This window comes from Stegostoma tigrinum, chromosome 27 (genome assembly GCF_030684315.1).
Source record: "Stegostoma tigrinum isolate sSteTig4 chromosome 27, sSteTig4.hap1, whole genome shotgun sequence".
In the NCBI taxonomy this organism is placed as follows: domain Eukaryota; kingdom Metazoa; phylum Chordata; class Chondrichthyes; order Orectolobiformes; family Stegostomatidae; genus Stegostoma; species Stegostoma tigrinum.
Window position 1 is genome coordinate 14,973,759 of NC_081380.1, and position 72,089 is coordinate 15,045,847.

General features: G+C 42.9%; 1 protein-coding gene across 8 annotated transcripts; it reads left to right on the forward strand.

Moving 5' to 3' along the window:
- Window positions 1-4,056: 4,056 nt before the first annotated feature.
- Window positions 4,057-28,624, forward strand: mettl27 (methyltransferase like 27). 8 transcript variants are annotated; one of them, XM_059655261.1, is made up of 8 exons: window positions 4,058-4,247; window positions 11,503-11,573; window positions 11,794-12,054; window positions 14,819-14,939; window positions 15,766-15,894; window positions 22,241-22,376; window positions 23,449-23,541; window positions 27,844-28,623. In XM_059655261.1, exons 4-8 carry the CDS (start codon window positions 14,820-14,822, stop codon window positions 28,056-28,058), a joined length of 693 nt encoding a protein of 230 aa, XP_059511244.1. In that variant the 5' UTR covers window positions 4,058-4,247; window positions 11,503-11,573; window positions 11,794-12,054; window position 14,819; the 3' UTR covers window positions 28,059-28,623. The 8 variants fall into 8 exon arrangements, with proteins under 8 accessions (XP_059511245.1, XP_048413419.1, XP_059511244.1 ...); XM_059655262.1 differs by lacking the exon at window positions 11,794-12,054 and having other exon boundaries at window positions 4,057-4,247; window positions 27,844-28,624; XM_059655258.1 differs by lacking the exon at window positions 11,503-11,573.
- The last annotated feature ends 43,465 nt before the right edge of the window (window positions 28,625-72,089 follow it).

Genomic DNA, 72,089 nt, shown 5'->3' on the forward strand with positions numbered 1-72,089 from the left:
AACATGTCTGAACAAGTTGATAGGAAAATATCTCTAATTACATTCTGGATGCTAATTTTGAGATCCAGATGGTTGAGCATGCCATTTGACATTTCCATGGCTATGGAAGAGAATTAGCACAGATCAGCAGTGATCTTTCCAGTGTGGAAACTATCATTGATGATCCAACAGTCTACATATCTGCAAACATGATGGAAGAAGTCAGAAAAACCACAAACAGAATTTGGTAAAACTACTAAAGAGAGCGACCAGATCAAGGAGGAGGGGATGAGAGGGAGGATTAGTCATTGGATGAGGCCGGGGTGGGGAGATTTTGAAGCTTGTAAAGTCCACATTGAGACCATTCGGCTGTAGAGCTCCCAAGGCGGAACATGAGGTGCTGCTCCTCCAGTTTCCGGGTGGCGCCATTATGTCACTGGAGGAGGCCCAGCATGGACATGTCATCCAGGGAGTAGGAGAGGGAGTTGAAGTGGTTCACAACTGGAAGGTGCTACATTTGTTGTGAACCGAGCGCAGGTGCTCCACAAAGCGGTCTCCGAACGTCTGGTTTGTCTTACCAATGTAGAGGAGGCCACATTGGTAGCAGTGGATGCAACAGACCACATTTGCGGATGTGCAGGTGAACAGCTGTCTGATGTGGAATGTTTTTTTGGGTCTTGGGATGGAGGTGGGGGGAGAGGTGTTGTGACAAGCAAAGCACTTCCTGCAGTTGCAGGAAAAGGTGCCAGAGGTGGTGGGGCTAGTGGGGAGTGTAGAGTAAAACAAGAGACTCTTGGAGAGAGCGGTCCCTACAGAAGGCAGATAGGGGTGGGGAGGGAAATATTTCCTTCATTGTGGGGTCAGATTGCAGGTAGCAGAAGTGGCGGAGAGTGATGCATTGAGTCCGGAAGTTAGTGGGGTGTTACTTGAGGACAACGAGGATTCTATCTTTCTTTTTGTTGCAGGGAGAGGATGTGAGGGCAGAGGTACTGGAAACATAATAGATGTGGTCAAGAGCATTTTTGGCCACTGAAGGGGGAAGCTGCGGTCCTTGAAATACAAGGGCATCTGGGATGTTCAGGAGTGGAATGCCTCACCTTAGAAGCAAAAGCTGCGGAGGTAGAGGGATTGGGAGTATGGGATCGCACTCTTGCAGGAAGGTGGGTGAGAGGAGGTGCAGTCTAGTGAATATTTCATGTCAGTTTTTACTGTGGAGAAAGAAATAGAGTCTAGAGAATGCACAAAAGTAAACTTTGATGTTTTAAAAACATTTCACATTACAGAAGAGGAATTTTGGGAGATCTTAGAGAATATAAAGGTGGATAAATCACTGGGAATGTTTCCCAGAATATTGGAGGAAGTAAGGGAGAAAATTACAAGACACCTTGCAGAAATATTTGCATCATCTATAACTACAGGTAAGGTGCCTGATGACTGGAGGGTGGCTGATGTTGTTTGTTAACCTTTGTTTAAGAGTGGTTGTAGGGAGAAACCAATGAACTATAGAACTGTTGAGTCTGACTTCGGTTGTGGGTAAATTGTTGGAGGCAATAATAAAAGATAGGATTTATGGATATTTAGAGAGGCAAAAATCAATTAGGGATAGTCAGCATAGTTTTGTGTGAGGAAAATTGTAAGTTTTTGAGGAAGCTACCAAGAAGGTTGATGATGGCAAAGCAGTAAACATTGTTTATTTGGATTTTAGTAAAGCCCTTGACAAAGTTCTGCATAGGAGACTAATTAGTAAAGCTAGCGCACGTGGCATTCAGGGTGAGTTTGCCAGTTGGATACATAATTGGCTTATTGGCAGGAGACAGTAATGGTGAAGGGTTGCTTTTCACATGGAGGCCTGAGGGTTGCAGTGGTCCACAGTGATTGGTTCTGGGTCCTCTTTTGCTTGTCATTTATATAAATAATTTGGATGAGACTATTGAAGACATGGTTAGTAAGTTTTCAGATGACACCAAATTTGGTGGCATTGTAGATAGTCAAGAAGGTTTTCTAAGCATACAAAGGGATCTTGGTGAAATGGGTCAATTGGGTTGTAAAATGGCAGATGAAGTTCAATCTGGATAAATGTGAGGTATTGTATTTTGGTATAACAAACAAGGGTAGGTTTATACAATTAATGGCAATAATTAGTGGTAGGTTTATATAATTAATGGTAGTGTTGTAGAACAGAGGGATCTAGGGGTGCAGGCATGTACTTCTTTAAAGTTTGCTTCACGTATAGACAGGGTGGTTAAAAAAGTGTTTGGGATGCTTGCCTTTATTGCTCAGTCCTTTAGAATAGGAATTCAGATGTTATGTTGTGGTTGTAAAAGATGCTGCTGAGGCTACTTCTGGAGTACTGTGTCCAGTTCTGGTCATCCAGTTATAGGAAAGTCATCATCAAGCTGGAGAGGGTTCAGGAGAGATTTACCAGGAAGTTGCTGGGTGTGGAAGGTGTCAGTTAAAAGGAAAGGCTGGATAGGCTGGAACTTTTTTCACTGGAGAATAGGAGTTTGGCAAGTGACCTGATAGAAGTCTCTAAAATAATGAGAGGTATTGATAAAGTTGATGGTAGTTGTCTTTTCCCTAAGATGGGGAATTTCAAGGCTAGAAAGTACATTTTTAAGGTGAGAGGAGAGAGATTTAAAATAAAAACATAAGCAGCAAATAGGTTACATAGAGGGTGGCTGACATGTGGAATGAAGTTCCTGAGGAAGTGGTGGATGCGGGTATAATTACAACATTTAAAAAGGCATTTGGATGGATAGAAGAATAGGAAAAGTTTGGAGGGATATGGGCCAGCAGAAGGCAGGTGGGACTAGTTTAGTTTGATATGATGATCAGCATTGACTGTTTAGACTGAAGGGTCTGTTTCTGTGCTGTACGACTCTATAATGGCAAAAAGGCTTCACCTGGATCCTGACAAGGTGAGAAGTCTGATATAATAGGAGCTGCAGATGCAGGATTTCGGCCCAGACCTGAAATGTCAACTTTCCTGCTCCTAAGATGCTGCTTGGCCTGCTGTGTTCCTGCAGCTCTATACCTTGTTATCAAGATGAGAACTCTACTGGAGGAGCAATGACCATCTGGCATGAAAGTGGTGCAACAATTTGTGAGCTAAGTTTCTGCTTTATTTGTCATCAAAGTGAGTACCTCCACATAGTTTTTTGTTAAGGATGGCATTGGAACACAGAACAAGAAGCTCTTCATCTTACAATCAATTAGGACTGACAATGCCAGTGCTAAAGTACAAGTGTCAACAATGAACACAGTTACAGTGTGATGTAGTAGAAGACCAGATTTGGAGCAAGCCTTATGCAGCAAGGACAAGCAGTTGCATTTATATCCAAAACATTAATGTAAGCTGAATTCACTCCACATGTATCTAGAGAGATTTCTCTTCATAAAACTGATAAAATATTACCAAAGCTGAGCACTGGATAGCCAGTTAGAATGCAAACATTCAATTTTTTCAAGCAAGGTTAACCCAAATGGCAACTTAGGACTCTGTGAGCACCTGTAATCTCAAGCATACCTGGTGAATTTGAGTGACTAGCTATATCACTGCAACTTGTGGACATATACGTATAACTGATGAAGTTTCTCCTTTACTGTAGACAGCCGATGAGAAAGATAAATGTCACCTCACTGCACAAAATATAGAATGACTATCTGCCCTAGCAGTCCACTGTTCTCCAGCAAGGCAATGGATAAGCACCAACAGTTACCAGGTCAACTCAGTCATCAGAATGACACTCCCTAAAGATGGAACATCACTCCAGGAATGGCCAGATTCCACACAAACAGCCAAAAACAATGTGCACACATAACATCATAAGATCTGCATGAATGCGTGTGCAATGCCTGTGCAAATGGTCATGAGAGGGATAGACGAAAATTAACAAACGTTTTCGATAATTAGTTTTTCCCAATATGTAGGATACCTTACAACTGCAAATGATTGCATTTTCTAACGAAAATAGGGATGTTTGAAGAAATGCACTTCTGCCCTGGTACGCTTGCGGCTTATCATAGACATGTGACCTATACTGTAGGTTGCTTTCACTTTCGAAGTAGAGCCATTAAAGTATATTGCATGAAACACCGTTTCCGTTTTTGGGCACAACTTAATGAGAAACTTTTTACAAGTACAACCATGTCACGTGGGTTTTCCAAAGTGCGCTCAGATTACCACTTCCTTCAAATAAAGCTGGTAGGCGACCCCTCGTAAATGCATCCCATCATCCTTGAGTAATTCCTTCGCTTGGTTTATCCAGGTAATGATCAAGTTTACTTGGAAACTCTCTGTATCAATCAAAGATTTTGGTATAGGCAATGGCTCCAATTTTCGAATGTTTTCTTTTAATGTACCTGTCTCCTAGATTTGTCTGAATCTTGATTCCAAAAGTCTCTCTCCTTTTGTTACTCAGTCTAGACTACCCAGTGGTACTTCCTTCAAGGAAAAAAAGCGATTTCAAAACGGTGCTGAGAGCCTGGGGCGTTTTTCCCTCTCTCCCAAAATTGGTATTTTACGAACGTATTCCAGACAGTTGTGTGTTACGAGCGGTTGCACGATAAATTATATCATTAGGCGCAATTTTAAAATCTCTATAGATCTGACAGCGATGTAATTTGTAGATGCCGCCCTCCGCACGTTACTTTGAAGCTGAAGTTGCTCGGGAAGTAAACTGGTATTTTCCACATTATGACAGATTTGGTGACGGGGCGGGTCTTTCACAGTGACAGAACATCGAAGCACACAGACCGCTCGAGTAGGACTTGGCCAGAACTGGGAGTACCGCCTCGGGCGACAGTTAGACTCGCGCCTCGTCGTCAGAATTCGAAAAGGCAGCGCGAGAGCCAACGATCTCGCAAGGAAGAGGCGCGATAATTGGGGGCGGGGGGGCGGAGAGGGAGAGAAGAGAAGAAAGAGTATGGCCATGGGGGGGGGGTGAGAAGAGAAGAAGAAAGAGGACGAATACGGAGCGGGAGTTTGGGGTTGGGCCAGAGGAGGCCCGTGACAGAGCACGGGTTGGCTAGACGCTTAATACAGATGTGGGAGAGAGCGTGGGGTCTCACTGGTATGTAAGCTAAAGAGGACTGTTATAAAGCGACGGAGGTGTGGGCTATTCAAAACCCATTACAGAGTAGCGGGATATTGTATATAGCCCAATACGTATAAAAATGGAATCTCGTCTTGAGTATATAACCAATTCAAAAGACCATTCACGCTTCAGAACTTGTTTGTTTTAAGATTAACTAAAATAATCAACCTTGAAAAAGAGCAGTACTTTCAAAATAGGATTGCTGAATCAAAATTGCTCGACCTATTCTGCTCAATTTTTTAAAATATATTTGAAATGCTCAAAGGCTGACTAAAAATGCTAAGATTGGCAGATGTTTCTAATCATCCAGTGTTATTCCACACCTCCAAAGCAGATGGAACTTGAACCCAGGCCTCCTAGCTCAGAAGAACTCTACCACTGTGACTCAAGTCAAATCTTTTACTAGTACATTTTTCACTTCCCACAGAACTGTCTCTTAGGAAATCATCAGGATGCATTATGAAAATGCCTGAAAGTTTTTTTACTTTGGTACCAAGTTGTGTCTGTTTTTAGTTGAACAATTTCAATGAAACATATCCCACTTAAAGCATCATTCAGGCCATGAAAGCATTTTACTTTAAATTCAAAAGCTTTCCTCATGCATTTTTACCCTTTGGACAATTTCAGAAACACCTCTGAAATTTATCATACTGTAAAAATGCAGCTTATGTCATTTTTTGTTATTGGTATGGTCATTGGTAAGGCCACCATTTGATGCTTGTCCTCAAGTGAACCTTGAACGGAGTGGATTGTTAAAACTATTTCAGAGGGTAGTTAAGAGACAACATATTATGTGGAGCTAAAGTGTTATGTAGATCAGCCCTGGGAAAGCATGCTAAATTTCTCAAATTTCATTCATAAGCCTGATGGGTTTTTACTAGGTAGTCGATCGTTATCGCCATTAAAGAGCCAAATGGCCTGTTCCCACACTTTGTCTGATACCAGCTTTATGTGTTAGATTTATTACTGAATATTTGATTTGATGAATTGTTACTTGCAGTAAAATACAATATAAAGTATTGTTTTGCATGCTATCCAGACAAATCAAACCTTACATAAGTACATCAAGGTAATAGAACAGAATGCAGAATACAGTGTTACAGCGACAGAGAAAGTGCGGGGAAAGATCAACTCTAATATATTAGAGGTCTGTCCATAAGTAAGATAACAGGGAAGAAGCTGTTCTTGAAGCTGTTGGTATGTGATTTCAAACTTTTGTATCTTCTGCCCAATGGAAGAGGGTGAATTTTAACTGTTGCCCTCACAAGTTAACTTGAACTTGTGGATTACTAGTCCAATTATATCATCACAATGTCACCGATGTTGTACATTTCCACGAAGATATGGTAAAATGACTTAATACACTTTCAGGATTAGTGTACTCCATCTGGGAATGTCCACCTATAATGTCTGTAAGTCATCAAAGTCTCAAGTAATTAGCCTTGTTCTTTTTGTTCACTCATGGGACATGGGCGTCACTTTCTGGCCTGTGTTTATTGCCCAACCTTAGGTACCCTTGAGAAGATGGTGGTGAGCTGCCTTCTTGAAGCACTTTAGCCCAAGTGCTGTAGATTGACCCATAATGCCATTTGAAGAGGGGAGTACTAAACCAGGAGCTTACTGAAGTCGTCACAAGAAGACTTGAGCCCCAGGCGACGCCAGAGAATGTTGCATTGTCACATCTGTTGATAGAGCGGCTGATGTAAAGCTGTTCACCGAGGAAACTCAGGATGCAAATGGCTACTAGATTCGAGTTGAGGGAAAAACGTTCACTGGTGGGAAAACAAAATGGCAGCCATTTGGAGTGGTCGTACCATCTGATAAAGAGACAGATTGTTGGATGCTGTGCACTGAATATATTTGATGCATTTTTAAAGGTGAATAAGGTGGCTGAAGACATTTTACTGTGTTTCTTGAGTTCTGTTAGGAGCAAGATCTTTGCAATTCTAAACATTCCAGTGCAACCAGAGAAACCTGCAGAGAAGTCACACCAAGAACTATGCAAAGTGTTGGGGAGCTATTTTCCACCAGTCAATGATTACAGAATGTTTTTGTTTTTATAAAAAGGTACAACACAAAGGAGAGTCCATAGCCCAATTTGTGGCTGCCCTAAACAGTTTGGTAGAACATTGCAAATTCAGAGATTCCTCCAAGGTGCCTTGTGGGACCATTTGATTTGTGGCTTCCAACAAGAAGCCATTCAACAGAAGCGACTAACAAGGAGAGACCCGGATTTCATGACAGCTTTTGAAATTGCTACCTTAATGGAGGTGGCCACGGGTAAAGCAATGCAGTTCAGTGATCATGCCCAATACATAGAATAGAAGAAACTCAGCAGGCTGCAGTATCAACTGTAGGATGCTGCCGATGTGGCAACAATGGACACAAGGAGCCAACGTGTTGGTTTTGAGAAGCCCGGTGCCGCAAGTGTCATCAAGTGGGCCATATTGCCAGAAATTTCTGGATACAACTCAAGTAAGAGAAGGGGTGTCCAAAGGAGACAACTCAAAGGACAAGGTATAATGTACATGCCACCAGGCAGGGAATAGACTGTGTGACAGCCAGGTCTGCGGGAGAATCAGAAGGGCCAGGGTCAGCAGAATTTTGGTTAAACATCCTGTTGGTGTGGGGTGAAGCTGATAATTTCTGGGCTCTTCCCAAATTAGAGGGTAAGAAAATAAAGATGGAAGTGGATACGGATGCAGTGGTCACTTTGATTCCTGAATCAGTATATAGGGAAAAGTTAAAGGCACTGCCATTGACCCCTGCCAAGATTACTGTACAGGCATATGTAGAACAAGTGACGCCACTGAAGGTCTGTGTTCTGGTAAAAGTACAGCTAAGGGACCAGTGTGTCGAACTGCCTCAATATGTAGTGAATGCCAACTAACCTGCATTATTTCAGATGTTCCTGGTTACAGAAATTAAACTGGGCCATGGTTAATAGGCTGGTGGACTGAAAAACAAGTTTGCAAGAGATTTTAGGCAAGTATAGGAAGTATAAAGGAAACTATGCGGGTAATGAAAGGAGTACAAATTAAACTTAGGTTGAAGCGGGAGGCTAGTTCAAGGAGCCTGAAAACACGCCCAGTACTGTTTGCCATCGGCTTAAAGTGGAGGCAGAATTGGAATGGCTGGTGAACCTGGGAGTGTTGGAATCAGTAACCACTCCAATTGTTTCTGTTTTTAAAACAGATAGCACAATAAGGATTTGTGGTGACTTTAAGGCCACAGTCAACTCAGCCTTGTGTGTGGATCAATACCCACTTCCACACATTGAGGACCTGTGCAGTAGACTGGCTGGGGGAAAGAAATTCTCAAAAATAAATCTGTTGCAGACCTACTTGCGGATGGGGTTTGAGAAGGAGTCCCAGCCGCCAGTGACACATGTGGGACTGTTCTGCTAAAAGTGATTGCATTTCTGCATCACATCAGCACCAGCTCAAATCCAGAGGCCATGAACCAAATTTGGAGTTATTACCAGGTGTCCAGTGTTATCTGGATAATATTGTAGTCACTGAATCCTCCAAAGAGAAGCATTTGAAAAGTCTAGAAGAAAGCCTAAAAAGGATGCGAGAATATGGCCTACACGTAAAAAGGGAGAAATGCAAGTTTTTAAAGACCTCATAGAGTATCTGGGCCGTGTAATCAATGGTGAGGGACGACACATGGCACCCGTGAAGATGGCGCTTATCATGAAGGCCCCTAGACCAGAGAGCGTGCCTCAGGTGAGATCATGCTTGACAGTTGTGAATTATTATTGTGACTTAATGTCTGATCTGACAACAATGCTAAAACCCTTACGTATTCATTGAGAAAAGGCTGACTGTGGAAATAGACCTCGGAATGTGAGGAGTCTGGGAGGTGAAGCAAACTCTTAAGAAGTTGGAAGTGTTGACTCATTTCAACCCAATGTTTATTCTGCAGTTGGCATGCAAATCCTCCCTTTATCGGGTTGGTACTGTACTGTCACACATCTTGCCGAATTGAGATAAGCAATCCATTGCATTTGCATCGTGGTCAGTGACCACAACAGAAGAAAGTTGTGAGCACAAGTGGAAAGAAAGGATTGGGCATTGTGTTTGGTGTTAAGAAGTTCAGCCATTTCTTTTGCAGCAGGCATTCTGTGCTGCTAACAGACTACAGGCTGCTAACCTATTTTTGGCCCATTTATGCGAATGTTGTCAGTGTTGGCAACACACCTGCAGAGGTGGGCGCTGGCTGTGTCAGCCTATTCATATGCAATCGGATACCGACATTCAGAGAAACACTGCATTGCGGATGCTTTGTAAGGGTTACCATTAGCAGGAAATAAGAATGTTTCCGACTGGAACCTGAAAATTATGTAACTTTCCCAGGAAAACAGGGTACCGGTGTTGTGCCTTCTCAACTGTCGCATCAGTGTGGGAAGCCCAGGACAGCTTGTCAGTTATCATCACTCCTAGGAACTTGACATTGTCCACCCTGTCAACTTCAGCACTGTTGATTGTAGGTAAAGATGTGTTCTCCTACTTTCTTTCTGAAGTCAATGATCAGTTCTTTAGAGATAATGGGAAGTGCAGATGCTGGAGAATCCGACATAACAAAGTGTGGACCTGGATGAACGCAGCAGGCCAAGCATCTTTAGTTTTGCCAAAGTTGTGAGAGAGGTTGTTCTCATTTTACCGCATCACCAAGCCCTCTATCTCCTTTCGGTATTCTGGCTTGTCATTGTTAGATATCCGTCCTAACACATTGGTGTCATCAGCAAACTTGTAGATGGCATTTTTTCACAATTTGACAACACAGTCGTGAATGTATAAGAAGTACAATAGGGAGCTGAGAACACATCCTTGAGAGGATAAAGTGTTGGGTGTTATCATGGAGGAGGTGCAGTTGTCTGACTTCACTGATAGCTTTCTGACCCATAGAACTGCAGAGGAGCCAGTTGCAGAGGCCAGAGCAAAGACCTAGCCTCAAAGCTTTGAGATCAGTCTGGAAGGCATAATGGTGGTGAAAGCAGAGCTGTAGTTGATGAGCAGGAGTCTGACATAGGTGTCCTTGTTATCCAGAAATTCCAGGGATGAGTGCAGGGCTAGGGAAATGGTGTCAGCTGCTGATCTGTTACGTCGGTAGGCAAATTGTAGAGGATCGAGGCAGACTGGGAGACGAGAGTTGATGTGGGCTATGACCAGTCTGTCAAAGCACTTTATGATTAGGAGGTCAGAGCCGCTGGGTGGAAGTCATTACATGTGATTTCTTAAGTATGAGGACGATAGTGAAGCAGATGGGGACTTCGGCTTTATCAACAGCGTAAAAAAAATTTCCAACCCCTTTCAGTTCTACAGTAATATCATATTATCCATGAATTGTCAATTGTTTCTCTCTCCATAGATGTTGCCAGACCTGCTGAATTTCTCCAGCACTTGCTGTTTTAAGTTGCATGCCATTCTGACCCAGAAGGATATTGTTCTTTTATTTTTGAGCCAAAGCCCTGGAACTCCCTCCCAAACAAGTTTGCACTGTATTCCTGTACTTCTGAATTTGAGTACATGTGACAGTTAAAGGATATTCTAATTTCAATAGCATTGTGGGCATACCGATAGCATGTGGATTTCAGCAGTTCAAGAAAATGGCTCGCTGTTTCAGATTCAATGCCAAATGTGTTTACATTCCAATACTGAATAAAAGAAATTCCAAGGAACATTTGTTAAGTTCAGGCCCAAGAGCTGTAGGAAGTGGCTGAAGAATGCAGGCATAAGTGGTCTAGTCAAATCATTTGTTTGATGTGTTTAAAGGATCAGGGAATTTTGTGGCTGGAAATAGAGGTATGAAACTGTAGGCTGAATGGCTTTTTTTGAGTCACATTACATTGACTTTCAGGTATACTATTAACTATAAGAGAGCTCTTAATGAGATCCACCTCAAAAAGTTTACAAATAATTAACAAATTTGTCTTCAGTTTAATTATTTTGTAAAACATATATGGATTCAATGTGCTTTTTCACATTTGAAAAACAATTGTGTACAAATAAAGAGACAAGGTATAGAGCTGGATGAACACAGCAGCATCAGAGGAGCAGAAAAGCTGACATTTCAGGCCTCATTTTCTGAAAAACGGTCTACGTCCGAAACGTCAGCCTTCCTGCCCCTCTGATGCTGCTTGGCCTGCTGTGTTCATCCAGCTCTACACCTTGTTATCTCAGATTCTGCAGGATCTGCAGTTCCTACTATCTGTGTACAAATAAAGCTGCGCTATCTGAGATGTGATGAACTGCTTCTCCAAAATAAGTATCCTGTTTCTAATATGCCATTGTGCGTTCCACCCATTATGTTTTTAGTTTTATTTTCAGTTTTGCGTGTTCTCCTTATGAAGTTTGTGACAATGTTATCAGTCATTGTGCTTGACCTCCAGTTTATTTCAAGTTGCATTTGATTGATTTTACAGTGTTCAGATCAGTTTCTTCTATATTGCACTATTTCTCAATGTCTGCAGTTCTGAAATGCCAAGAATTTTTTGTAAGTAATTTTATCATTAACAGACTTTGTTTGCTACAATATGTTGAAATACAAAGTATTTAATTCTATTTAGAGGTACAAATTCCATGTTCTCCATACCTCATTTTTATTTTGTTTGTTTGATTTATTTTTATTTTTATATAAATCTGAGCTGTTCTGGAGACATTCGTGTTTTTCAGGTCAACATGTAGACTTTTAATAAATTTTATTTGTTTTTCAGTAGTGAATAAATGCTATTCTCGAGTTTGAATATTTGAAATGTGAGAATTACTGACCCCGCCCACGGTCGACGCCGACGAACCCCGCCCACGGCCGACGGAACCCCGCCCACGGCTGACGCCGACGGAACCCCGCCCACGGCCGACGACCTCATCGCTCCGCCCACAACCTCCACAGCCAGCAACCCCAGAGAAGACAGCCACACTGAGCCCTGCCGCATCTTCACCATCCCCCCAGACCTCCCACTGACTGAGGACGAACGGTCAGTCCTTAGCAAGGGGCTCACCTTTGTCCCCCTACAACCACACATCAACGAATACCAGTCACGGTTGGACATAGAGCAGTTTTTCCGCCGTCTTCGCCTCCATGCCTACTTCTTCAACCGGGAACCCAACCCTCCTTCCACTGACCCCTTCACCCGGTTCCAACACCAGTCCTCCTCCTGGACACCACCCCCAGGCCTCCTACCCTCCCTCGACCTCTTCATCTCCAACTGCCGTCGAGGCATTAACCGCCTCAACCTCTCCACCCCTCTCACCCACTCCAACCTCTCCCCCGCAGAACGGGCAGCCCTCCGCTCCCTCCGCTCCAACCCCAACCTCACCATCAAACCCGCAGACAAGGGTGGCGCAGTGGTAGTATGGCGCACTGACCTCTACATCGCCGAGGCCAGACGCCAACTCTCCGACACCACCTCCTCCCGCCTCCTCGATCATGACCCCACACCCGAGCACCAAACCATCATCTCCAACACCATTCACGACCTCATCACCACAGGGGACCTCCCACCCACAGCCTCCAACCTCATTGTTCCCCAACCCCGCACGGCCCGTTTCTATCTCCTTCCCAAAATCCACAAATCTGCCTGCCCTGGTCGACCCATCGTCTCAGCCTGCTCCTGTCCCACCGAACTCATCTCCACCTATCTGGACTCCATTTTCTCCCCTTTGGTCCAGGAACTCCCCACCTACGTCCGTGACACCACCCACGCCCTCCACCTCCTCCAGGACTTCCAATTCCCTGGCCCCCAACACCTCATATTCACCATGGACGTCCAGTCCCTGTACACCTGCATTCCGCATGGAGATGGCCTCAAGGCCCTCCGCTTCTTCCTGTCCCGCAGGCCCGACCAGTCCCCCTCCACCGACACTCTCATCCGCCTAGCTGAACTCGTCCTCACACTCAACAACTTCTCTTTTGACTCCTCCCACTTCCTACAGACTAAGGGGGTGGCCATGGGCACCCGCATGGGCCCCAGCTATGCCTGCCTCTTTGTAGGTTACGTGGAACAGTCCCTCTTCCGCACCTACACAGGCCCCAAACCCCACCTCTTCCTCCAGTACATTGATGACTGTATCGGCACCGCCTCTTGCTCCCCAGAGGAGCTCGAACAGTTCATCCACTTCACCAACACCTTCCACCCCAACCTTCAGTTCACCTGGGCCATCTCCAGCACATCCCTCACCTTCCTGGACCTCTCAGTCTCCATCTCAGGCAACCAGCTTGTAACTGATGTCCATTTCAAGCCCACCGACTCCCACAGCTACCTAGAATACACCTCCTCCCACCCACCCTCCTGCAAAAATTCCATCCCCTATTCCCAATTCCTCCGCCTCCGCCGCATCTGCTCCCACGATAAGACATTCCACTCCCGCACATCCCAGATGTCCAAGTTCTTTAAGGACCGCAACTTTCCCCCCACGGTGATCGAGAACGCCCTTGACCGCGTCTCCCGTATTTCCCGTAACACATCCCTCACACCCCGCCCCCGCCACAACCGCCCCAAGAGGATCCCCCTCGTTCTCACACACCACCCTACCAACCTCCGGATACAACGCATTATCCTCCGACACTTCCGCCATTTACAATCCGACCCCACCACCCAAGACATTTTTCCATCCCCTCCCCTGTCAGCTTTCCGGAGAGACCACTCTCTCCGTGACTCCCTTGTTCGCTCCACACTGCCCTCCTACCCCACCACACCCGGCACCTTCCCCTGCAACCGCAGGAAATGCTACACTTGTCCCCACACCTCCTCCCTCACCCCCATCCCAGGCCCCAAGATGACATTCCACATTAAGCAGAGGTTCACCTGCACACCTGCCAATGTGGTATACTGCATCCACTGTACCCGGTGCGGCCTCCTCTACATTGGAGAAACCAAGTGGAGGCTTGGGGACCGCTTTGCAGAACACCTCCGCTCAGTTCGCAACAAACAACTGCACCTCCCAGTCGCAAACCATTTCCACTCCCCCTCCCATTCTCTAGATGAAATGTCCATCATGGGCCTCCTGCAGTGCCACAATGATGCCACCCGAAGGTTGCAGGAACAGCAACTCATATTCCGCCTGGGAACCCTGCAGCCATATGGTATCAATGTGGACTTCACCAGTTTCAAGATCTCCCCTTCCCCAACTGCATCCCTAAACCAGCCCAGTTCGTCCCCTCCCCACACTGCACCACACAACCAGCCCAGCTATTCCCCTCCACCCACTGCATCCCAAAACCAGTCCAACCTGTCTCTGCCTCCCTAACCTGTTCTTCCTCTCACCCATCCCTTCCTCCCACCCCAAGCCGCACCTCCATCTCATACCTACTAACCTCATCCCACCTCCTTGACCTGTCCGTCTTCCCTGGACTGACCTATCCCCTCCCTACCTCCCCACCTACACTCTCTCCACCTATCTTCTTTTCTCTCCATCTTCGGTCCGCCTCCCCCTCTATTCCAGTTCCCTCTCCCCATCCCCCTCTCTGATGAAGGGTCTAGGCCCGAAACGTCAGCTTTTGTGCTCCTGAGATGCTGCTTGGACTGCTGTGTTCATCCAGCCTCACATTTTATTATTACTGAGATTTGACTGCGTTGTGTGGTCTGTTACTGAATAACTTTCAGTGCAAAATGATCTTCATTTGGCAGCGCTCAACTGCTAGCATTATGTGCATAATCTCATTTTAATTAAATTGCTGCTTGGTTCGTGGAAACTGAAATGAAAGAACAGTTTCTGAACAGCTCTCTGTTTTGTCTTCAGAATGGCAGCCTATCAAAGAACGTTTACAGATGTACAGAGAACCGTTCTCTCTGCTCATAGGGAATCCACGACTGAAGATAAAATGTCATTTTATGATAGTTGGTCTGAACTCTATGAACAGGTAATGCAATGAGGGGACAGGTGTGACTTAACCAGAAAGGGAATCGTAAAAGCATAAACAAGAACAAGAATTGGCATTCAATCCCCTGAGCCCACTATACAATTCAGTAAGATCAAGGGTAATCTTTTACCCTGGCTTCCAATTTCCACACTAAAAATTATCCATTAGTTCCCTTGTACTTAACACTGAGTACTCAACGCTCTCTGTGATAGAGAATTCCAAAGATTCACAACCTTGTGAGTCAAGAAATTACTTCTCATCTCCGTCCTAGACTTTACGTTTTGGGACTCTTACCCCAAGCTCTCAATTCTCTGGTCAAGAGAAGCAACTTCCTAGTATCTACCCTATCAAGCCTATTAAGAATATTATATGTTTCAATGAGATCTGTCTCTTATTGGTCTCCGTTCTAGATTATATAGATGTAACACTCATCCTTTCATTGGACAATCCCATATCCCAAGGATCAGTTGTGAACATTTTTTGCACTCCTGTCATTTGGCAACGAGACCAAAACCAAACATGGTACTCCAGGTGTGGTCACATCCTGCGTTGAGAATGAACAGTTTTGTGGACCTATGAGTTGTATAAAAAGCAAAGCAGGTTAGCGAAAGTAAATCTGATAAGCAGCCTTGGTTCAGTTTTATAAAGGACAAATATTTGGATTCGTAGAATGGAATTAGCAGAAAACATTTGTTAGGGAAGGGTAGACTCTGCTTATTTTTAAAAATGCGATAATGGTCATTTGCTGAAATCTGAATGGCCAGATCTGTCTGAATCTGTACAGTGTTGTAATTACTACATCCTTTTTCATTTGTTTCTGCTGCAGGATGTGATGATTCTGGATTATCGTGCTCCAGTTGTGGCTGCAGAAAGTCTGGCAGCAGTAATTCAGGAAAATCGTGACAAAGTTTTGGTCCTGGATGTTGCCTGTGGAACTGGACTAGTTGCTAAACAGGTTGTTAATTGTAAGCAGTACTATAGATCTCAATATATTTAGAGTTTTAGAAAAAGTTCTTTATATATACCGGGTTGCTTCTGATTTACAGTTCAAAACAAATCTGTAATAAAAGTTTTCAAACTCTAGCAATTGGATGTTAGGAAGGATCGTTCGAGGCGTTACATTTCTGGCTTTTTGACTCATTAACATATTTGTGTTTTCCTGCGAGACATTTGCAATCAAATTAATATACTTAACCAATTTAATTATTACATCCAGCCCTCTCATGTTATCTCCTTGTCATTTTATCCTTTTCATATTGTGCCTCTGTTCCCTATCCCATACCATTCCATCATTCCTGTAAACATTAGCAGGCAAATTGAAACACTTTTTTAATCCTGTTTAATTCACCTCTTCCAATTCCATTCCATTCAACCAATGCCATTCCAATCATGCCATACATGTACATATACAAGGATATAGTATATAACATGCCCAGTTTAATCAATGAGGTTCCACTGACTCTCATCTGTACTCATGTATATGGGCATTACATCCATCAATCTTCACCTTCAAATCTTTCTGTCATTTCTACTTTTCGTTTTTCTCCAACCTTCTCCAAGCTTACAACCTGATGGGAACTTTGCATTCTTCTAAATCTTCATTCCTCATTCCATTTAACATAGTATTTGTAGGTGAGCTTTGAATATTAAAGACGCTCGACTTTGTCACTCCCTATCTAAAGTTGTTGACTTGCTTGCCGAACTAGCTTATTTTCGTTCAGCTGTTTCGTCACCACGCTAGGTAACATCATCAGTGAGGCCTCCAATGAGGCAATGTTGTTCCACTCCATTTGGAATTTATACTGTCCGATTCATTATGGTGGGTAGTGTCATTTCCGGCTTTGTGCTTTGTGGGTTTGTATATGGGGTCCAAGTTTATATATTTGTTGATTGCCTTATGGGTTGAGAACCATGCCTCTAGGAAAATGTTTGACTTGGGCTACTCTACAGATATTGTCCCAGTTAAACTGGTGGCCTTCATTGTCCAAGCATACTGTTATTAATAAAAGTTTGTCATGTAGTTTTTACTATGAGCTGATGTTCCTGTATTCTGATGGCTAGCTTCCTTCCTGTCTGTCTGATGTAATGTTTGTGGCAGTTGATGCATGGTATTTTGTAACCTACACAGGAAAGAGGAAGAGTACCTATACAAAATCTTCGCTATAAATGATAACCCCACAACTTCATCCACAGCTGCCTACTAAGTAGACAACAACAAGAGGACACAGTACATTCTAATACAATGGCCACACTGCCCTACAATCACGAGCATATCAGAACTAACAAGACTCCTAAGACCACCCAGAATCTCACAAGCCCACAGCCACACTATGACAAACACTCACGAGATTAAAGACCCCATACCTATTACATGCAGAACCAACATAGTTTACAAAATACCATGCAATGACTGCCATAAGCATTACATCACATAGACAGGAGGGAAACTAGCTATCAGAATACATGAACATCATCTAGCAGCAAAACGATACGACAAACTTTCGTTTACATCAGTACACTCGGACAATGAAAGTCATCAGTAGTCTGATAGTAGCCAATGCCAAACGTAGACACACTCAAGAATTCCTGGAGACATGGTTCTCAACTCATAAGGCAATCAACAAACATATAGAATTGGACCCCATATACAAACACATACAGAACAAACCAGAAATGAACTACAAAACAAAACAGACTGGACAGTATAAATTCCAAGCAGATTAGAACAAAATTGCTTCATTGGAGGTTCTACTGATGATGTTACCTAGCGTGGTGACGAAACATCTGAACGAAAACCAGGCAGCTTGATGAGCAAGTCAACAATCTTACCCACAACCCAAGCTACAAATCTTTGCTAAAACTTTAAACTCCACACCTAAATTTCTCTACTATGCTCTTCTCCTTTGAGACTTTACTAGTCACCAATCTTGATATCTTCTTAGTTAATTGGTAATGCAAGAACATGATAGTTGAATCTTTTCTTCTTACACCCATCAGGACAATTGCAAGAATACAAATGAAAAGTTAACTAGCACTTATACTGCATGTGAGGAGGATGGCGATTGGTTGCCAAGTGGACCCTGATTGGTAGAACCATCAGTCCAGGGAATGTACCAATTAACAATTGACAATTACTTCGTCTTGTCTTTTTTTAACTTATTGTTTTTCTGACCCATATTTAAACCGTGTATAGCTGCAATATAACTCTTTTTCTTCATTTCTCTATTCTGTAACTAAGGATTGTACCAAGGTACTCTCTACCCAAGATGGTGCCGTGTGTTAGTGACATTGTTATACTGTAACTAATCTTGTAACTGAAGAAGCTATATCTATATGCCTTTGTACCTAAGAAGATGCTGTAAGTGTTGACTTACCAACTTTTCATTGTACTCATTTGAGTACATGCGACAATAAAGCTAATTCAATTCAATTCATTCCAATTCAATATCTGGCAGGTTCTGTTTACGTTTTAAACCAGGTAAATTGACTTTGTTTTAGCGAAGATCCGTAGCTCAAGCTGTGGCTGAAGTTGTTGGTTGGATCGCAAAGCTCATTGTTTTTTGTGCAAACGTTTTGTCTCCCTTTTAGGCGACATCTTCAGTGTTGCCTAGCCTCCGTTGAACCTAGAAGGGGATGAAATGTTTGCACTAAAGCCAGTCAACTGGGCAAACCAGCCAACAACTCCAGATTGACTCTGGTCAGGGCATTGCCCTGAGAAATGAACCAGCGAATGGCTGTTGCCTATTTTGCAATGTTGAATTAGACACGTGTATACATGCCTTCTTTCTTCTGTAAAGAACTGGTCCTGTTTATTAATATAGGCAGCTTCCAGTATACACAAGTATATCACATTGCATGCTAGACTGACAATTCTAAATTGGTTGTCCTACACTCGGCCAAAGATGTCCAATTGCGGAATCACATCTAATATTACTGTTGCAAGGTTTTCATGTACAGGTTGGTTGGATATGATCAGTTGATGGAATGTGCTGTTGATAAGAACTGCTAGTCTTTGGAATATATGAAATATATGCTGGCATTATACTGGCACTGAAGCTCATATACCATTATTATTTATTTGCGTGATAAGCAAAATTTCTTTTTGGCTTGACGGCAGCATATATCACTCATGTTGCTTCTGCAAAGTAACAGTGTGAAACAGCTAGCATCAACTGTTACTCAAACTTTGGCATACCTAATCCTTCCAAAGTAATTTGAGGTAGACTGCTCACTGTTCAGAACCAAGATGGCTGCCTCAGGATCTAACATGAATTTGCATGACAATGAGAAATGGTCTGATAGAGGTAGCAGTTATGAAGTAGGATGGTTTTGATGTGCTGTACTTCACCATCAGGCCTGCATGTGAACAAATGGCCCTGTCCCTATTTATGAGGTTGCTTATAATGAAAATTATGTAGTGTGTGGCACCTTAGGAATTCCAATGTGTGTATGCGGAAAGGTAGGTTTGCAGTTGATGGTAGTAGAGAATGTGTAGCTAATTTCTCGATGGGGATATCAAGAACAGGGAGCTCATTTGATTGTTACACTTCAAACATGCATTTTACTACAGAATACAACCTATTAAGACATTTAAGAAAATTCTACATTCAGCTGAACTTTCAGATATAGCATGCAAATCATCTACATATTGGAAATATGCAAGGGATAGGAGATTTAGGTGTCATTCTGTTGAAGTCACATCTGTCATAGAATCTAGCAAAGATATCACAAGAGCTGGGAATCGGGAGGATTCCATGTCGACACCATCTGCAGAAGTTGTTGCATTCATAAGTTCAAAGAATATTGATTCATGCAATTATTGTGGACCAAGATTGCCATGGTATAGTGCAGCAATGCAAATCACAATGGCTTCCTTGAATGCAACATTACTGAATAGTCTAACAATGTCAAATGGGCATATGGACTCAGCTTGGCATATTGCAAGCCCTACATGGTCTTCGTAAATATATGGGAATCTTCCACAGTCTAAGAGGAAAACATGTTCACAATTGGCTGTAGCAAGCCAGTAAACCACTTGACCAATTCATGTTGTGCACACCTACTCATTGATGAGATAAGATGTAAAGCAACATCACTTTTGTGTGTCTTGATAGCCCGTACATTCATGGAAGCTGGAAGCCATGGGGGTGAAACATTATCATGTATACACCTGGCAGCATGTTGTTGTAACACAAGTCCAGCAAACACTTTTTTAGCTTGCTTTCAATTAAGGCTGTGCAGTCATCCCAAGCAGCAGGTCTAATGGATATAAATTTGGATCTGTCATTAAGAATGGTGTGTATTTTGTTTATGTAGTCATGCTTGTTAAGGATTACCTTTCCAGTCCCTTTGGCTAGCTTGCCGAAACAAATGTACATATTGGCCTTGAGTCCTCACGATGCTGCTACATGTTCATGTTGCATGTGAAAATTGGACAAGTCATTCAGAGTCCCATATTATGCTTTCAAGTGTCATTTTCTTTAGTGAATACTGATTTTTGGACAAGATAGCTGGTGATAGGGGTGTCCAGATTCACCCAATACCTCATCCTGTTTGTGAGATGAAGACCCACCAGAATTAAAACCATGTGTAAGAACAATCTCTGTGTTTTCAAAGACTACAAGGACAAAGTGATTTGCTATGCATTTAGGAGCATTGTTAGTTTCCAGAACACTTGTGAATTTAAAGTGCAGGTATGCTTTAACCCTCATTGTTATGGTAGGAAGCAACAAAGCAGCCTGACTGGATCAAATAAGAAAATGAAGAAATTTGCATGTTGCATATTTGTTAATTGATCTGATGAGTGAAAGATAAAAAGCTGCAAAAAGTTGTATTTTTTTCAATAATACCTTCCTATTAGTCTGATTATGAATATTTGAATCACATTGAGTTTCCTGTGATAAAGGCCATGTGTAGGTGCAAATTGTTGAGCATTTATACAAAGAGGTCTTCAATGGAAGTACTGTTTTTTTGGTCTGGCACACTTTTGAACAGGAATGTTTTAGTGTTTTGAAAATCGTCCCCTTACAAAAGTTTGAAAATCACTTTGATAAATGGGCTGGTGTCTCAGCATCAGAGAAAGGTAGAATCATATAAACTTACAGGTCCACAGCAGACCAATCAGCAAATAGTGTCTGCATTTGCATTGCCAAAAAGAACTATCTGGCCTCGTCTTACTTTCCAACACTTGGTTGTATCCTTGGCAGTTATAACACTTCAAAGTGCATGTATAAGTTTCTCTTAAACTCTTTATATTCTATGCTTGTGTTAATTGAAAAAAGTATCCCGTTTGCCCTTGCAGTTATAATTGGAGATAATGGGAACTGCAGATGCTGGAGAATCCAAGATAATAAAGTGTGAAGCTGGATGAACACAGCAGGCGAAGCAGCATCTCAGGTGCACAAAAGCTGACGTTTCGGGCCTAGACCCTTCATGAAGGGTCTTGGCCCGAAACGTCAGCTTTTGTGCTCCTGAGATGCTGCTTGGCCTGCTGTGTTCATCCAGCTTCACACTTTATTATCTATGCCCTTGCAGTTATGTTCACTGTCTAACCTGTTAAATTCCAGTAATCTGTATTCAAGTGCCCCAAGGTCCTCTGCATTTTCCAATCTTTTTTCTCTAGGAACCTTCTGCCTCATGCGATCACGAGGTAATGCTCTTTTGAAGAGCCAGTTCAGGCGCAATGGGCAGAATTTCCTCCTGGACAATAACAGTTGCCTAACCATGCGACTCATATCATTTCAAGCCTCCTATTTCAGATTAATGGTGAGGAAACTCACGGTTCATTTCATCAGAGAACACACAACTTCATAACAATTACATCAGTTCTGACTTATGTGCAACTTAATAGCCAGATAACAATGTTAACTGACAGCTGCTTTCTTAAATCTTGTGTAGTGGACAGAATGTGACTAATAATTTATTCAGTGGCATAGAAGATTTACTAAGTGGTAGATTTGACTCTTTCCCCCTTCTGACAAACGCCATTTTTGACTTTGCTATGTGTAAATAGGTTATTGGAGTGGCTAATCAAAAGAATGACTTACTTGTAAGACACTGTGGGACATGAAATCATAGAAGAGGCTATATAAATACAACTGTTTTTCTAACATGCAGCAGGACATGTATGTTGTGTTGAAAATCCTGTGTTATCATAGTACTTCATCTATATATAAATGAAGAACTTTGGCGTGATGCAGGATATATTTGTCACCAAATTCTATTCAACAGGCTGTAAACATTGCTATTTGGATTTAGTAAAAGTTGTGTAACTAATTTCTTACAAGGCTTATTTTGTCTAGCTGCAAAGATTCGGTTTTCTGAACTTTCATGGAGTGGATGGCAGTGAAGGAATGTTGGAATTGGCACGGTGCAAATCGATATACCAAACACTTCAGAAATGTATGCTGGACTCTGAGTTGCTTCCAGCATCTTCAGGTAATATTTTGTTCTTCGACCATGTTCCTAATATAATTTTCTAATTCAATCATTGCCTAGATTTTGTAGTGCTAAAGGAACATGATCTTACAATGAAGCTGATTCAAATGTCCAAATGAACTACTGATGCTCTAATTTCTTATGTTCGTGGTACAAAGTATGAAACAGAGTAGAACGATCGTTCATGGTATTTATACATTTTAAAAAGTCTGCAAATCAACTTCAGGTCAATCTGGGGCAAGAATAGGAAGGTTTCAGTTGACCTTAACATCAGCCTATGCAATTAAAAAATCAATGGCCTAATAATTTTATGCCCATGTCAATGTCAAGTGGAGCTAGATTTCACTGTTTATGTTGCCTCTGTGATCACATAACATTCATAAGCTTGAATGTTAAGATTATTAAAAACAAAAATTTGAACCTATCTCCTTCTAATCTGACTGCATCAATGCTCAGATCCAACCCTGACTTTGTAATCAAGCCTGTCAACAAAGGTGGTGCTGCTGTTGTCTGGCATACTAATCACTTCATTGTGGAAGCTGAGTGCCAGTTCTTGGACAGCCCCTCCTGTCTCCCCCAGGACTGGTTTCCACCATTGTTCATCAGTCTTTTGTGTCTACATGGGCTTCTAGTCTCAGTTTATCTGGGAATCTTCTCTCCCTAGGCTCCAAGCTTCTACCTTCATCACTAAATCCGAGGGACTGCCCGAGCAGACTCATTGTTCTTGTCCATGGAACTTGTTTTTTCCTCTAGACTCCTTTTTTTCTCCACTTGTCCAGTCCCTTTTCACTTACATCCTAGAGTGGGTCTTCAATCTAGATGTAGGGACCCTTTCCATTACACTACAATACCTCATCCATTCTTAAGCAGATATGAAAAACTAACATATTGTAAGTAGTACTAAAACATCACATCACCCTCCTTTTTCTGTCTCTGCTTTCTAGCACTCCTGATTTAATTTGTATTGCAGAACGAAACAAGGAAAGAAATTATTTCCGCAGTAGTACAAGGTCAGATTTTGCAGATGTTAATCTGTATTTATGTTAAATTTATGTTTTAAATTCTGTTTCAGACAGTTATGATGCTGTTGTGATTGTTGGGGCATTAAGTGGAGGGCAGGTCCCACCTGCCATCCTTCCTGAACTCCATCGTGTTACCAAACCAGGTAAGAAAGTTTTGAGGAAGGGTTACCAGACCCAAAACGTTAACTCTGATTTTTTTCTTCTCAGATGCTACCAGATCTGCAGAGCTTTTTCAGCAACTTCTGTTTTTTTGTCCCTGATGTACAGCATCCACAGTTCTTTCAGTTTTTAAGCAAGCTTCAGGTCATTTGCTAAACCTGAATGGTTCTATAGAAAATAAATGTAAATGACTTGGGATTGATTAAGTACAGAGGTGTGGCATGACTTAGTACAATCTTCCCTTAATTTTCCAAGTGCTTAGTGTAACGCTGAATTTGTATATTTATCCTCCACAAACCAGATTCAGTCAAGCAATATCTGAAAGGTCCTGAGACAATCACTGTCAAAATGATCTGGGCCTAACCTGTGCTACAAGCATATTAACATTCAGCAGATATTTCACTTATCTTGAATTGAGTTTCCTATTGCTAGGGGTCACCAAGCAGACAGTATTATCGATAGAATTGCACAGTAGTTAAACTAAGTGATACAACAATATTAGGAAGCTGCTAATAAAATAGTAATAATACCAGTGTGGAGCTGGAGGGACACAATAAAATAGTAACCTTCTTTTTGCTCTTTTCAAGAGCATAGTGAATGCATCAAGATGTTAGTTCCAAAATATTATGCTTATCAGAGAAGAAAAGTATGTCATTTGTGGTAACTTGAAGTGCAGTGGTAATTGAGATTTATTAATGGTTTCTGGTCATTCAATGCACTGCTGATGAACCAAGCTGTTGTCAGTATGAATCATTTTGACTCTGCTTCTGACAACAGCATCAGTCTAAAGACAGGCTAAGGAGACATTTTGATAATATTTTTGTACCTTTAATGTAGTAGCCCAATTTCTGCCTTATTATTGCACCTCCCTTTTTTACTCTCTGCTACCTCAAACTTGAATCCATTTTGAATAAACTTTACCCTCATACCTGTTGGAGAATCCAATGATCCTCCTTCACAGATAGCATGACTAACTGCCTTATTTGCTGATATATTCAAGCCTCTCAGCATGACTACTGGGAGCGAACTCCAACTACTTTCCCATCTCACTCACATTATAACTGTTTTGGTCTCTCCCAGAGGATCAGTGGTCACGGCCTCATCCCTCTTGCATTTTCTTCCAGAATATGGATTCATTTGCAGATAAAGCCACTGTCATTTGTCATGTTATTATGATGGATTGCATTGTCATTCAGACTTTGATTGAAACTTGAATATGTGACATCTTGCCTCTTAGTGCAGCCTTCCCGTACAGACAATTTGGACTTCTCAGCCACAAAAGGTATTACATCAAAAGAAATATGTCCATGAGGTTTATTCACCCTGGTTGTGATTGATTACAAGGTTGATGTGGGCTTATGTGCCTTGCCAGAAGTTAACCATGTACTCCTATCTGTGAGCAAACTCCTGACTCATGTCATGATTTTCACTTTCATCATCAAGGGTTTACTCTCACTCGTGTATCTTTTCTTCTCCCAAGACATCCCACTTTGTATAGGGATTTTGTGGAGGCTCCAGTGAGCCACTATAATGCAGGACTCTGGAGTATACTGGGCCAGGCATCTGAATTTCATTTTCAAAAGCCCTCATTGAAGCATGTGCAACATTGTACATCTCCTCAGTTTGAGGCTTCCTGACAGATATCATCCACCGTGTCTTGAGGTGGTAGACCTTGTCTCCACACAGTCTGCATGCACCAAGTGGTATTGAATGCTGCAGGCACCTGTGAGTATTCCATAATGTAAAAGTAGTGACAGCCCTCTGTATATCGTGCAAACTTTTGTTATTTGACTGGTGTCATCACAGGTGGTCTACAGATTTAGGGAGTGGAACCCTTTTCTATTGAAAGGCTGCTGTTTACTGATAGAGCACTCCGAATTCAAAATGGGTGCAATGGATTGTACCTGTAGAAATCCTGCAACAGCAGTGAAGCAGACTGCTCTGATTGTTTGTCTCCTTGCATCCAAAGGGAAATGAATAAATTGGTATGCTTTAGTGAAGAGAGCATCAGTCATTTCGCAGATACATTTGTGAATGGCCTCCTACAAATTTTTTGCAGAGGTCTCCAGTGGCTCCCTGAAATAATCAACTTGTATAGAAATTGCAGACCACTGTTACATTCAAGACAACTAGATTGGCCAGCAGCTTGCAGATGCAGAATGCACTGGCCCTGGGACATACTGAGGAAGCTTCGACTTTACCTGTCTGTTGGTTGCAGATAGCTGCATTAAAGCACATAAATGCAATTTTGGGCCTCCTGTCACCCATATTTCACATGATGTTCCTGTATGGTATGACTCGGCAAGCAGGACTTCAGCCATTAACTGCTGCTGCAGCAACCTTTACCCTCTAGTTCCTCATTAACTGCAGTGTGATCAGAGGAATAAAAGGGTTGATGTTTGTCGTTCAATTGTCAGTTTCAGGACATTTGCAAAGATTATTTAAATTCTTAAATCTATAATTGAATGCACGTAGTCTTCTTTTCCTTGACTTCTGCCTTGCCAACCTTCACCGTTGTGCCTGAGGTAAATCTTTCAGCTAGCTAGCTTTCCTACCTAGTCTCCTCCCAGCATGGAACATGGAAAGCATTATCCTCTGTGACTTCAAGAACAACTCCTTGTGATCAAGCATACAGGTGCATGGAGGTAGAGTACATTTTCTGGGGTACTCAACTGTTGCGCCTTCCTATTTGTAATAGTTTTTTTTCAGAGAGATCCCTTCAAATCTGGTTTTGGTATAATGGAACAGCCAGCAGCAACTTACCTCTCTCTTTTCCTGCCACCTTTCCCTTTTTTGACTGGAACGTCTAGCTGGATGTCTTTGTAATGATTGGCTGTGCCCACAGGTAGCTTATGGATTGAAAGTATATTCCTTGCCCAATGCTTTATGAATACCTCAGACATAATGAGATAGCAGTCAGGACACTGTAAGCTTTGGCTCAATGACTTTGTAAGATTTCATTAAAACGTGAGACACTAGGCTATCTTGTTATGTTAGTTGCAAAGGAATTGAAAACAGTTGACAATGGTTCTCATCTACTGAACTCATGGTTATTCAGGTGCCCCTTTCAGATGGGAAATACTTGAAGCTATATCACACCAGTCGCCCCAAAAATGGACTGTTTCCACTTTGGCTATAGTCTTTTTGAAATCACAAGAAAGTTACGCAGTTATTTTCCAGTTTCTGTTTTCAGCTTCCTGCGATTCGTTATTTGGCTCTGTTCAAGCATACCCATTACCCCGTTCCCTAACACCTTGCAGTTAGCCCTGTTTCTCCTAATCATATGGCTCTGAATTGCCTGCAGGACCTCTCAATCCTAGTTGTAATGCTTATGCTGATTGTCTACCCTCCACGGATGGAAGCCAATTCAACCCTAGGTGATCATATACTCCTCAACCCTCCTCTTCAGAGCTGTACCCTGTCATATCCAACTATAATTATTTCTTCCATTACATAATAACACCAGACAAAGTCACAGACACAAGAAGGAGTGATGGCCTGAATATACTGTATGTATCCTGGGTCTGACTATCCAGACAAATTGTCCATGGATTGACGTCTGACTGATATCACCCTTGCCCTAATAAGCTTTGCTTCCTTTTTCTGCTTACAAAGTTAAAAGCTGTGCTACCACAGCTACCTTGCTTTGCTAGTTATGAAGTTCTGTGATTTTCAGCCACACTTTCCCCCCCCCCAATTTTTTGCCACTTAAACAATTCAGCCCTTCACCCCCTCCCCTTGCAGTTTATGCAGTACTTGTCCTTTAGCCACTTGCATCCCAAATTTGCCATGTATTTCAGACACAAACTGCTCCCTTTGTCGTTAGCCAGTGCTTTAAGATGGACAGGGAACACAGCCAGCCTTTCTTCTCATTGAGGGCTTGACAGTATTTAGAGAGCTCACAATGCAACTTAATGGATGCATTATTTTAAAATTGAATAACTATGAGGTCAAAGCAGAATGTACTTAACCCTGAACTTCAGGAAGAAATACATGTCACCAGGAACATGCCTGCAGTAGGTGGCCACTTTGCATTGCTCAATTGGGCAGAATTTATTTGGGCAGCCAGCTTAATTCCAGTGAGTAGTGCTGCTGTACATGTCAGTAAGTTTCTGAACACCTGCTGGCGACCCTGCTTTGAAAATCAAAGAACTTTGATACTGAAGTTCAGCTTGACAGCAAGATTCTGACTCTTGGCTGTCTCTGGAATGAGTTCGCATGCACATTGTTCTTTTCTCCTTAGGTGTGGAAAGTCCTGCCCTTTAAATTTGTTTTCTGTTCTTCAGGGGGCTTTGTGTGCATGACAACCCGAAACAATACCTCAAACCAATTCTACAAAAAACAACTACAGGCTGTAATAGAGGAAATGGAACAGAACAGATTGTGGGAAAGAGTTACAGTGCAAGAAATAGAACATTGGGAAAAAGCAACAGCTGAAGTTGAACATGGTTCTACATACATCTCTGGGATTATCTATTTATACCAAAAATCAAGGAGTTAGCATTATAGTGAAAATAATGAAACTCAATCTTCATTGAGGTTCTGTTGCTTCAGCATAGATCTTAATTCATACTGACCCATCCGATGTTGTGTAAAATACAGGATTGTTGCTAACAAAAATTGTTCTACAATAAAATTGTATTCATATGCTGATTGGCAGTTGTCATTCTAATGTAAACAGTGTTTTACAACTGGAATGAGTAAACTAAATTATTTGAAAGAAAGTAGGTATTCCACAATCACTGATAACACCTTAGTTGGAGCAAGTCTATAAAAGCAGAAAATACTTGAAATATTCAGCAGGTGTGACAGCACTTTAAGAGAGACATTCCAGAAAAGTAGAATAGTATTAATATTACTAGAATCTGCTATCTTTGAGGCAGACATGTAGAGTTTAAGAACTGAAAATAGTAGTAGGTTTCCTTTCTCTGCATTGAAATATCTCTTCTTGTGTTGATATCACTTTTTAAAGAAGTATCACATTCATCTATGTCCAACCAATTTGGAGCAGGTCAGCACCTACATGTAAGTCACAAGCATCAATAACTACCATGAAGGCTTCCTGAAATTCTGGGCAACAAACACATGCTATTTATTAAGATGGCTTTCAACCTTTCAAAAGCTGCTTGGCGTTCTTGTGGCTACACTTTTTTACCTGTAGCAAGTAAGTCAGTGTGGCAGCTGTGGTGTTGACATTTGGACCATATTTGTGGTGGAAAGCACGCATTCATAAAAACCATATGATTTCCCTTTTCACGTTGAGCAGGAAAATCCATCAATGCTGCACATTGTCTCTAAATCATTAAAGTCTTGGGTGTGGGAATAGCCATGCTTTATAAGGCTGTTTGCAAGTTACACCATTACATCAGTTGACATAATCTTCTGTAAAACCTTCCAACTGTTCCATGTGGAACATATGCAATTTCAACCAAGTTGCCCTCATGCTCTCATTTCTGCCCTGAGCCTGCTGCAGTATTGTAACACAGCATAACACGAGCTCAAGGAACTTCACAGCCTCTAGAGTTCAGTATTGAAATCCACTACTTCAAGCACAGCCTCCATTTTCCTTATATTTCCCCCATTGACCCCCCAGCCTTGTTTGTGTCTTGTTTACATTGCTGACAGTAGAGCGGGCCCATTTTCTACCTTTCACATCTTAATTTACATACATTTTACCTCTGTTTTTCTTCTACCACAATTGGAATACTGTGTTCACTTCTGGTCTCCTTGCTGTAGGAAAGATGCTGTTAAACTTGAAAGGGTTCAGAAAAGATTTACAAAGATGTTGCCAGGTTTGAGCTATAGGGACGTAGGCTGGGGCTATTTTCTTTAGCACGTCAGAGGCTGAGAGGTGACCTGAAAGAGGTTAATAAAATCATGAGGGGCATTGATAGGGTGAATAGTCAAGGTCTTTCCCCAAGAGTTGGGGAGTCCGAAGCTAGAGGGCACGAGTGTACGGTGAGAGAAGAAAGATTTAAAAGGGACCTAAAGGGCACATTTTTCACACAAAGGGTGGTGCATGTGTGGAATGAACTGCCAGAAGAACTGGTGGAGACTGGTCCAATTACAGCATTTCAAAGGTATCTGGTTGGGTATATGAATTGGAAGGGTTTAGAGGGATACGGGCCAAATGTTGGCAAATGGGACTAGATTAATTTAGAATATCTGAGTTGGACTAAAGGATCTATTTCCATGCTGTACATCTCTGTGACTCTCTATAACTCTAATTAACAATGTCTTTGGCTTTTGCATACAATCTGCTCCCTTAAATAATACTCCACCTCTGCCAAAAGTGTACAAAACACCATTTTCCAAATATTTTCTGAAGAGTCATTAAGGGCTCAAAATGTTAACTGTTTTGCTTTCCACAGAATCTGCCAGATATGCTGAGTTCCAGTATTTTCTGCATTTGTTTCAAATTTCTAGCATCCACAGTATTTCTTTTTAAGTGGCAAATGACATTTGAGCCATACGGGTGCCAGGCAATTGCAATTTCCAAAAAGAGAGAATCTAATCGTCACTCCTTGACATTCAGTGGAATTGCCATTGCACAATTGTCAATATTCTGAGGTCTGCAACTGACCAGAAACTGAACTGTACTAGTCATATAAATATTGTGGCTACTCGAGCTGTTCAGAGGCTGAGAACCCTGGAGTGCGTAACTCACTTCCTGACTCCTGAGAGCCTGTCTGCCATCTGCGTTGGCCTGGATGAGTGCAGCTTCAATATCACTCAAGATGTAGGATAAAGCAGCCTGTTGAATTGGTGCCCCATTCACCAACTCAAGCAATTATCCCTTTATTACCAACTAACAGTCACGAGACGAGGCAATAGATACATGAGAACAAGACCGTCTGCAAGTTCATCTCTAATCCCCTCTGACTTGGAAATATATTGCTGTTCTTTCCCTGTTACTGTGTCAAATCCTGAAACTCTCTCCCTAACAGCATTGAGGGTGTACCTACACCAAATGGAAACCATCGCCCTCTCAAAAGCAAGTAGAGATGGGCAATAATTTCTAGTTTAGCCAGTGAAGCCCACATTTTCTGTATTCAATTTTGAGAGTAATCATGGAAGAAGACTTATCAGTTCACAGGACAGAACTGAAAAGAAGCTACATCGGACCTAAAGATATGACAGAGATCAATAATTTATCTGGATTTGAAACACAACTGATGATTTTAGGGAATGGATGAGACTTTGTTTTGCTGTGTGTTTTTAGATTTTTCAAATTATGTTTTGTATTTAGGTAGCTTGCTTTGATTTTTTTAAAATTTGTGTAATACACTCCTGTTTTAATGCAAGAGAATATCTACAGCCTTGTGTGCCTATGTTTTAGTGAAAGACTATCACAATAAATTTTTAAAAAATCCAGCAAGCCAAATCTCATTCCAGGATGATAACAACAAATACTGGAAATCACAGCAGGTCAGGCAGCATCCATGAATAGAGAGAGCAAGCTAACGTTGAGGAGTCTACATCAGTCTTTATCGGAGCTTTACTTGTACATTCTCTGTCACCATGTGTACTCTGCGCACCCCCAACCTCAGTGGGACTGTCTGTTCTTTCAGGCCTGGTGTTTAGACCCACAATTTTCTGCCGTTCTCACATTCTAATCACATAGTCTGATCTATCAACATTCTTTCTCCCCCAGCACTTTACAAGAGCACCAAGAAATTCGCAAGAAATGCTAGTTAGCCAGCAACGCTTGCATCCCACAAATGAGTAGAAAAAGCTCCACCCTGTCCTAACTATAGCATGAATGCTACCCCGTCCACACTTCACGTCAGCTCTGATGAAGAGTCATCTCGACTTGATACGTTAGCTTGCTGTCTCTCCGTGGATGCTGTATGACCTGCTATGATCCCCAGCATTTGTTCCATTCAGTGCAGGTTCCAGCATCGGTAATAATTTTCCCCTTCATTCTAGGATGTGACTGTCTAATAGTAACATCAGTTGGGGTGATAGCACTGTGAATAAATAGAAGAAAGCAGATCTTCTGAGAACTTGCCCTAATCAACACAGTCTGTAAATCTTTATCAGGATAATCCTGTGTTGAATACCTGTTGCCCTACAGCCATCTCACCTGTTTAAGGCCCATCTAATGTGACCCGTGACTGCTTGTCATCTTCCTGAATGGGCAAGGAGTTTATAATGCTCCAAGTTAGAATACTTTGCATGCATGTTGTGTGTAGTTCACACTGATGGTTGGTTGCCTTCATTGTGACAGCTTTGGGGAGTAAAGTTACTCACTGTTGAATTACCAATCTGCTTTTATAGCTGCAGTATTTATATAACTGGTGCAGTTCAGCATTTGGTCAATGATTACACATCAGAACAGAAGAAACATTTCATCGTTGCCCCTGTCCTGTCATCTGAATTACCAAGCAAATGCTCATGACTGTCTTGAAGATAGCTCCACAACATTAAGGTAAGACTCCTGCAAAAGTTAGCTACAATGAACCTGGCACTGTGCCAGTATGGTCAAAAGTATATCCCGCATCAAATTCTGATTTCTCAACCCTTAAGTGATCAACATTCCTGGAAAGACAAAAAAAAACTTCAAAAATATTATGAAGCCGTTCTTGAAATTTGGAAATGGCAACATTGATACTAATTACTGGAAGAAGTTACCTTCCAATGATTCAAAATTGCTACTGCTTGTCCATGAAGTTGAACCATGCTTTGAGTCCATACATCTTAATGATGAGGCAGAACAATGACAGAGAAGAGAAGAACGGGAAGAGTATACTGCACACTGGACCCCGTTACTCCATAGGATATCTTACCCTGTTTGCCCAAGGATCAGTGGGTCGATAATCAACTTGATCAGTCACACGCGTACCAATGACAGAAGCTTGTGGCCCTTCTTACAGCTCAGTCTGAACAGTATAAAATAAAGGATACTATTCTAAAGATTGATCAAGAGCAAAGAGGTCTGCTGTACATATACTATAAGTCATTAGAGGTGACAGGATAGGTAGATAAAGTTGTTAATAAATCATACAATATTCTAGGCTATCTTAATAACAGCATAAAGTAGGTTATGCTGATCTTATATAAGACATTAATTAGACCTCTGCTAAAGTAGTACACTGTAGACAAGACACGAATGGAGAGGGTGCAAAGTTGTTTATGCTTCTAGAGATGAGATATTTTAGGTACGAGGAAGGATTGGAGAGGTTGGGACTATTTTCTACATCAGAGCAATGAGAGTCCTTCAAAATGGAAATAGTGAAAGTGTAGGGCCAACATGCTGTCATAATGTGAAAGAAAGGTAAGCTTTTAGGAGACACTGAAGGCTGTGAAGACCTAGAGGTATGTAGAAAATGCAGAGGGTTATATTAAAAATATATTAGGAAAGTGAAGCGGGGACATGACAATTACTGGTGGAAAAGTAAGGGAAAATCTAAAAGCACATAATTGGGCTGGGGCAAAATGATAATCAGTGCAAGAGTTGGACCGTTCAGGGACCAAAGTGGCAAACCGGGTGTAGAGCTGGAAGACATGAGTGAGATTTCAATGAGTACCATGCATCTGCATTCACTATGGAAAAAGATGATGTGTATATAAAGATTTGGGGGGGATACTGTGATATGCAAACAAATTACAATTGTGAGGGAAGAGGTGTGAACAGTTTTAACAGGCTAAAAATTAGATAATTTCCCAAACCCACATGAGATATGTCCCAAGCTGTTGTGGGAGGCAAGGGAAGAACTTGCATGAACCCTGGCATTAACTTTCACAGGAAAGTTGCCTGAGTTTTGGAGGATATCTATTATTGTACCAATATCCAAAGTGGTAGAGATGAACTAGGGAACTATAGGACAATTGAGTCTAACACTGGTAGGGAAACATTTAAAATATATATATATGGGACAGAGTTATTCTTCATTTGCAGAGGCAAAGATTAATTAATGATATTCAGCATGGCTTTGTCAGGGGACAATCTTATCTGACAGGATTGATTGAGTCATATGTGGAGGTGACTAGATGTGCAGATGAGGTTTGTGAAGTGAATGTAGTCGGCATAGATTTCAGTAAGATTTTCAACGTCTTGCATGTGAGACTGATCAAGAGTGCAAGAGCTCATAGCATCCAGGGCAGTTTGGCAAAATGGATCTAAAATTGGCTTAGTAGCAGTAGGCAGAGGATAATGGAAGCCTCTATCCAGTGCCATACTGCAGGGTACAGCGTGAGGTCCCTTTCTATTTGTAGTGTACATTAATGATCAAGGCGTGAATGTTGGAGGATTGATCAGTCAATTCACAGATGACACTAAAATTAATGTAAACAATGAGTTGGTGGTTGTTGGAAAGTATAGAGGGGATGTCAGAGGCGGGTTCTTCACACAGAGAGTTGTGAGAGCATGGAATGCGTTGCCAGCAGCAGTTGTGGAAGCAAGGTCATTGGGGTCATTTAAGAGACTGCTGGACATGCATATGGTCACAGAAATTTGAGGGTGCATACATGAGGATCAATGGTCGGCACAACATTGTGGGCTGAAGGGCCTGTTCTGTGCTGTACTGTTCTATGTTCTAATGAGGAAGAAAGTGTTGAAATACAGGAAAATATAGATGAGCAGAACAGTGGCAATTGGAATTTAAGGCTGAAAAGTGTGATTTTTGGGACAACTAACAAGGCAAGGGACTACAGTGAATGGTAGAACTCTAGAAAGTATACGAGACAGAGGGATATTGGTGTGCATGCCCACAGATCCTTGAATGCAACAGTAAGGTGGATAAGGTGGTGAGGAAGACAATTGTCATTATCTGTCATTATTAGTTGAGGGATTGAAGACAAGAGTAGTGAGGTTATGATGGAACTGAATAAGGTGTTAGTTTGGCAACTGTTGGAGTACTGTGTGCAGTTCTGGTCACTGCACTATAGGAAGGATTCGATTGCAGTAAAGAGGGTGCAGAAGAGATTCACAAAGGTGTTGCCTGGGCTGGATGTTCCACCTGCGAAGGGAGGCTAAATAGGCTGGGGTAATTTTCCTTCGAACGGAGAAGGCTAACTGGGGACTTGATTGAGATCTACAAAATTGAGGAGATAGGTAGGGGAGATAGGAAGGAAAGTTTCCCATAAGTAGAGAGGATAACAAGCAGGGGCCACAGATTTAATGTATAGATAAGATTTTAGGAAGAATCTTTTCGTCCAGAGAGTGTTCAATATCTTAAATTTACCACTTGAATATGTGGTAGAGGTGGGATTCATCACAACATTCAGGAACTATTTAGATGAACACTTGAAGAGCCACAATATGCATAGCTGTGGACCAAGTGCTGGAAAATGGGATTAAATTTGATCGAAGCCTGATGGCCAATGCCAGCACAATGGGTCAAAGGGGTTACAGGACCTCTGTCTATGCTGCACAACTCTATAGCTCAATGTTTTCTTTAGAGAGGAGAAAGCTAAGAGGAGATTTGATAGAAATTTTCAAAATAACAAGATATCTGGACAGAGTAGACAGGGAGAGACTGTTCCTGCTCATAAACAAATTGAGAACTAGAGAACACAGATGTAAAGTTTTCTGTAAAAGACGCAAATGCTAGGTGAGAAAAAAAACATTTTCATACAGCACAGAATTGAATATCCTTTATTGTGATGCGCATTCAATACAAAATAGTGAAAAGTGTGTACCGTTGCTAAAGTTAAGCGCCATTCACATTAACTTAGAATAAAGTAAAAGGAAGATAACTTAAAGAGAGTGCAAACTTTCTTTCTGCACTGCTACATCAAGCCGCTACAAAAGACTTGCTTCAGGCTTCCCAGACCGCACTGTGCCACCGAGAATGTCACTTGGCCCCTCCATCACCTCAGGATTCGGCCGCTCTGTCTCCACCTCGGCTTACCTGCTCCTGCCTGCTACCGCTAGTGCTGCCGGCTCATGCTCACTGCCTGCGTGACGCTGCAAGGCTGCTTCCCGGTGTGGTGCTGCGGAGCTCTTCATCTCGCTGTTCACTGTGTTCCTGGGCATGGGGGTTCCGGACTTGCCGTCGGCTTGGCTGTGGGGAGAGAAGTAGAAAAAATAGAATTAAAGGAGGAAGAAGAACAAGCGGACTAACTCCGACAGGAGCGTCCTACTTTCTACCACCAACTGGAATAGTCCTCCTGAAAAGTATGGTGGGCCAGATTCAATTGAAGTATTAAATATTCATGTAAAGATGAATATTTACATAAAACAACGTGCAGGACTATGCGGATTGGCGCTAAATTAAGATGCTTGAGGACCTAGTGCAAGCACGATGGGCTGAATGACCCTCTGCCCTGTAACAATTCTGTGATCTTGTTAACTGTCATTGTGTCACTAAATAAGTACCTAGAAGTTAAAAGATTAATTAGTCCTGTCAAGCATGAACGTACCTATATTGACATTTTTAATGTTGAACTATATGATATATTCCCCACTACCATGCATGAATAGGGTACAATGCATGCCTTTTCAGCATCTGCTGTAGTTTATTTTTTGGTCACGAGATGTCAGTGTAGCACTATACTAGATCCTATTGAAAAAAAATAGAAAATTTTACAAACACTAACTAGACCAGTTGCTTATGTTGAAAATCACAATTCAACATTTTAGGCAGTATTCCTTTAGGATTCAGTGCTGTGCCATATAAAATGGTGAATGAAAATCAGACAACTATTTCAAATCTCTTCACTACCCCGCCCTCCTTCCCCCAGCCCTCCCCACCACTACCCACAATATCATCTTGCTGTAAATTTGAGCTAATCCAAATTGCTGGTATATATTTCGAACCTTAAATAAGACCAGTTCATTCACTGATGTAATTCATTGCCAGTCATTCAATTCATCAAATTTTAAATTCTCGTCCTCATGTTCACATCCCTTCATGACTCTCAGCTCCCTTACTCTGTAATCCTGCTCCAGCCCTACTCTTCTCCAAGGGCTTAATTTTCATGAAGTTCTGGTCTCCTACTATTCCACAGGGTCTGGGCTGTTTAAACATGGAATCCCGGAGAGATCTCTACCTCACCTCTATCTGTTGATAATTTTACTGTTTTGAAACTGTTAGTTTGCTTATTTGATGTCTGTTACCAAAGAAACAGAAATTTCCTGTAGCCAAACATAGGGGGAAGACCAAAGACCAAAGGCCTTTCATCCTTGCCACAAACTTAATTCTTGCTACTGATTCTATTCCTCTTCTATTTTTCCCTTTATTCAGTCACGGGATGAGGGAAGTGCTGGCTAAGCAGCATTTATTGCCCATCCCTGATTGCCCAGCAACAGTTGAGAGTCAACCACATTACTGGTCGGTCTGGAGTCACATGTAGGCCAGACCAGGTAAGGATGGCAGTTTCCTTCCCCAAAGGATATTAGTGAACCAGATGGGTTTTTCCCAACAATCGGCAATGAATTTATGGTCATCATTAGACTCTTAATTCCAGGTATTCATTGCATTCAAATTCCACCATCTGCTGTGGTGGAATTTGAACCTGGGTCCCCAGAATGTTATCTGGATCTCTGGATTAACAGTCCAGTGATAATACCACTAGGCATTGCCTTCCAGGGCTTGAGGTTTAATCAGTCTGTTCACAATCTTGGTATATTTGATTGTAATTGATCTTTGTTATATATGATCTTGAGATTATTTTCCTACCACATATCCATACTATCACCAGATGGTCAGTTTCTACCTCCAAGATGCTGCGTGACTGAATCTTAGTGTCAGCTTATGTGCTGCTGAAATTTTAAATCAATCTTTTGTAATGAACATTGTGACTATATAAACCCCAAAACCCACAAACTATTTTCACCTACTCTAGTCCTGAACTTGTGTATTTTTCTAATTTCTATACTGTATGCTTCACTTGCCCCCACTGAATTCATCGTCTCTGTGAGAGCGACCTCTGTTCTATTTCTATTAAACTGCTGACCAACCAGTTTCCTTTACTTGATGTTAGCTGACATTATTAATGGTTCTCTTTCTGCCAGTACTGTCCCCTTCTATTTTGAATAGTTATACCATTTCTTAATGTCATGCCCACAGATCAAAGCCTTGGATCACCAAAGGACATACCTAACTTATGTGTTTTTTTTAAAAAGAGGGCTGATACAGCCAAAATTCTTGCAAATATAATTCTGGTGGCTGTCTGGAGAGAAACTTTGGCATGCCATGTGTGCGCAAGTCAAAGAATCTTCAAAGGTAGAAATGCTGTACAATCTAAACTTTAATTCCCTGTGAATACCTCAGTTTATGAACCTAATGGTATAAAAAAAAGCAATCTGGGTGAGAAACTCATTTGTGTTTTCCCAAGAATGCAAGGGGACAGGAGTTAAAAACAATTCTCAAACCCGGTCAGTGGTTAGTGACCGGACATTCTGTTATGTGGTCTACTGTCTTGTGAACATCTCAACTTTGAGAACAACCATGAAATACCCTTGCAATGCAGGTAAAGAAATAGAAAGACAATCACTCACTCTGAGTCCTCTAAGCCAGCCACTGTCGGACATAATCTGCTCAAAAAGATTTCAATCTTCAATGCAGAGAATTTTAGAATTGACTGTTCAACTAGTGATGTCAATGCTACCAGTAACAACCACCTTAAATCTCCAATGTTCTTCCATCTACTCTTCCTGGACAGTGCAGAGACTGGATATCTTTCAACTTGTATCTTCTTTTGAACTCACTTCTCACTTCTAATCTGTATGTATGTGAGTTCTGTTCTGAATTCTTGTAATTAGTAATCCTATTCTTTGTTAACTGAAAACAGCCTGTTTAATTTGGCTCCATTTAAAACATAATTTGGTTGAGGTGAAAGGTATTCACAAATGAACAGCTTTGTTAATTGTGCAACCAGTTGAAGGGGTGGATAATTAAAGAAGAGGAGACAGTTTAACTCTCCTTGTCCAAGCATTTTAACAGTTTAAAGTATCCCATCTGGAAACATAAGAACTTGAAAAGCCTCACACGAGAGTAAGACAAGATCTTCACTCCTCTGTCCTTACAAACTACTGTCACATCCTCACTAGCTCTTTCTTCTATGAAGTCTTTAAATATATTATCTTCAAAATCCATTCCTATGTTTCCCACCCTATATGTCTGGTTCTCTTTGCTTGGGTTTTTACACATCTGCAGTTCTGAAACAGCCTCTATCTAACTCATAAATGTCATCCTATGTAACTGTGAAGAAGGTAAACGATCCCTCTTCATTCCTTTTGACCTGTCTGTATGCTTTTACACAACTGACCACACCAGTCTCCTGGTATTGTAGTCTAACTGGGTGAGACTTGCTGGATTCAAACAACACCACCAAATTTGTGTTCTCTTCTGGCTCGGCATTGGTAACTTTTATTTTAAATAGGCAAAGTAGGATATGTTGGAAGTTCTGTCAGAGAATAACGTCTCAGAATGGTTACAGTACAAAACAAGGCCATTGTGGCCTATCATGCCTGCACTGGCTCTTCAAACCTATGCCAATCTCCTGCTTTCTCCCATGCCCTGTCCAAAAAATCATCCAACAGCCCATTAAATGCCTTAATTAAACCTGCCTCTACCATTTTTCCAGGGAATGAATTCCACTTCTGAACTAATTGCTGTTTGAAAAATTGATTCTCACATCACTTCTTTTGCACACCACTTTTAATCTATATCCCTTTGTTCTTAACCACTCCTGTCGTGATTTTGATTTCATAGAAAAGTTGCAAGATGCAATAGTTTTGGACAAATAATATTCAACTTCACTGTACAATGTTAAAACATGAGTACAACCTACAATACATGTGCAACTTATTTCTAAAACACAAAAATAACTTGTGAAAAATATGTGTAATAGATTGAATACTTCACTGCACACATTAAATGGCAAATGCAATTAAGACAGGTCCTGTGGATTTCTCAGCAACTCCTTCCAGACATTAATGACACACTGGGTCATCAAAACTCATTAACCTTTGCAAGGGATGACAAACTTTCACTTTTGATGATCTAAACTTGAAAATCCCTCTCACAAACTACTTCATCATGGATTACTTCAATAACTGCCTTTATTCTGGTTGATCACTCTACTTTCCTGAGCCTACTCCCTGCTCGTCTGCCAAACTCCTCTTCAGTGCTACGATGTAGAAAGGTCTAGGCCTGAAACGTCAGCTTTCCTGCTCCTCTGATGCTGCTTGGCCTGCTGTGTTCATCCAGCTCTACACCTTGTTATCTCACATTCTCCAGCATCTGCAGTTCCTACTATCTCCTCTTCGGTACTCATTCACAAGCAGAGCTCCGGTCTTTCACTGCAGCTAGTATCACAAAGCTAAGACTACTCTGGGCTTTCCCCTGAGTTCTAACCTTGCTCAACTGTGTCCAGAAAATACTGTTTGTGAATTTCTCAACCTTTACTCTCAGCTATGCTGACCTATTAGCGGGCATACATCTACTGAGGCACCACAACTCCCGGGATTTCCCTGAGCCCTAAGTACACAGAGCTGTTCAACTGCTCTAGGACTTCCTGAGTCCTCACCACACAAAATTTGTGTAGTTCAGCCTCCTCCGTCAACACAGTTAACAACGGCACTGCCTAGCATGAAAATTACTTATATTTCTGTCTCGTGTACTTGACTGCCTATAAACTTTAAAATCCTCTTCAGTAACTCCCAAACAGTCCCAATTGATCAATTGAAAACTTTGCCAAAAGAACCTTCTGTGTTTTTGAGCAGAATTGAATGTTGCCGTAGTTTTTTGTATGATTTTCACAGAATGCTGGAAATGGATTTCATCATAGAGTGTTCTCACCAGTTTAATTTCATTTATTCAATTATCGACAGACAATCATCTACAGTGGCTTCTCTTCTGGGTCTCAGATGGCTCAACGTGGTGTCCCCCTTTAGTCCCCTCCTCTTTCTAATCCATTTGTTGCCTCAGGTACATCATCCAAAAATATAGAATTGCTGTCCATGTGTACCATCAATGACATGTAGCTATAACTCACCACCACTCGTCTCGACCTCTAAACTGTCTTATAATTATAAGGCCACCTGACCGACGTCCAGCATTGGTATGCAGAAATTTTCTCTGATCAAATATTGGCAACCCAAAAACATTGTCTTCTGTCCTGTCCAAAAACCAGGTCCCTATCCACTTAGTGCCTACTTGCCCCTAGCAACTACCTGAGGCCAAAACAAAATGACATAATCTTTGTACTGTATGACCCCAAGATGAGGTTCCAACCAATATCCGTGTCATTACTACCTATTTCGCCTCAAACCTTGTGTTACTCCATTTTTAACTCAACTGATCTGTTGCTGAAACGCTTATCGATACCTTTATTATCCCTAGGCTTGACTATTATAATGTCCTGTTTCTTTAACCCCCCCCCCTCAAATTCTGCTCACTTTAAGCTTGAGATCATCCAAATTCTACTATCTTAGAGCATATATGTGTTGCCTGTACATCAACAGTACCTGATGCAGCTATACACTACTGGTTTCCAGTCAGGGTGTAGTGCCAGCACTTTAGGGGATGCGAACATAATTTTGATAGTTACTTGAAAATTGAGTGCCAATGCCCAAGCTGGAAGGAATTTTACCCAGCTGTGGAAGTTCAACCTGCCAAATGCTTGCTCTGCTTTCCATGTTGAGTTTTCTCGACAGCTAGTTTCTATGGTAAATTAGGTAAGGTCACAGCCCATAGCATGTTGAGCTCTATAGCCCACATTGTTCAGAGACTGCCAAGATTCCACTCATTATTTATATCCTTCAGTCAATGTCACAAGAACTGATTACCTGCCCATCTGTGACTATACTTCATTAACGTTTAGTTGACTGCACATTGTTGTCAGATATTTGATGGTCATGACACATGCAATATAAATGGAATTTATTTTTCTAAACTTGACATCATCCAACACTCGAGATAACAAAGTGTGAAGCTGGACGAACACAGCAGGCCAAGCAGCATCTTACGAGTACAAAAGCTGACATTTCAGGCCGAGACCCTTCATCAGAAAAGGGGGAGGGGGCGGCTCCTCCTGGACACCACCCCAAGGCCTCCTACCCTCCCTCGACCTCTTCATCTCCAACTGCTGTCGAGATATCAATCACTTCACCTTTCCACCCCTCTAACCCACTCCAACCTCTCCCCCGCAGAACGCACAGCCCTCTGCTCTAATCCCAACCTCACCAGAAAACCCACGGACAAGGCAGGCACAGTTGTAGTATGGTTCAATGACCTCTACATGGCTTAGGCCAGACGCCAACTCTCCATCATCTCCACTGACCGCTCCTTGGATCATGACCCCACCCCCGAGTACCAAACCATCATCTCCCAAACCATCCACAGCCTCATCACCTCAGGTGACCTCACACCCACAGCCTCCAACCTCATTTTTCCCTAACCCCACACCGCCCTCTTCTATCTCCTTAAAATCCACAAACCTGCCTGCCCTCGTTGACCCATTGTCTCCACCTGCTCCTGCCCGACCAAACTTATCTCCACCTATTCTCACTCCATTTTCTCCCCCATGGTCCAGGAACTCTCTACCTACGTCTGTGCCACCACCCACACCCTCCACCTCCTCCAGAACTTTCAATTCCCTGGTCCCCAACACCTCATTTTTACCATGGTCATCCAGTCCTTATACACCTGGATTCCCCATGCAGATGGCCTAAAGGCCCTCCGCTTCTTCCTGTCCCACAGGCCCGACCAGTCCCCCTCCACCGACACCCTCATCCACTTAGCCGAACTTGTCCTCACCCTCAACAACTTCTCTTTCAACTCCTCCCACTTCCTACAGATAAAGGGGGTGACCACGGGTACCCGCTTGGGCCCAAGCTATGCCTGCCTCTGTGTAGGTTACGTTGAACAATCCCTCTCCCATACCTACATTGGCCCTAAACCCCTTCTCTTCCTCCGTTACATCGATAACTGTATTGGCGCTGCCTCGTGCTCCCACGAGGAGATCGAACAGTTGACCCACTTCACCAACACCTTCCACCCTAACCTCAAGTTCACCTGGACCATCTCCAACTCGTCCCTCACCTTCCTTGACCTCTCTGTTTCCATCTCAGGCAACCACCTAGAAACCGATGTCCATTTCAAGCCCACCGACTCCCACAGCTACCAAGAATACACCTCCTCCCACCCACCTTCCTGCAAAAATTCTATCTCCTATTCCCAATTCCTTTGTCTCCACTGTATCTATTCCCAGGATGAGGCATTCCACTCTCTCACATCTCAGATATCCTTGTTTTTCAAGGACCTCAATATCCCCACTGCAGTGTTCGAGAACACCCTCGACCGTGTCTCCCGCATTTCCCACAACTCCTCCCTCATACCCCGTCCCCGCAATAACAACCAAAAGAGAATCCCCTTCATCCTCACATACCACCCCACCAACCTCTGGATCTATGCATCATCCTCCAACACTTTCGCCATCTACAATCCGACCCCACCACCAAAGACATTGTTCCATCCCCACCCTTGTCTGCTTTCCGGAGGGACCACTCTCTCCGTGAGTCCCTTGTCTGCTCCACACTCCCCTCCAACCCCACTACACCATGCACTTTCCCCTGCAACCGCAGGAAGTGCTACACCTGCCCCCATACCTCCCCCCTCACCCCCATCCCAGGCCCCAAGAAGACTTTCCACATCAAGCAGATGTTCACCTGCCCATTTGCTAATGTGGTAAACTGCATCCGCTGTACCCATTGTGGCCTCCTCTATATCAGGGAAACCAAGCGGAGGCTTGGAGACCGCTTTGCAGAACACCTACGCTTGGTTTGCAATAAATAACTGCACCTCCCAGTCATGAGCCATTTCAACTCCCCCTCCCATTCCTAAGACAATATGTCCATCCTGGGCCTCCTGCAGTGCCACAATGATGCCACCCAAAGGTTGCAGGAACAGCAACTCATATTCCACTTGGGAACCCTGCAGCCCAATGTTATCAATGTGGATTTCACAAGCTTCTAAATCTCCCCTCCCCCCACGGCATCCCAAAACCAGCCCAGCTCGTCCCTGCCTACCTAACTCCTTCTTTCTCTCATCTATCCCCTCCTCCCACCTCAAGCCGCACCTCCATTTCCTCCCTAATAACCTCATCCCACCGCCTTGACCTGTCCATCCTCCCTGGACTGACCTATCCCCTCCCTGCCTCCCCACCTACACTCACCTTTACTGGCTCCATCCCCGTATCTTTAACTTGTCTGTCTCCTCTCCAGCTAGCTTCTCCGCTATCCATCTTTGATCTGCCTCCCCCTCGCTCCCTATTAATTTCAGAACCCTCTCTCCCTCCCACTTTTCTGATGAAGGGTCTAGGCCCGAAATGTCAGTTTTAGTGCTAATAAGATGCTGCTTGGCCTGCTGTGTTATTCCAGCTCCACAATTTGTTATCTCGAATTCGCCAGTATCTGCAGTTCCCATTGTCTCTATTATCCAAAAATCCATGCTGTAACTCATACTGAACCCTATTCACCCATTACATCTGTGTTCACTGGTCAAACAACATTCTGAATTTGCTCAGCAGGTCTGGCAGCAACTGTGAAAAAATCAATGTTAACATTTTGGGTTAACTCTGATTTTTCTTCACAGATGCTGTCAGAGCTACTGAGCTTTACCAGCAACTTCTGTTTTTGTTCCTGATTTACAGCATCTCCAATTCTTTCAGTTTTTATTTGATATTCTGATTTTATTATTTGTATCCTAATGTTCAAATTCTTCCATGCCTTTGCTCTGTTTATCATTGTAGTCTCCTCTAGTTTCACAATTTAGTGCATCTGCCTAGGTCTAACTGGTAGAATCTTTACCTCACACAAGGTTTTGTGTTTAAGTTCCATGCCAGAACTGCAGCAAAAACATCAAGGCTGACACTCCAGTGTAGTAGGGAATACTTTAAATTGGAGGAGCTGCTTTCCAGATGAGATCCTAAACTGAGCCATCCGCTAGCTTACGTGGATTCAAAAGATTCCTGTTTTGAATAAGAGCAGTTATCTCTGGTATCCTGACCAATATTTATCCCTTGGTCAGCATTACAAAAGAAATTATCTGATCATGACCACATTGCTGTTTATCAGAGATTGCTGTAAAGCAATTAGTAGCTGTGTTTCCTACTGCGAAAAGAGTTAGTATACTTCTGAGTAGTACTAATCGACTATGAAGTACTTTGAGGCATTCAGTGGTCATTAAAAAAGTGTATTTTTCAAAACTGAAAACAAAAAAAGCTGAAAATTACAGCAGGTCAAGTAGCAGAGGAGATAGCAAGAACTGCACATGCAGAGTCGATATAGTGTGGAGCTGGTGGAACACAGCAGGTCAGGCAGCATTAAAGCAGCAGGAAAGTTAACGGTAACAGGTCAGACTCTTCAGCAAGCAGCATCCATAGAGAGAGAGCAAGTTGACATTTCCAGTCTAGGTGACTTCTCATCAGAGCTGAATTGAAGTGAGTCCTCAGGATACTGCAATCCACCAGCGAATCGCAGCGCAAACTGGAGGAACAACATCTTATCTTCAGACTACAACTCCTCCCACCCACCTTCCTGCAAAAATGCCATCCCCAATTCCCAACTCCTTCGCCACCGCCGCATCTGCTCCCAGGATGAGGCATTCCACTCCTGTGCATCTCAGATGTCCTCGTTTTTCAAGGACCGCAACTCGCTCCCCCACCTGGTGGTCGAGAACGCCCTCGACCGTGCCTCCCGCATTTCCCGCAACTCATCCCTCACACCCCCTCCCCACAATAACAACCAAAACAGAATCCCCCTCGTCCTCACGTACCACCCCACCAATCTCCGGATCCAACACATCATCCTCCAACACTTCCACCATCTGCAATCTGACCCCATCGACAAAGACATGTTTCCCTCTCCAACCTGATCTGCTTTACGGAGGGACTACTCTCTCCATGACTCCCTTGTCCACTCCACTCTCCACTCTAGCCCCACCACACCCGGCACTTTTCCCTGCAACCACAAGAAGTGCTACACCTGCCCCTACACCTCCCACCTCACCCCCATCCCAGGCCCCAAGAAGACTTTCCACATGAATCAGATGTTCACCTGCACATCTGCTAATGTGGTATACTATATCCGCTGTTCCCATTGTGGCCTACTCTACACTGGGGAAATCAAGCGGAGGCTTGGGGACTGCTTTGCAGAACACCTATGCTTAGTTCACAATAAACAACTGCACCTCCCAGTCATGAACCATTTCAACTCCCCCTCCCAATCCTTAGACGACATGTCCATCCTGGACCTCCTGCAGTGCCACAACGATGCCACCCGAAGGTTGCAGGAACAGCACCTCATATTCCACTTGGGAACCCTGCAGCCCAATGGTATCAATGTGGACTTCACAAGCTTCAAAATCTCCCCTTCCCCTACCGCATCCTAAAACCAGCCCAGCCTGTCGCTGCCTCCCTGACCTGTCCTTTCTCTCACCTATCCCCTCCTCTGACCACAAGACCCACCCCCATCTCCTACCTACCAGCCTCATCCTGCCCCCTTGACCTGTCCATTCTCCCTGGACTGACCTATCTCCGCCCTAACTCCCCACCTACACTCACCTTTACTGGCTCCATCCTCACCTCTTTGAACTCTCTTTCTCCTCTCCACCTATTTTCTCCTCCATACATCTTCTATCCTCCTCCCCCTCTCTCCCTATTTATTTCAGAAGCAACTTCCCCTCCCCCATTTATGAAGAAGGATCTAGGCCTGAAACATCAGCCTTCCTACTCCTCTGATGCTGCTTGGCCTGCTGTGTTCATCCAGCTCTACACCTTGTTATCTCTCATCTTCAGACTAGACACTTTACACCCTTCCGGACTTAATTTTGAGTTCAGATTGTGAACTTACTTCCATTTCTTCTCTTTCTTTTAGCTTTACTTGTTGCATTCTCTGTTACCTATCCTGTCTCCCTTCTTCTCCTCTCCAGTGGCGACCATCTGTACTTTGCAGTTTGGCATCTTAGACACAACATTGTTCTGTCATTCTCACATTCCAATCACTTAATCTGCACTATCAACATCCTTTCTCCCAGCAGCACTCTACCCCTCCTCCAACTATTGTATAAATGCTGCACCCTCCTTACTTCATGTCAGCTCTGATGAAGAGTCTTCTAGACTGAAAACATTGGTTTGCTGTCTATCCACAAATGCTGTCTGACCCATTGTAATTTTCAGCACTTTTTGCTTTCAGTACAGATTCCAACATCTTTAGTAATTTGCTCTTACATTGTATTTTTGATAAGTTGTGCATCCCAACATTCTGCTCACGGATCATTGCATTGACTTCAAGTTCCAAAAGTTGCTGCAGTGCATAAACCTTGAGATCCACATGGAGAAAAAAAAATTAGAGGGAATGCTGTTTACAACCCTTCACACGATGTTAGCATTCCATCAATTCTGGCCTTGTTAGCAGTACAGGGTTTTAATTATTCTACTGTTGGTGACTGGGCCTTCAGCTGTCTAGGTCCTAAGATTCGAAATTCCACTGCCGTAAACTTCTCTGTCTCTTTAACCTCTCTTTTCTCTTTTAGGATTCCCCCTCAGTATTCCTCTTTGTCGAGCTTCAGTCATCAGTTCTAATATCTCTTTCTCAAATTAAGGTTCAATTTTATGTTTAATAATACTGTTTAAAGAAAAACACCTTGGAATACGCTGTTCTGTTAAAGATGGTATGTAATTGTGGAGTATAAGTAAGTAACTGCACAAATATTGTGACAAAATCTACTTTGCCTACAAGCAAGGAGCATTGTCATCATGATGTCAGGTCAGGTGACTGAGATCTGCATTGTTTTGAAAGCTAATGTTTAATTTTAAAATAGACGTTCCAGGCCTAAAATAACTAATACAGGTCACATGATTTGTAAATAGGCTACAACTCTCAAAACTTCCAGCAGTAGTCAAAAGGACAAAGGTAAGCCGATCAGTCAAGATAGAGAATTTCTCATCTGAACACTGCAAATACAGGAGATAAAGAAAGCAGCATACCTTCCATCTCCAAACCTGAACAGATAACAAAGGGAGAGTCATCAAACATCACTATACTTGTGGAGGTGCTGGTAACCACATTTATCTCTTAAAGTGAATAATGGGTAAAAGGGAATGAAACCAATTGTTAGCTTGAAACTGACTCATCCAGGAACCAGTAACTTGACTAAACACATCTGAGCTGCAAAATACCACAGATGCTTGCAATCAGAAATAAAAACACAGAAGGTGCTGGAGAAACTCAGCAGATCTGGCAGCATCTGTGATGAGAGAAATAAAGTAAACAATACCAGTCCGAAATGACTCATCTTAGGAAACAACCAGTTCTGAAGAAGAGACAGTAGGAATTGCTGATGCTGGAAAATGTGAGACAACAAGGTGTAGAACTGGATGAACACAGCAGGCCAAGCAGCATCAGAGGAGCAGGAAAGCTGACGTTTCGGGTCTCGACCCTTCTTTCTGAAGGATCTACCTGGTTGCTGCAACAATTTTTATCTTTATATCAGACAGTTCAGAATAATTTAATTATAATTTTTGGACCTCTTGCCTCCATCTGCTAAGAACCTAACATACTTGTAACACATGATTCCAGCTAACAGCTAAGACTTCTTCAAATTTAGTTCTGAAAAAAAATCTTGTATTTGAGTGAAAAGTGGACTGAGTCCATATGCCAACCTCATACCTCGTACCTTCATCAACTTTGAAATGAATTCTGCAAATGTGGTCCTGCCTCAGTGAGCTGAAAAAGAATCTCAAAAACAGAGTGCGAAAAACAGAGGGGCTGAAACAGAGTCTGATAAATAGAGGGGATGAAACAGAGTGCAAGAAACGGAGAACCTGAAACAGAGTGCGAGAAACAGAGTCGCTGAAACAGAGTACGACAAATAGAGAGCACTAAGCAGTGTGCGGGAAACAAACGGGCTAAAACACTGCGAAAAACAGATGGGCTGAAATTGTGCACGAGAAACAGAGGGGCTGAAACAGCGTGCAAGAAACAGAGGGCGAGAAACAGTAGGGCTGAAACAGAGCCTGAGAAACAGAGAACCTGAAACAGAGTGCGAGGAACAGAGGAGCTGACACAGAGTGCAAGAAACAGACTATAAGAAACAGAGTGTGACAAACAGAGACCGATAAACAGAGTGCGAGAAACAGAGGGCCTGAAACAGAGTGCGAAAAACAGAGTCTGAGAAACATAGTGCGAGAAACAGAGGGGCTGAAACAGAGTGTGACAAATAGAATGTAAGAAAAGGAGTGCAAGAAATAGAGTGCGAGAAATAGAGGGGCTGAAACAGAGTGCAAGAAACAGAGAGGGAGAAACAGAGGGGCTGAAATAGTGTGCGACAAACAGAGTGTAAGAAAAGGAGTGCAAGAAATAGAGTGCGAGAAATAGCGGGGCTGAAACAGAGTGCAAGAAACAGAGAGCGAGGAACAGAGGGCCTGAAACAGTGTGTGAGAAACATAGTGCTAGATACAAAGTGCGAGAAACAGGGTGCGAGAAACAGAGGGGCTGAAACTGTGTGCAAGTAACAGAAGGGCTGAAACAGAGAGCAAGAAACAGAGAGCGAGAAACGGAGGGCCTGAAACTGTGTGTGAGAAACATAGTCCTCGATCCACAGTGCGAGAAACAGGGTGCGAGAAACAGAGGGGCTGAAACAGAGAGCAAGAAACGCGGTGCGAGAAACAGTGTAAGAAACAGAGTGCGAGAAACAGAGGGGCTGAAACAGAGCAAGAAATGCGGTGCAAGAAACAGTGTAAGAAACAGAATGCGAGAAACAGTGGGGCTGAAACAGTCTTAGAAACAGAGGGGCTGCAACAGAGTGCGAGAAACAGAGAACCTGAAACAGAGTGCAAGAAAGAGAACTGTACTCCATTTCAGCCCCTCTGTTTGTCGCAATTTGTTTCAGCCCTTCTGTTTCTTGCACACAATTTCAGCCCATCTGTTTTTCATACTCTGTTTATCACACTCTGTTTTGTACACTGTTCCTCACACTCTGTTACTTGCACTCTGTTTCAGCCCCTCTGATTCTCACACTCTGTTACAGTCCCTAAGTTTCTCTGACTCTTGATTTTTTGTGTTCTTTTTGTACGTCTCTGTTTCTCACACTCTGTTTCAGGTTCTCTGTTTCTCGCACACAATTTCAGCCCCTCTGTTTCTCGCACTCTGTTTCAGCTCTCCTGCTGCATGCACTTGGTATTAGTCCATTTGTTTCTCGCGCACACTTTCAGCCCCACTGTTTCTCGCAATCTGTTTTGCACACTGTTTTTGGCACTCTGTTTCTCACACTCTGTTCCTTCTCTCTGTTTCTGTATGTCGATTTCAGCCCCTCTGTTTCTCAGAAACTGTTTCAACCACTCTGTTTTTCGCATTCTTTTTCAGCCCCTCTGTTTCTAACAGTCTTTTTAAGCTCCTCTGTTTCTCACACTCCATATCTGACCCTCTGATTCTCATACTGTTTCCGCCCATCTGTTTCTCACACACTGTTTCAGACATTTTGTTTCTCAGACTCTTTCACCCCCTCTGTTTCTCGCACACTGTTCAGCCCCTTTGTTTCTCGCACCCTGTTTCCCACACTCTGTTTCAGCCCCTCCGTGTGGTGCACTTTGTATTAGTCCTTCTGTTTCTCGCACACACTTTCAGCCCCACCGTTTCCCGTGCTCTGAATCAGCCCCCTTGTCTCTCGCAATCTGTTTTGTGCACTGTTTCTGGCACTCTGTCTCTCAGACTCTGTTTCTCACTGTCTGTTTCTCACTCTCTGTCTTTATCTCTCAGTTTCAGCCCCTCTGTTTCTTGCACTCTGTTTCAGCCCCTCCGTTTCTCGCAGTCTTTTTAAGCTCCTTTGTTTCTCACACTCTGTATCTGCCCGTCTGATTCTCACACTCTGTTTCTGCCCCTCCAGTTCTCATGCTGTGTTTCAGACTTCTGTTTCCTGCACTCTGTTTCAACCCCTCTGATTCTCGCACTCCGTTTCAGTCAACTGTGATTACACAGGCCTAATAGATGTATGTCTGTAAGTTGCTGCTCCAATGACATGGTCATCATTGACTGTGTCCAGGTATTTGTAATCCAAATATTTACACACTGCATACATATCACATACATGATAATATGATTGCAAATGATTTCACCCTGCAGAATAACGGTTGATGCAAATGCCTCTTGATGTGCCCTCCATCATGCAGAAAGGACCCTGCATTCTTGGCCATCAAACTGATGCTGACTGTGCCCACTCCATGTATAGACACAGTCATTTTCCATTCGCAGGTCACTTTTATCAGATTATAGAAGGCTATACGGACCACACTGGACACTGAGAGTACCAGTCTCAGCCTGGTTATCAGGTCGCACTGCCCAAACCCCCAATCCCTTTCTACATAGTACTGTGCACAGCCTATTTCATCCGAATCCTTATATGTTCCCACAAGCCAGTTTGAATTGAGACTCCACCTGTCTCCCTAACCCCCAAACACTGTTACTACAATTTTGCAACAGTAGTTATTAGGCTGCACAGACCAGACACCCCCATCAAGATCCCACTGGTGGTAATTGCCAATCACTCCCTCCCTCTGTCCCACAGCCTTCACAACCATATGTCAAAATTATCCCCTTCACCAGAGATAGTAGGAACTACTGATGCTGGAGAATCTGGGATAGCAAGGTGTACAGCTGGATGAACACAGCAGGCCAAGCAGCAAAGCTTGGAGCAGGAAAGCTGACATTTCGGGCCGAGACCCTTCTTCAGAAATGGGGGAGGGGAAGGGGATTCGAAAATAAATAGGGAGAGAGGGGGAGGCATATAGAAGATGGGATAAAGGAGAAGATAGTTGGAGAGGTGACAGACAGGCCAAAGATGCGGGGGGTGGAGCCAGTAAAGGTGAGTGTAGGTGGTGAGGTAGGGAGGGGCTAGGTCAGTCCTGGGAGGATAGACAAGTCAAGGGGGTGGGATGTGGTTAGCAGGTAGGAGATGAGGGTGGGGCTTGAGGTGGGAGGAGGGGATAGGTGAGAGGAAGGACAGGTTAGGGAGTCAGGGACAAGCTGGGCTGGATTTGGGATGCGGTTGGCGGAGGGGAGATTTTGAAGCTTGGGCTGGAGGGTTCCCAAGTGAAATAAGAAGTGCTGTTCCTACAACCTTCAGGTGGCAGCGCTCACGATTGGGAGGTGCAGTTGTTTGTTGTGAACCAAGCGTAAGTGTTCCGCAAAGCGGTTCCCAAGCCTCCGCTTGGTTTCCCCAATGTAGAGGAGGCCACATCTGGAACAGTGGATACAGTGTATCCCATCACCATTCTTGTTCCTTTCACGTCTCAGGCTGCTCCTACAATCCCTGATATTGATCCCCTTTGCCTATCATAATGCCAGTAACACCACAGCCTTCCCTCTCTTAACACACATCCCAATGACTCTCAGGACATCACAGTGCTCATTCCCAGAACTATACTCCAATAGACCTCCCAAATGGACCTGGACTGTCCAAGCCAGGTGACTGGCTGAGGCCAAGCTCCTGGAATATGAGCAGATTCTGTCCATGACACTGTGCAATCAGACTCCTTGACTGTCAGTAGGCAGCAGGCCTCCTTGACTCTACTAAGTGTTTGGACATTGAGCAGTTTTTCTGCTGCCTCCGCCTCCACACTTACTTCTTTAACCGTGAGCCTAACCCTCCCTCCACTGAGCCGTTCTCCCACCTCCAACACAAGCACTCCTCCTGGACAGCAGCCCAAAGCCTCCTACCCTCCCTCAAACTCTTCATCTCCAACTGCTGTTGAGACATTAATCGCCTCAACCTCTCCACCCCTCTCACCCACTCCAACCTCTCCCCTGCAGAACGTGAAGGCCTCTGGTCCCTCTGGTCCAATCCCAAACTCACCACAAAACCCGCGGACAAGAGAGGCGCAATTGTAGTACGGCACACTGACCCCTACATCGCTGAGGCCAAGTGCCAACTCTCCGACACATCCTCCTACCGCCCCCTGGATCATGCCCCCACCCCCGAGCACCAAACCATCGTCTCCCAAATCATCCACAACCTCATCACCTCAGGTGACCTCCACCCACAGCCTCGAACCTCATCATTCCCCAACCCCGCACCGCCCGCTTCTATCTCCTTCCCAAAATCCACAAACCTACCTGCCCTGATCTACCCATTGTCTCCACCTTCTCCTGCCCCACCAAACTTATCTCCACCTATCCTGACTCCATTTTCTCTCCCTTGGTCCAGGAACTCCCTACCTACGTCCGTGACACCATCCATGCCCTCCACCCCCACCTGAACTTCCAATTCCCTGGTCCCCAACACCTCATTTTTACCATGGACATCCAGTCCCCATACACCTGCAGTCCTGCAGGCCCCACTAGTCCCCCTCCACTGACACCCTCATCCACTTACCCAAACTCATCCTCACCCTCAACAACTTCTCTTTCAATTCCTCCCACTTCCTACAGACAAAGCGGGTGGCCATGGGTACCCGCATGGGCCCAAGCTATGCCTGCCTCTTTGTAGGTTACATGGAGCAGTCCCTCTTCTGCAATCCCTACACTGGCCCTAAACCCCATCTCTTCCTCAATTACATTGATGACTGTATCGACGATGCCTCGTGCTCCCACAACAAGCTCGAACAGTTCATCCACTTCACCAACAACTTCCACCCCAACCTTAAGTTCACCTGGACTATCTTTGATAACTCTCTCTCCTTCCTGGACCTTTCTGTCTCCATCTCAGGCAACCACCTAGAAACCGATATCCATTTCAAGCCCACCAATTCCCACAGCTACCTAGAATACACCTCCTCCCACCAACATCCCTGCAAAAATTCCATCCCCTATTCCCAATTCCTCTGCTTCTGCCGCATCTGCTCCCAGGATGATGCATTCCACTCCCGCACATTTCAGATGTCCTCATTTTTCAAGGACTGCAACTTCACCCCCTCAGTGGTCGAGAACATCCTCGACCGTGCCTCCCTCATTTCCTGCAACTCATCCCTCATGCCCCATCCCCTCAATAACCACCAAAAAAGAATCGCCCTTCATCCACACATACCACCCCACCAACCTCCAGATCCAACGCATCATCCTCTGACACTTCCATCATCTGCAATCCGACCCCACTGCCAAAGACATTTTTCCCTCCCCACCTTTGTCTGCTTTCTGGAGGGACCACTCTCTCTGTGACTCCCTTGCCCGCTCCAGACTCCCCTCCAGCCCTACCACACCTGACACATTTCCCTGCAACCGCAGGAAATGCTACACTTGCCCCCACACCTCCTCCCTCACCCCCATCCCAGGCCCCAAGAAGACTTTCCACATCAAGCAGATGTTCACCTGCACATCTGTTAATGTGGTATACTGCATCCTCTGTTCCCGTTGTCACCTCCTCTACATCAGGGAAGCCAAGCGGAGGCTTGGGGACCGCTTTGCAGAACACCTACGCTCGGTTTGCAATAAATAACGGCATGTCCCAGTTGCAAACAATTTCAACTTCCCCTCCCATTCCTCAGACAACATGTCCATCCTGATGCCACCCGAAGGTTGCAGGAACAGCAACTCATATTCCGCTTGGGAACCCTGCAGCCCAATGGTATCAATGTGGACTTCACAAGCTTCAAAATCTCCCCTCCCCCACTGCATCCCAAAACCAGCTCAGCTCATCCCTGCCTCCCTAACCTGTTCTTCCTCTCACCCATCTCCTCCTCCCACCTCAAGCCCCACCCCCATCTCCTACCTACTAACCTCATCCCGCCCCCTTGACCTGTCGGTCCTCCCTGGACTGACCTATCCCCTCCCTACCTACCCACATATACCCTCCTCTCCACCTATCTTCTTCTCTATTCATCTTTGATCCTCCTCCCCCTCTCTCCCTATATATGTCAGAACCCTCTCCTCCTCCCACTTTTCTGATGAAGGGTCTAATCCTGAAACGTCAGCTTTTGTGCTGCTAAGATGCTGCTTGGCCTGCTGTGTTCATCCAGCTCGACACCTTGTAATCTCGGATTCGCCAGCATCTGCAGTTCCCATTATTTCTAAATATTATTCCCCTCAGCTTTGAGACATGGCCATTAGGTTTGAGCACATCTAGTGTGTCTGCCACATTGTGGGCTGGCACATGCCGTAGGTGTGAGATTGATATGGCGATGTGCTGTACAGAAACATGTCCATTCCCTTGACTGACGTCAAAAGCGACTGGTTTTTGTGTCTGCTTTAAGCAGCAAGGCAAGCTTTTAAGCTACGTTGGAGGCACTAAGGCACAAGTGTGCAAGGTAAGACAGCATCCACGTAGGCTGAAAGTGACTGAGCACTAAGAAAGGAAGTGAGCAGCACATGAGCTGGATCAAACACAGAGAGTGCCAGAGAAATTTAGCAGGTCTGGCAGCTTCTGTGGAGGAAGTAACAAAGTTATGGTATGACTCTTCTTCAAAACCCGTAGTCTGAATGCCTGTGCCTAAGCACAAAGTGCTCTAGCAGGAGCATTCCAATTATAGTTTCCTGTGCCCTCCCAATTGCACTATTTAAGTGCAAGTGGATCAAAGATATGCCATGATGGTGCAGAAAGATTGGTACATGTCAATCTCAGGGTCGGTAGGCATGGGTGCGTGTGAGTGCAGGCCCGTAATGTGCCATGACGTGTTGGTATTGGATGTACAAAATAGTGGCCTGAAGGAGCAAGTGCCAAGCTGGAATTGCCTGGTTCCCATTCTGATTTTCATTTTGGGAATTCTCGTTGACATTTTTCCAATTGATGTTTGGTAGTATAGAAATGTACGCATTAAAGTGGTAAGATTTGGTGTTAATAAGGATGACAACAAGCAATATTGCATTCCCTTGCTATCTGGTCAGAATTCAATCTCGATGCCAAGAACTCTTTTGGAAAATGTGACTTGTTGCTCCAATATTGAGAAACACCTCTCTAGATTTTTCACATGATTTTCCTAAAGTTCTTAGCATTGCCATGTCATTCAGGACTCTGAATGTTCTATTCTCTTTTTTATTATAGAAGTGTGTTGAAACTGACGCATTTAACAAGTATGATAATCCACACGCATCCCGGGTCTTACTTGGTTGTATTTGATTTGAAAAATATGAACCTGTTTGAATGTTTGATGACACATAATACACGGCCATCACATTCTGAGCTAAGATTTGTACTTGAACCTTTTGTTCCACGCTTCCTACTGCACCACAAGACCTTGGGGTTGTTTATTGACCAGCTAATCTGATTTATTAATTCCATCTGTAAATTTGTCAAGTGGAATTCTTCCTATATGACTCTGGGTGATTGTTGAAGTTCATACTAAATTAGCTCTAGCGCCTGGCTAAAGTAACCATCAACAGGTTCAGAGAGTGGACCATAGTGGGGTTTGTAATTCCCAACTCTCTGCTACTCTTCCATGGTTAGGTCCATGCCTGAGTATCCTCAGAAAGGGAACCTATGGTGTCAGTCAGTGCCCTGAACCATTTAGGGATGGATGGGTATCATGAGGGTTTTCCAATGCCACTTTGATTTAGTCCCCTCCCTTGTTTCCCCTTTTTGCTTTCAATTTATATCTTTGCTGGACAGTTTTTATCTTGGGTGATTTGTTAATTGGATGTCTGAATTTTTATTTAAAATAAATGTCAGTCGAGCTGAGCAAGCAGAAAGAATTCAAAGCTTAACTGGTGGATGATATGTTGTTTTTTAGGTGTGGCTTCGGTGTTAAAATTAGATCAAGTGTGTGTTGCTTCTACTCCTTTTTAAAAGGTGTTCTTCAGTTTCAATGAAGGGCTCACAGTGGCTGCTAACTTGGTGACTTTCCAGCATTTGCAACTAAGATTTGCAGCTTTTGCTGTGTTTTTATTTGATTTTTGATTGACTTCTTTTGGTTACTTTAAACTATGGTGCCTAATTCATCTTTGCCTATTTAACTTCAGAACAAAGCATCAAGAAAAACCTGAAAAGCCACATACCCCTCACCCACAGCAATTCAGAACATAAAAGGAAATCTGACACAACACCTGACCCACCCTTCCCCCATCAAAACAAATGAAAGAATGAGTTTCCAGTCACAGGCTTCACTGTACAACTAGAAGAAAAAGATCTGCAATTTTAAAAGACATTGCTTGAAATATACAGGAAGCAGTTGAACTGGGAACTGTGAAAGGAAAAAACCTTTATAGAAAGGGCAGGACAGCTTATTAATCGATTTAAAAAAAGAGAAATCAGAGACGAACTAATTATTTTTATCTGTCCTTGTAAGCATCCCTCGCTCCTTTGTTTGTTCTTTAAAAAGGCTTGGTTATCTTTCAAATTCCACCAACACTTATCTTCTTTGATGCTGATGGCCATGTTTTTTTCAAGCATGGTCTCTTTGTATTTCCCACACAGATTAGTGGTTTTCATACGAAGTTCCTTTTAGCTGCTTCACCATCTTTCACATTCCACTCTGACCTCGGTGCGCTCCAAGTTGACAGTTGATCACCTAACTGGGCTGTGCCATAACAATGGAGAGTCAGAATCCAAACATGCAAGCTATATGATGAACTTTATATTTGAATAGATGCATTTAACCTCGGGATAGGTTCAATTGCCTGGGTTTATGTTGTGGTATCTTCCCTGTCATCTATAGCTCTCAAATACAAAATCAACTTAATGTATCGAGGTTCATACTGTACACCAAAGTTGCCTTTCTGGGGCTAAGTTAGTTAGGTTTATTGCATCACAGTGACGCAAAAGCAGGTGGAGACATTTTTACGCATAATAGATGCTATTGTTTCATTTTAAATTTCCACAATAGATTGATTGTTCAAATGTAGTCAACAGGGTGGAACTGATTAAATCCTAACATTTAAAAGCCCATAACAGAAAAGTGGAATAATGCCGATGCTGGAAATCTGAAATAAAAATGTGAAATGCTAGAAGCCATTGGCAGGTCAGGCAGAACTATGGAGACAATCAGTGTTAATGTTTCTGGATGATGACAGAGGGATATGAGCCAAATGCTGGCAAATGGAACTATGTCAGATTAGGATGTCTGCAGGTACAGTAGGCAGTGAAGAAAGCTAATAACATGCTGGCCTTCATAACAAGAGGAATTGAGTATAGGAGCAAAGAGGTCCTTCTGCAGCTGTACAGGGCCCTGGTGAGACCGCACCTGGAGTATTGTGTGCAGTTTTGGTCTCCAAATTTGAGGAAGGACATTCTTGCTATTGAGGGAGTGCAGTGTAAGTTCACGAGATCAATTCCCGGAATGGCAGGACTATCATTTGTTGAAAGATTGGAGTGACTGAGATTGTATACACTTGAGTTTAGAAGGATGAGAGGGGATCTGATTGAGACGTATAAGATTATTAAGGGATTGGACACTCTGGAGGCAAGGAGCATGTTTCCATTGATGGGTGAGTCCAGAACTAGAGGGCACAGTTTAAAAATAAGGGGTAGGCCATTTAGAACAGAGTTGAGGAAAAACTTCTTCACCCAGAGCGTAGTTGACATATGGAATGCTCTGTCCCAGAAGGCAGTGGAGGCCAACTCTCTGGATACTTTCAAGAAAGAGATGGATAGAGCTCTTAAAGATAGTGGAATCAAGGGTTATGGGGATAAGGCAGGAACAGGATACTGATTGTGGATGATCAGCCATGATCATAATGAATGGTGGTGCTGGCTCGAAGGGCCGAATGGCCTACTCCAGCACCTATTGTCTATTGTCTATTGATCAGTGCAGTATAACTGGATGACTATGACATTTTGTCAAAACCGGGAAAAAGTTAGAACACTATAGATTTTAGACAAGTGAAGGAATCGAGGTTGGAATGATCAAATAGGAAAGCTTTGATAGGGTGAAAGACAGGAGAGATAAATGGCAAAAGAGTTGGTGATACAAGGGAAGGGGTAATGTAGGACAAGCAGTCCACAAGGCTAATTCTCAACTTTCATTTGTCATTTTAAAATCCTACCTTGGTCTCATGTTTACATTTCTACTTGGTCTCTGATGGTGTTGAAATGGATCACAACCTAACTTCGTGGAAAACATTCATCTTTCAAATGGTTGTTGTACATCCTTCCAAACTCAATATGGCATGAAAGTTGAACACATGGAAAGCTCAAAGATCATAAAGGGGTTCTGTATTCCATTGGCATCAAGTTATTATAATATGAAACTCAATATTTAGTTCAACAATTTCAGACAGTAAACCTGATATTTGTTCCCTTTTTCATTGTTGGTTTTAATTTTAGTTTCACTTCAGCCAGCAGTTTGCTTTCAAGTTGCAGCAATTCACCATTCTGCCATGCACACAACACCAAACACACTGTTTCTATACTTTTCCCATTGGCACTCATTTGGACCTTGCACCGCCAACACTTCTGACACTTTATCTCTCCTGTTTTCAGACATGTCACCTTTTTTTAATTTTCACACCTTTACAATCACTTAAAACTGACTACATTTCAAACTGTTCCCAGCTCTTACCTGAAACATTTCCACTTCTCTCTCTGCAGATGCTGTTCTGATTTACAATTTCCAACATTTTATGTTTTCTTTATATCAGTTAAAGTCTCATGTTCATCCACAATGTGCTCTAAGTTAGGAGTTCTTAGCAGTGGGAAAACAGTGTTGGAGGACAGCAATAAAGCTAAAGCCACCTTTGACCCAGTTCTGTATGCAAATAGCTAGTTCTCTCTGTATTCCATGTGATCTAACCTTGCTATCCAGTCTACCACGAGGAACCTTGTCAAATGCCTTTCTGGAGTCCAAATAAATCACGTCCACCACTCTGTCCTCATCAATCCTCTTCATTAATTCTTCAAAAAACTCAGTTCTCAATGAAGTTAGTGGGACACAATTTCCCACACACAAAGTCATTACGACTATCCCTTATCAGTACTTGCCTTTCCCAAATACATATAAATCCTGGCCCTCAGGATTCCCTCTAACAACTTGCAAAAAACTAATCTATAGATCCCTGGCATTTACTTTCCACCTTCCTTAGAATAGTGGCACCACGTTAACCTATCTCCAGTCTTTCAGCGGAACACCTGTGGCAATCGATGATACAAATATCTCAGCAAAAGGCCCAACAATTACTTCCCTAGCTTCCCACGAAATTTAAGTGCATGCATGATCAGGTCCTGGAGAATTATCCACCTTTATGCATTTTAAGCCATCCAGCACCTCCCCCTTTGTAATATGGACTTCTTTCAAGATGTTGCTATTCTTTCCCCTCGTTCTTTTGTGAATACACTGAATGTGGAAAATAGGTTTGGTGAGTTACAGATGCTGAAAGCCATGTGTGAATACAATACCATAATGATAATGGAGACCTGACTCAAAAAATGGCAGGACACTTTCCTAAATATTCCTGAATGCAAAAAGCTAATCATCAAGATTGTAGAAATGGTCTAATGCATTTGTGGCCAAAGATAGAGTGTAAACAAAGACTAATGCCGCAGAGGTAGTCTTCAGTTGATTTGATTGGATTTATTGTTGTCACATGTATCTAGGTACAATGAAATGTTTTGTTTTGCATGCAGTAAAGATAGATCATCCACACAAGGTGCATAAGGATAATAGAACAGAGCAAGGAATACAATGTTACAGTTGCAGAGAAGGTGCACAAAGAGTGAGATTGATATTAAATTAAAAATTTGGGAGGGCTGTACAGAAGTCTAATAACAGCGAGGACAAAGCTATTCTTGAGTCTTTTGTATGTGTGTTTAAGCTTTTGTGTCATCAGCCCAATGGAAGAAGTTGGAAAAGTTTATAACTGGAGTGGGAGAAGTCTTTGATTATGTCGGCTGCTTTTCTGAGACAGCAAGAAATGTGGATGGAGTCAATAAATGGAAGGTTCACTTGCATGATGGACTGAGCTGTGTTCACAACTCTCTGCAGTTTCCTAGGTCCTGGGAAGATCAGGCCATGATGCATCTGGATTGAATGCTTTCTATAGAACATCTAAAAAAATTGGTAAGATTCTTTAAAGGCATGCCGAATTTCCTTAGCTTCCAGAGGAAGTAGAATCATTGTTACGCTTTCTTGACCAGCGTATCAACATGAGTGCACCAGGAAAGAGTGGTCATGATCATTACTTCTAGGAACTTGACATTCTCAGCCATCACCACCTTAGCACCATTGATGTGGACGGGGTGTGCCCTTCCAACTTGCTTCCTAAAGTCAATGACCAACTCTTCCATTTTGCTGACATTGAGGGAGCGATTATTATCTTTACATTACACCATCTAGCACTCTATCTCTTTCTTGTATTCTGTCTCATCATTGTTTGAGAACCAGCCAACAACAGTGGTGTCATCAGCAAACATGTAGATGAAGTTAGGATGAAATTTTGCCACACAGTCATGAATATAGAGAGCATATAGTAAAGGGCTGAGTATTCAGCCTTGTGGGGCCCTGGTGTTGAGGATTATTGTGGAGGAGGTGTTGTTGCCTAGTCTTTCTGACTGCCATCTGCAGGTCAGGAAGTTGAGGGTCCTGTTGCAAAGAGTAGCACAGAGACCTAGGTAGCAAATAGTTTGGTTGGAATTATAGTGTTGAAGCTGGACCTGTAGTCAATAAGTAGGAGCATGATGTGGGTACCTTTGTTATTCAGATGTTCCAGGGATGCGCTTCAGGCCAGGGAGATGGCGTCTGCCGTGGACCTGTTGCGTCGGTAGGTGAATTGCAAGGGATCAAGGCAGGATGGGAGGCTGGACTTGATATGAACAATGTCTAACCTCTCAAAGTGCCTCATAATTATAAAGGTCAGGATCACCAAGTGGTAGTTATTGAGGCACACTTCATAAGCTTTCTTTGGTACTGGGATGATAGTAGTCTCTTCAGGCATGTGAGGACGTCACATCGTAGTAAGGGGAGGTAAAAGATGTCAGCAAATACTGCCACCAGCTGGTACACTCAGGAGCTGAGTGCACTGCCGGGGTCTCCATCTGGGCCAGTCTCTTTCCCTGGGGTCACTCTTGAAAAAGTTGATCTCACGTCTGTAGCGGTTACTGAAGGAAAAGGTAGATCTGAGGCTGTCAGAGCAGGTGACACTGTTTCACTGACCTTGTGTGCAAAACAAGTGTAAAATGCATTGAGCACTTTAGGTAGGGATGTATTTTTGTTCGCTATTCTGTTCTGCTTCACTATGTAACCCATTATGTTGACTACGCCTTACCACAAACTGCAGTTGTCTATGTGGTTACATAAAGACGTGCTAAGAAAAGTGGAATGGTTGAAGGTAATAGGTTAAAAGTATGAGAAGGCATGATCAACCACAGTTACAGAGAAGGCATTTGCAGTTTTGACAAAAACAAGCTAGATGATTCTGATGATCAAATGCAGATTTAAGATGCAAGACAACAAGCTCCAGGGCTTAGGAAGAAACGGGAATTTTGGAGATGGAAAGGTTATTGTATGCTTAAAACTTAGTATCAACTCAGGTGGTTTCCATGGTTCAAAGTTTTGAAAGTGGAGTACCAGGTAGACAGGATACTGAGAAGGTGTTTGGTATGCTTGCCTTTATTGGTCAATGCATTGAGTATAGGAACCATTGAGGAAGTTCTGATGAAGGGTCACTGGACCCGAAACATTAACTCTGTTTTCTCCTTCACAGATGCTGCCAGACCTGCTGGGCTTTTCCAGCAACTTTGTTTTTGTTCATTGAGTATTGGAGTTGGGAAGTCATATCAGGGCTATATAGGAGATTAGTTAGCCACTTTTATAGTATTGTGTGCAACTGTAGTCTCCCTGCTACAGCAAAGATGTTGTGAAATTAGAAAGAGCCCAGGAAATAAATACTTGCATATTGCCAAGATTGGAGGGTTTAAGCTACAGGGAGATGCTAAATAGGTTGGGACTATTACACCTGGAGTGTCGGAGGCTGAGGGGTAACCTTAAAGAGGTTTATAAAATCATGAGGGGCATGGTTAGGATGAGTAGACAAGGTCCTTTCCTGGGGTGGGACAGTCCAAAGCTAGAGACCATAGATTTAAGGTGAGAGGGCAAAGATTAAAAAGGAATCCAAGGGGAAATTTTTCACGCAGAGGACAGTGCGTGTATGGAATGATCTGCCAGAGGAAGTGATGGAGGCTGGTACAATTTCAATATTTAAAAGGCATCTGATGGGTATATGAATAGGAAGCATTTAGAGGAATATGGGCCAAAGGCTGGCAAATGAGGCTAGATTAATTTAGGATATCTGGCTGGCTTGAACAAGTTGGGCCAAAGGAGCTGTTTCCATACTGTACAGCTCTATGACTCTATAAATATTTACCTATTTCCTATTTGAAACTACTTCACCTCACTTTCTGATATTTTAACAACCTGGAATTCTAAAGGAAAATCCTAGCTTCAGTTTTCATTCTTTAACAATTACCTTAAGTTGATTTACTCTATTACTGACTTGCCAACCTTCCAGGGCAGTCCAGGAGTCCTCGGGAATTGAAAATTACCCTCCTGGACATGCATCAAACAATGTTGGAGAAAATTATAGGTACATAAAAAAAGGTTTCCCACCTAATGTTCATTGAGCAATCACTTATTATAGATGTAGTTGTCCAAACAGATTTTTTGAGTAGGTGAGGTAGAAGTAAGGTAGATCATGTGATTAAAGCTACCGGAATATAGCTAAAGAGAGCTGGCAGCCTTACATGGACAACCAATGGAAAATACATTTTGCAATCGGAAAGTTAGGACAGTGAAATAAAGAACTAAAATATATTTGCAATTAAATCCCCACACGTTGATCAGATATGTTTTCAGTAAATTGATGAATTACTTTGGTGCTGTACAATAAGAGAGCTGCTAACTGAGCCTTACCCTGCTAATCCAGAGTGTGATGCTTTACTGGCCTCAAGAATGTTGCAGTACCAGAATTTCAAATTTTCAAGCATTCATGCAATAAAGACCTCCAGTCTTTAAACTATCCACACTTTTCAATAAGGCTGCAGTGAAACTGAAATGCAAATTTGTGCAGAATCTACTACAGTGTCACTGGCTACAATGAAATGTGTTACAGAATTAGACAAGCGGTCAAGCAAGGCCTTTTTCAACATCAGCAGAGACTCTCTCCATCTTTTATTCTTTAGACAGACGGCAAATTGCCAATTTAGAATGATTATTGCTTGCTTAATCTTTTGGTAATGGCACAACTTGCCTCATTAATATTCAGTTTCTATTTTACCAATTACACCAAACAAGCCAGATATCAAGTAAACTTTACATGGAAACTAGAGTAGGTACCTGGCCATTCAGCGCTTTCTCCATATTACACACAACTGAACTGCATCGCAGGCCAAAATCCATTTGCCACACAACCCTCATCCACAAACGTTGTCATCCATTGTTTGTCCACCCTCATTACCATCATGGAACCTCTAGTTGCTCTGGAAGCATGGACTCACAGGGTGTACTGGCAGATCATACTGAAAGGCTGCAGCAGGAACACCATGTATGTGAACATTCCCACCTGAAGGATTCAACCAGGCTATATCTCAGTGCTGCTCACTTGCTCTCTTAGCACTTACGCACTTAGCACTTAACTGTATGCGCAGATCATCCCTGCCTTGCCTTGCCTTACCATGCCAAATAGTGTACCTTACCTTGTTGATCAACATTCTTCAATCAAGGGGACATAATCTTTCTGTGCAGCAGCACATTGTGTTAATCTCATGTGTCAATAGATTATGTGGCAAACATATTGCACTTGCAGCAAGCATGCAGCTTAGAGGAATAGTACTCACCAAAGTCCATCAGTCAGTCAAGAGCAGTGTCCCATACCCAGTCCAATGGATTGGCCACTGTCGGGTGTCTAGTGGGGGTGATCTCGATGAGGAGGTCCATGGTCCAAGAGTCCAGAAAATGGGTCAAGGTTCAAACTTGTGCCTTCATAGCATTGAGTCCACAGGGTAAGGCTATTACAATATCCCTGCTATGGGAAAGATATTACACTTGAAAGGGTTCAGAAAAGATTTACAAAAAGATGTTGCTGAGATTTGAGCTCTAAGGAGAGGTTGAATTGTATGGAGCATTTTTCCTTGTAACTTTGGAGGCTTATAAAATCATGAGAGGGTAAGCATAGGTTGGATAGCCAAGGTCTTTTTCCCAGGGTTGGGGAGTCCAAAACCAGAGGGCACAGGTTTAAGGTGAAAGAGGGGAAAGATTTCAGAGACGTAAGGGGCAGTTTTACAAGGCAGAGGGGACTGTGTGTATGGAATGATCTGCCAGAGGAGCAGTGGAGGCTAGTACAATTACAACGTTTAAAAGGCATCTAGATGAGTACATGAACAGGAAGAAGTTGGAGAGATATGGGCCAAATGGGACTAGATCAATTTCAGATATCTGGTCAGTGTGAACAAGTTGGACCAAAGGGTCAGTTTCTGTGCTGTACGACTCTATGACCCAAGACTCTTCGAAGTGTACAGCCACCAGTCAAGGTCCTGAGCACTTCTCCTCAGGAGGACAATTTTAAAGGGAGGCAATGTTGTCTGCAAGGGGGAATTGCATAAAGCATGACTGAGAATAGATCATACAGAAGGGGAATTGACCCACAGTTTGGATCACCCTGGTTTCAGTGGTGGTTGGAGAATATATAAGCATTGGCTTGTTTATGATATGCCAGAGACTGGGTGTGAAGGTTGCAGGTTTAGGCACATGTAGATGAGTTTGCTGAGGACCTATTGAGATATGAAGCCTGTGGGGTGTATCGGAATGGTTACTATGAAAGGGATACAGATGTTTAGGGCTCACCAACATATTGAGGTAAAGTCTGCAAGCCACTGATGGAGAGGCAATCACTGTCATCCTCCATCATGCTAGAAATCGAAAATGTGCAACGTGGAAGGAAGGGGTTGGCCAGCGGCCTAGGGCCTGTCAACCGCTCCTGCCCTGTGATAGCTGGCTGTCTCACTCAGTGCAGGCCTACTAACTGCTGGTCATCTCACCCCGCACTAGCCCACTGACTTGTGGCATGTTGAGTAGGAAATGCATATCATTAGAAGACAGTAGTGTCTATCTACCATTTTGATTAAAAACGACAAGGAAATGTGTTGGCCTATAAGTGAACCAGGCATTGAGTCACTTACATAGTAAAACTGTAAATATATTTTTAACAGAGTGTGGAGCTGGAGGAACACAGTAGGCCAGGCTGTATCAGAGGAGTAGGAAAATTGACATTTCAGGTCAGGACCCTTCTTCAGAAATGGGGGAGGGGGAAGGGAGCTCTGAAATAAGCAGAGAGAGGAGATGTGGGGCTTGGGAAGGTCGTTGGGATGGTGATAGGTTAGTACAGATAGGCAGTGGTGAAGATCGTTCAGTGAGGTGGGGAAAACGGATAGGTGGGAGAGACGATGGATAGGTTGTGTCAGGTCAAGGAGGTGGGGATGAGAGGGAGGGTTGATCATGGGATGAGGCCAGGGATTTGGGGAGATTTTGAAGCTGGGAAAGTCCACATTGAGACCATTGGGTTGTAGGTTCCCAAGGCAGAATAATAGGTGCTGCTCCTCCATTTTCTGAGTGGCATCGTTGTGACACTGGTGGAGGCCCAGGCTGGACATGTCGCTCAGGTAGTGGGAGAGAGAGTTGAAATGGTTTGTGACTGGGAGGTGTTGTTGTTTGTTGTGAACAGAGTGCAGGTGCTTGACAAAGCAGTCTACGAGCCTCCACTTGGTCTCACCAATGTAGGCTGCTTTGTCAAGCACCTGCGCTCTGTTCGCGATTAACGACAACACCTTCCAGTCACAAACCATTTCAACTCTCTCTCCCACTCCCTGGGTGACATGTCCAGCCTGGGCCTCCTCCAGTGTCACAATGACGCCACCTGGAAACTGGAGGAGCAGCACCTATTATTCTGCCTTGGGAACTTACAACCCAATGGTCTCAATGTGGACTTTCCCAGCTTCAAAATTTCCCCAAATACCTGGCCTCATCCTATGACCAACTATCCCTCTCATCCCTGCCTCCTTAACCTGACACAACCTGTCCACCTTCTCTCCCACCTATCTGTTTGTCCTACCTCACTGATTGATCCCTACCACTACCTAACTACACTCACCTATTACCATTCCTACTATCTTCCCCAGCCTCACCCCTCCTCTCTTTATTTATTTCAGAGCTCCCTTCCCCTAACCCTTTTCTGAAGAAGGGCCTGGCCTGAAACGTCAACTTTCCTGCTCCTCTGATGCTGCCTGGCCTGCAGTGCTCCTCCAGCACCACACTGTGCTATCCCTGACTCCAGCATCAGCAGTTCTTACTATCTCCAAGTATATTTTGAACTGTTTAACTTTTAACTTTAATGTTTAGCTTTTAACTAACTTCTTTATTTTTCTACTTCGTACCTAAGATTTTGTACCCAAGTATCTTCATACCTAGGTGGCATTGGGAATGGTGACTTTGCAAACTTTTCACTGCAATCCTATATCCTTGTATGTACAAACTTAATAACAAAGACTTAATTCAAATATTCAGAGATAATAGGAACTGCAGATGCTGGAGAATCTGAGATAACAAGATGTAGAGCTGGATGAACACAGCAGGCCAAGCAGCATCAGAGGAGCAGGAAAGTTGATGTTTCTAGGCCCGAAACATCAGCTTTCCTGCTCCTCTGATGCTGCTTGACCTGCTGTGTTCATCTAGCTCTACACCTTGTTATCTCTTAATTCTCATATTGTTGTGGACCAGACCAAACCCCCTGCAAATATAACATGGATATAGCCTAGGCCCTGACTTGTTTATATTATTTTAAGGCAAATGTAAAGTGCTGTGTTCCACATGCAATTCAATTGGTCAGACTACTTGGCTTTAAGCTAAACATACTTTATTCTTACCTCTAGTTAAGATGCAATAAAAGAGAGAAGAATTGGCAAAACTTAACAGAGCAGTAGATTATTTAAACACTAAACAGTAATTGGTCTAATATAGTAATATTCCATAAAAACAAAGGCAAGTTCAGTAAAATAGATTGTCTTACATGTGACTCTGTTGGCAGAGAAAGAAGATTCTGATAGAGGAAGAGAGACAGCTTCCACAGCCAACTTCAAACACCCCCTGCAACTGCTAAGAGCTAAACTAAAACCCTGGTTCTGTGGGATTCGAGCTCCAAACACTCATACTCTTTCTAATGTTCCAATTTTTAAAAAAACTCAAGGCCCCACAAGCTGTTTACTTCATTGGCTTGGAGGAGATAATTGGACTCCTATTTCTTAAAATGCCTCTTCAAAAAAAAGGACAAAGTACACCTCCTAAAGCCACACTATCATCACAATATCATCTTCATTTATATCTAGGTGTTGCAAGGAAAATGATGTTCACCCCTGAGCATCAAGATTCCCCCAGAAAAGTTGGCTTTGCTGGCCACATTTCACATTCCATGAGCAAACTTTTTCAAATGCCACTGCTTCCCTCCACTGACACAAACAATAATCCCCCACAGCCCAGAAAGCAATCTCCTATCTCTCCATCCACGTCTGTGATTTCAGATGCTTGGAGGACAAAAGCAGAGGCTTCATATTGAGAAACTGTAGCAGGCCAGGCCTTGGGGCTAAATATTAACAATGAGATTGGTTGCAGGATTGCTAAACATATTGATCTATGGTAAACAATGAATTGATAGACACATGGCTATTTCATTCACATAGAAACAACAAATTTTGTTCTATTGTGCCCTCCAGTTAAAACATTTCAAAGCCTTTCACAATTCTGACTAACCAAATGGAAGTCATTGAGAAAGAGATTTGAAAGATTTGCTGGCAGTTTTTTAAAGGTGGGAAGAAAAATAAATGGACGGAAGGAGGAAGGTGCAGACAGGGCAAGGCTGTTAGTGGTACTGCCAGTAACTGATAGTATCAAAGAACAATCAGGCTGGAGGGCATTGCAGAAATTCTGTATGACCTTGGAAGAGTTTGAAAAAATAATGACAACTGATCAAAACAACAAAGTGCTATGGATATTTTCATCTTATTCCAAATTTATTCCAAAATCTGTGTTTTTCTTTCTCTAGAGAGTTCTGTGACAATGAAAAGACTGAGGATGTAAATCTACTGTTGTCTGGTATGGGATCTTTAAAATATTGCACTTATGAACTGCCTGGAAAACATCAAACAGAGACAGCAAGACTCAACAAGAAAACATAATGGGGGAGCTGACCATCACCCTCCCCCGTTGCCCCCAGGATAAAACCACTTATTGCAGGGGTTTTTTTTGCATTTTGCCCTTTCAGGAATATCCAGAAAAGGAGTTGAAAACCTACTGCAACCCTGGGTGTGCACATAGAGAAGGTGTGTTAATGAACTGAGAATCATGTGTACTCGGGCAACAAGGTGTAGAGCTGGATGAACACAGAGGCCACGCAGCATCAGAGGAGCAGGAAGACTGACGTTTCGGGCCTAGTCCTTTTCTGAAAAAGGGTCTAGGCCCAAAACATCAGCCTTCTTGCTCCTCTGATACTGCTTGGCCTGCTGTGCTCATCCAGCTCTACACTTTGTTAGCTCAGATTCTCCGGCATCTGCAGTTCCTACTATCATGTGTACTAGCCTGGGTTCAAGCAGTGTTGTGCTGCAAAGGTCACAGTTAATGAACCACCCACAAGTCATCCCTATGTTACAGGAAACAGAATTCTCTCAATCTGACACAGCAGGCCATTCAGAAGGAAACAGGACAAGAAAGTTTTTCTAGCACTGAGTACTGCCAACCTTCTACTACCAAAAGAAACAGAGCAAATGGATTTCAACCAACTGCAAAGGTCAGGAATCCCAAAGTCAGCGATCAGTGTTCCACTGTTTGCTCTTGACTAACTACCCATACAGACTGATCTATATATCTTAAAACATTTATCTCATTTTGGACTTATTTCTTATTTATAAACTGCATGTGCATGCATAGTGTTTTAAATTATTTTCACGCTTAATAATTAACAAGCTCACTCTTGTTAATTCAAGAAAGCCTGGTTAAATTGGCTCATTTTAAAACATAATGCAACTGGTCTGAGAGAAAGAGATAATCCTTTAGCCTTGTTGCAAACATTCAAGGGAATAAATAGTAAGGAAGGGAATCCTGTACCCTTCTCATCTGGTGTCTTGATGATTTGGGGCAACTTTCAGGATCTTTGGGGGAATATCATTGAATCCCTACAGTGTGGAAACAGGCTCTTCAGCCCAACAAGTCCACACTGACTCATCCCCCTATAAACCCAACTAAGCTCCACATCCCTGAACACTACGGGCAATTTAGCTTGGCCAATCCACCTAACCTGCACAGTTTGGACTGTGGGAGGAAACTGGAGCACCCAGAGGAAACCCACACAAAGGGAGAATGTGCAGACTCCACACAGACAGCTGCCCAAGGGTGGAATCTAACCTGGGTCCCTGGCTCTGTGAGGCAGCAGTGCTAACCACTGAGCCACTGTGCCAACCAAATAATTTGGGGGAACCTTGCCCAGGGTTTGACTGTAAAAATTATTAGGATGAAAATATAGTGATACAGAGTCAAATGGATTATAAATGTGATAGCTTATGATTGATCAAAAATGATTAAAGCATAGAATAGAGTGATTGAAATTTGAAGAAATTCAAGCTTGCGATGCTTGCAGGATGTGAAATGAGAAAAGGAAAATCGACTCCAGAGATGGTAAAATGTTAATACAGATTTTTGTGGCTGGGAGGTGAGTGAGGGCTGTCAATGTCTCAAAGCTCAAAATACACAATTGGACGATGAATAAGTTGTGGGGTTTCAATGTCATACAAGCAAGGAGTAAGAATGGCCCATGCAGACCTTTGACCTGATTTTAAACTTTCTAGATCATAGCTACTCTTTCCTCAAAGTCTACTGTAACCCAGCATCATATCATTGTTCAATGTTGGACTATCATATATAGGATAGCTTCAAGGGCTTAAAGCCATTCATGTTTATTCCACAACAGCAAAACGAATAAAAAACAAACAGAAGCTGAATTTGACTCACAAAACAAAAATGGACTGCTTGCCTTTGGAGCATCAATAATTTTACAGACAATGAATGATTACTGCGCTAAGTTCTTGTTTACTGGAGCCAGGTGTCAATTAAGCCCACAAAAACAGAAGTTGCTAGAAAAGCCCAGCAGGTCTCGCAGCATTTGTGAAGAAAAATTGTAGTTAATGTTTCAGGTCCGGTGAATCTTCTTTGGAACGCTATGGAATTCTTTCCTGCAGAGGCCTGTCAGGACTGACGCAGATAATCTTTAATTATTAAATGAATCAAGAGTTATGGGGAAAGGACAGGAAAGTGGGATTGACAATTCTTAGATCGGCCATGATCTCATTGTATAGTGCAAGCAGATTCAATGGACCGAATAGCCTACTTCCATTCCTAATAATTATGGTCTTAAGGACACAAGAAGCTCCTTGCTAGTCATCTCACCTATTTTTTCCAACATACTCGCCATGGCCCAAGTTGTTTAAGGGCTGGGAAGATTCTACCAATTGTGCTTGTGAGAGCTTGGTGAGTGCAAATCTGTGATGTATTTGCAGACTTGAAGCAATGACTATACAGAAGTATTTCATCAGTTATAAAGCATATTAGAATGCCATGAGCTTTTGATATGTCCTATAAAAGTACAGGTTCATTTTCAATTTTATGTAATGTATAATAGAACTCTGAAAATCCCATCTCCTTTGTTTATTTTCAAATTGTAAGTCTGGGCTTTTCTAAATGTTTCTTTCTTTCAATGCTGGGATTCGGGACTTACTCCAAAGTTCAAAAAAATTAGGTATTTCTCTTTTTCTCAGTGACCAGAATGGAATGCAGTATCACAAGTGCAGCCTCTCCAAAACAATATGCAGCTTAAAGGCATACAGGAGCCAACTTACTGTGCTGAGGCTGCAAAGAGCTATCTTTCTTGCCAGCAAGTACTTATCAAAAATACAGGTGAGCTGTCCACAGTTATATTTATTAGTAGATAAAAGGAATGAATGTCTGCAATGTTCTAATGTATCCAGCTAGTGAGGTAACCTACCCAATACCCTCTCATTCCCTGCTACTGGAGTAAACTTGAAAAATTACTTCAAACTCTATTTGATGAAATGATGCCAGCTTGTTTGCTTTGTTGGTTGCTGTCCTGTAGTTATAACTGAAATGGCGAAAGCACTGTAAAGGAGATAACTAGTGTAAGTCATTAAATTATAACAGCACCAAAGTAAGAAGCAACAGAGTGAGAAAGAATTTAAAGAAGAAATTTAGGTTTGAAATTCATATTTCTCCCATTTCTGATTGCCCCGTTTTCCATCCACTTTATTAAGTGGTCAGAATAATTACTCATAGAGTCATAGAGACATATAGCTTGGAAACAAACCCTTTGGTTCAACTTGCCCATGCTCAAAGCTATCCTATATTAATCTAGTCCCATTTGCCAGCATTTGACCCATATCCCTGCAAACCCTTCCTATTCAGGTACCCATTCAGATACTGTTTAAATGTTGTAAGTGTACCAGCCACCAGCACTTCCTCTAGCAGCTCATTCCATACATGCACCACACTTTGCATGAAAATGTTGCCCCTTGGGCCCTTTCTTTATCTTTCCCTTCTCACCTTAAACCTATGCCCTCTAGTTAGTGACTCCCCGAACCCAGGGAAAAGGCCTTACCTATTTACCCTATCTATGCCCTTAATG

What these genes read in the sequence shown, in the direction of transcription:
- mettl27 (XM_059655262.1), top strand. Translation starts at nt 14,820, where the DNA reads ATGGCAGCCTATCAAAGAACGTTTACAGATGTACAGAGAACCGTTCTC. An exon ending in GGTCTGAACTCTATGAACAG is followed by an intron (nt 14,940 to 15,765) that starts GTAATGCAATGA and finishes TTTCTGCTGCAG; the next exon opens with GATGTGATGATTCTGGATTA. An exon ending in CTGGACTAGTTGCTAAACAG is followed by an intron (nt 15,895 to 22,240) that starts GTTGTTAATTGT and finishes TATTTTGTCTAG; the next exon opens with CTGCAAAGATTCGGTTTTCT.